At 43.2% G+C, this 52459-nt stretch overlaps 2 protein-coding genes across 2 annotated transcripts; both read left to right on the top strand.

The window, feature by feature from the left end:
- Positions 1–445: 445 nt before the first annotated feature.
- ca14 (carbonic anhydrase XIV) lies at positions 446–28247 on the top strand (the record flags this gene model as incomplete). Its single annotated transcript, XM_083639307.1, has 13 exons — positions 446–574; positions 1475–1498; positions 5844–6023; positions 6312–6457; positions 8285–8380; positions 13981–14047; positions 15082–15239; positions 16822–16948; positions 19311–19334; positions 22257–22341; positions 22519–22560; positions 23560–23613; positions 28142–28247. Exons 1-13 carry the CDS (start codon positions 475–477, stop codon positions 28245–28247), a joined length of 1209 nt encoding a protein of 402 aa, XP_083495433.1. The 5' UTR covers positions 446–474.
- A 2551-nt stretch (positions 28248–30798) lies between these two features.
- LOC310773590 (uncharacterized protein) lies at positions 30799–32535 on the top strand (the record flags this gene model as incomplete). Its single annotated transcript, XM_083633501.1, has 3 exons — positions 30799–30808; positions 31247–31344; positions 31721–32535. The coding sequence occupies 3 exons, from the start codon at positions 30799–30801 to the stop codon at positions 32315–32317; spliced, it is 705 nt and encodes a 234-aa protein (XP_083489627.1). The 3' UTR covers positions 32318–32535.
- Positions 32536–52459: the final 19924 nt, after the last annotated feature.

Here is a 52459-nt window from a genome sequence, read left to right as displayed (position 1 = left end):
TCCGTGGCAGGCCAAAACAAACAGAGCGCCAAACTTTGCCCCAAATTGGTCAGCACTGACATAGAGCCACAGAGCTGCATTTGATGAGATTGTGTCTCTCAGACTCAAATCTGAGAATATTTGTTATTGTCAGATATGATTTTGTCCATATTCCATGACTGTAACAGAGAAACTATGATCAGAACAGACATTCTTCTACATTCTCTAATTGAGTTCACTTTAATGCTGTTTAACGATTCATCAATTTGCTGGGAAGCCCCCGGAGCCACCTCAAAGGCCCCTGGTGCTCCCCGGACCCCACATTGAGAACCACCGTTCTACATAATTTCCCGAGTAGTATCCCCCCCTCTCATCCCCCACCCCAAGGCTTTCTCACACTCACATTTTGTCTCTCTTTCTCTTTCTCACCTCTGTTGTGTCACCTTCCCCTTTCAGTAACCAACACTGGACTCATTCCTAAGCCCTAGTCCACACATGGGCAAAATGCGGCCCCAGGGCCGGACCTGGCCCCTGGACCATCTCAATCCCCCCAAGGTCCTCAAAGAAAAACAAAACGAGGGAGACTCCCACGAAGGTACGATGGCCAATGTGTGGCCCTTCGCTTACTTGATGTAGGTCAGTATGACCCTCGGCAAAAAAAAAGCCCACCCCTGCACTAGTCCCTCTCTTTGCTTTCTTGCCCCCCTCTCTCTCTCTTTTTCTCTCTCTGTCTCTCTCTCTCTTTCTCTCTCTCTCTCCCTCTCTCTCATCTCCTTCTCTTCTCTCTCATACTTTCTCTCTCTCCATCTGTCCCTTGCTGCGACCTTCACTGGTGTCCTGTGTGCCATGTGGAGCCAGCATGTAACGTACACACTCTGCCTGTTAAAGTGAGCTGTAGCAGGTGGGATCAGTGGACCCGGTCTCTCTCCATCGCTCTCTCCCTCCCTCTCTCTCTGTTGCTCCCCCTCACTCCTCATCCTCTGTCTACTTTCATTCATTTCTGTGTGGGCGAGGAGGACTAACATGGACTCTTTGGGTATTTTTCTCTCTCTCATGCTTCTGTGTTGCCAATGGACTGCTGTCCCAGCTCCCGGTAAGATCTTGTTTAACATAATAATCAGCATCATGTGATTTGTTTTGTCCTGGTGGCGGTGTTGTTGTTGTAGAGAGTTTGCGTGTTTCAGTGTTAGCCTCCAAGCAAGCCATAGTAAAATCCATAAGTAGTAGGCTATTTGAGGAATAGATGTACGTTGACAAGTGCATGTTAATTAGTTATAACATGATAGTATTAGGAACAACATTGGTTGCATATGTAATATTAGAAGTGATGCAGACATGACATATTGTAGTGTTGAAGGAAAATGTGATTTGTAAGGCTCATATTCTCAGATATGACACCTTTTTTAATGTCTGGGTGAAAGTCAAACGTGGTCCTAAAAGAACAAGAACTGGGTGAAAGCAGCGCTTTAAGATTTTCTCTTTTATTCTTTTTCAGAGGAAACTTACTGGACCTACACTGGTAAGTGCAACTGAATGCAACTGAGATACGAAACTAACCTAAGAACAATCTGTGTGTACGCTTTCTTTTCTTCACTGCTTATGTTAACAGTGTGTCTCTAAATCATTAGGACTACGATAAAAGCTAACTTCAGTACAATGTGCATAATTCCCTGGATCTCCCACCCCCTTCTCAACTCTGTTTTCCTCTCCCTCTCCCTCTCTGTCTATATTAGTTACAGTTCACCAAGCTGGCATGAACGAACCTTCTCACAGAGACGATGAAGTTTAGATCGGGAGAGAGAGAGAGAGAGAGAGAGAGAGAGAGAGAGAGCAGGAAAGACAGAGGTGATGGAGCAGGGAGGAGAGAGGGTGTTGGACAGAGAGAGGGATGGGAGATGGGACGGGGCAAAGCAAACGGATAGTAAAGCAGTGCCCTGTGATCCGACCGGCTGTATTGTTGCAGCACACAATAACCTATGTGTTTATTGTATTGTGGACACACACTGGTGGCCTATCCCGTGGACAATGAAACTGTGGGAATGAATGGGCGCACACACACACACACTGCCACTTTCTGTATGTATTCAGTCAAAAGCAACAGCACAGTACATGCAGAATACACACACCAAACTGTAGTGGCAGTGCCAGGAGCAAACTGGCGCTACACAGTCTTTGCCCATACGCTTTATTACATTGTAACATGTGGGGAAATCTCAAAGCAGCAGCTGCCAAACGGTCGTGATGCGTTCAGCGAGATGTTTCTTGAATTTTGTAGTTTTTTTTTTTCTTGTTGGAAAACGTCAAGTCGTCATCATGTGAGTGATTCATATACAATGCATGAATGAGTGAGGCCCTGCACTATAGTGTGTGTGAGGCATGTTTGTGTGACACAGCATGGCGTGTGGCTGTTTGTGCAGCTAGCCGAAGCGGAAAGATGATTTTGAAATGCACATCTTGTCACACGGAAACACTAGAATGAGATGTTTTGAGAGATGTTACTTTCCATGTGAGATGTGACATGTGACATGTGAAAGCCTGTCTTACATTGTGAGTGTGTGCATGCTTGTGAGTGAGTGAGTGAGTGAGTGAGTGTGTAAGCTATTGCTTTGTTCCTGGCTGTATTCAGGACAGAGACAGCGTGCTAGGAGAGGTAGAACAGCACAGAGGGTCAGAATTTTCGGCCTCTGGTTGCCATGGGGACCTCCATGGCGACCAATGGCAGGGGCGCCGGACACACTTTTGAAGTTGGGTTTGCGGTGCGGGGCTGTGCAGGGGGGTGGAGCTGGGGGTCAGGGGTAGGGAACAGATTAGCAGTGCGAGGTGGGGGTGCAGGCATGGGGAGAGGGGTTGATGATGTGGAGTGTGTATATATGCATCACTAATGTAATGTAAAATCTGTGTATGTGCGCATGTGTGTGTGTATGCGTGTGTGTGTGTGTGTGTGTGTGTGTGTGTGTGTGTGTGTGTGTGTGTATGTGTGTGTGTGAGAGAGAGAGAGAGAGAGAGAGAGAGAGAGAGAGAGAGAGAGAGAGAGAGAGAGAGACGGGGGGAGACATGAATTAGAGCCATGTCTGTATTCATATCAAGGACCCCTAATTTAGTCCACAGTAGGGCCACGGAGCCCCATATGATCTGATTTTGTCTCTTGGACACAAATCTGAGACTATTATTGTTAGATATGATTTAGTCATCCAGAATTCCATGACTATCTAATGTAGGTAGAGACACAACTACAATCAAACAAATCATCATTCTGAATTCTCTAATTGTGTTAACTTCTTGTAAATGAAATAATGGTGAAGTTTAACAATTTGCTGGGGACCACCTAGAACCCCCTCAAGGACCCCTGGTGGTCCTGAACTCCATGTTGAGAACCACTGTACTGTCTTACCTACCTGTATTTGTTTTTGTTGTTTCTTGTTTATCTTACCTACCTGTATTTGTTTTTGTTGTTTCTTGTCCTTCCACATAAACATAAGTGTCTTGTAAAAAAGAAGTGCAGTCAGACATACATTTGGATTTGCTTTTTCTTCTAAAAAAAAATGTGGCGCTGGGGAGCCTCTTCTCCAGCCGCCCTCTCCTCGCAATTCAAATTCAGATTCACTTGTCACTCTCTTTCACACTCTTTATTCTAACTTTCTTTTATTATTCAATTGCGCAGACCACTCTCCCTTTACTCAGCATGCCAGTGCCTCACTCAGGCGCCCCTCTTTCTATTTCACTAGAGCCGCATCTCTTTTCTTTATCTGTCTTTTCATTTAATTCTGTATGTTTAATGTGCCTGTGTTTGTAAATGAATGAATGCAATGTTCATTGCAAAATCCATCCAAATATCTATTTTTGATCAAATAAAATGAAATAAAATGAAATAAAATGAAATAAATACTAACGCTTCATTAATCAATCTCTAAAATTGTAGCGTAAAACTTAGTATTATATACTTAAGTATTATATTTTTGTCAGCCTAAGTTTCCCTCTATGTTTTAAAAAGTATGATTGTTTAATTTGTATTTATATCAATGTTGTGGGTGTCAGGTTTTGTAGTGGATATTTCATTCAGGAGCCAAAATCTTAATTTCCCTTTTTTCTCCATATATTATTCAGATGATTCTCAAGCTGTTTAAGAGCTGATAAAACTGTAAGTTTGTCTTCTGGCTATAACTAAAATGAAATTAAGCCATTTTTAACAAGTGCAGCTTAACAAGTCATTGAGTCTCATATTCACTATCAGCATTGAACAACTGCATCAGAAAGAAATGTAATAACCATAAAGGTTTTAGAAAAGCTTACAAACCTTACTGGAACCCCCAACTACAAAACCTGTGGGTTAATGTAAGAACAGCTGAGAAACGGTTTTTAAGATGTATTGACAAAAAACGGAGGGAGGAGCTGAGAGTAAATCTTAAAGAAAAGCAAGCCAAGTTTGACAAGAGGTTGCGCACCGTAAAGTGCACGTTTGATAGAGGCCTTTCATTACATATTGACCACCTGCAAACTCATAGTCCTCAACAGTTTTGGAAGGAAATTAATAGACTAGGCCCCAGAAAATCTAGTAGGATACCAATGGAGGTAACATTAGAAAACGGTGGCTGTAGCTCTGCTAGGGGTGCTACTATTTCAATAATGAGAGACTAATAGAAAGTATAACAAGCTTTAATGATACAACAAATTAATTTTGGCGTATGACTCCATGATATGATGACGCTCTCCTGAGATGATGAGAGGGCGTCGTCAGTGAAGAATAGGATAGGAAATCCCCCATAGGGAATTCTTCAATCAGGAGTCATGACCGATGGTGGTGGTCAGGGGAGGAGGTGGGGCGAAAACAACTGCTTCAGCGATGATGATCAGCAACTGAGAATGACATGGCACATACACAGCACATAGCAAACAGAGTAAAACATGGACCCTGATATACTACGCTGATTAGGTGATTGGGATCAGCTGGAGAGGAATACCTTGGGCTGATTGGTTATTGCCACATGTGTGGTAAACTGTGAATGGGTGAGGAGACAGCATCAGAGAAAGGGGGCGAGCCTAACAATGAATGGGTTATACATCCTCAAAGAAAGGGGGCGTGCACTGTGATATGACGAACTGGGCATTGGCTGTTAAGTAGTCTACATTATTGAAAATAGTCCAAGACATCATTAAAGTGGAAGAAGGATTTTGCCGATTTGTTTTCTGTCTGTAATCACTCTTTCGACGAAACCTTTTTGTTGGAAATAACTAACAGAAAAGAAGTAATGGAAAATAATATGAATACTAATTTCAATAATGAGAGACTAGTAGAACGTTTAACAAGCTTTAATCATACAACAAATTAATTTTGGCCTATGACTCCATGGGCCCTATGGACCCAAAAGCGGTAATTTAGCGTTTGCGCTCGTTTAACGTCTGCGCAATGCAAATTGGGGGCGGGCACAAGCGTGCACAATGCTGGTTCCCTACGATATCCATATATTTATTGATTTAGTAATTTAAGAATTTCCAATTTCCCTGTGCCATCAACTCTTTAATAGTCCTACAATTTGCCACATTTTTCAAAGAGAGCACCTTTCACCCTATTACTGTAAGCCTGTGAATAGCTCAGTCATAAATGCATGTCTCATATAATGACACAGACTTAATTTCCTATTCTAATATTGTTTGACCCCAAGATTGTACATTGTGGATTACCTTCGCTGTACAGGTAAACATTGTGCTTTTTATTTACGCTCTACCCGTGGGGCCATGGACCTGTGTAGCACACCAAGGTACACTTTCCCTGCATAATTAGAGATTGATCAATGGAAGCTTATTAATGGATGAACCAGCTGTGTGATTTGTTGACATCAGTGTTTCTGTCTTTGGTCTCCCCAAAGGCTTGGTGGGTCAGTCTGAGTGGTCGGAGTATTTCCCAGACTGCGGTGGATCTTCCCAGTCTCCTGTTGACGTGGTAACCACCCAGACCAAGTATGACCCCACTCTGAAGCCTGTGACCCCGCTGGGCTACAGCCAGCATGGTAACCAGCCCTTCACCCTCTACAATAATGGACACACAGGTAACTTTAGCAACCACCTCATCTCCCACTGACATGCTCTCCGCTATCCTAGCAACCTGATTGTCAGTCTCTTGATACTCAGCATCCTCACAGGTAGCTTGGCAGCAAAGTCATGGCGATTTTCTGGGCCAAATTCAAGTGATGAGTAAAGAATGTTAAAAAATCTTGATATTCACAATTGTGTACATTTCTGTTAACGGCCTACCTATTATTTCTTGTCCAGTTTTCTTCTCTTTCCCCTCAGTCTGACTCAAGTGAACTCTGTTCTTATTTCCTTCCCTCCATCAGTGGTGATTGATCTTCCAGACTGGATGGGGCTGGGGGGGCTGCCCTGGCTCTTCACAGCTGCACAGATGCACCTCCACTGGGGCAGTGGTGGCCCGAGCCATGGAGGTAGTGAACACGCCATAAACGGACGGAGTGCAGATGCAGAGGTACGTTTAAACACAGGTGTGTTAGCAGTAAGCAGTACAAGACAAATCAAGACCCGGACTGAAGACCAAGATTAAAGGGAGGTGGTGGAAAACGGGTGTGATGACAGTCCACTGTGCTTTTCTGCAGGATGTAACATTTTACACTAAAAGAGCAATTGAAGTTAGCATAATTGTGACTTAATTCTTGGACATTATTTGCATTGACTTGAGGCAGAAAATATATGATGACATCTAATGCAAAGTGTGGGTCGAGATGCAAACAAAGTGAGACAAGATTGAAATTTTCTAACTGCAGAATGAGACCAAACTCAAATCTACAGACCAGAGAAGAAGAGGAAAATGTATTCAGCATATAAGTAGTAATTTTGGTGAGGTGTGTGCAGGTGAAGCTTCTAAGGATGCAATGTTGCTGAAAGGTAGAATGATATTTTGTTGCTGAAATTAATAATGTGTAAGTAATACAGTAATACAATGATCAGAATCACTTTATTTGCCAATAACTTTGACTTTGAGATATTGGTGCAGGTTGTCTAGATTACTAAAATTGGTTTCCACAACAACATTCCTAACATTTGGATGTAAATGCTGCAAGTGAGCTTTAATTGTAATCAGATTTATACTCATTAAACAGAGGGATTAACAGCAGATTAAATCAGAACAACAATCGGATGGATTAGAAGCATATTTTAACTGGACATGCCTGACCACGTGGACAAAAACTCTCATTTTTGGGAATTATGCTTAGGTATTCACATGAAAGCTTAGTGAGGAAAAACAGATTTATTGTGAACTAGAAGGGCAGTTGGGCCATGCTACAGCCTTCCACGAAGTTTCATGGAAATCAGGCCTACTGACAAACAGACACACAAACAAACGGCACCGAATACATATTCTTAATGCATTTACATACTTAGTTCAAATGCCAACACAAATATTTGCTAATTAATGTATTAATTAGCATAATTACTGAGCAAAATGGCATAACTGATTGTTTAATATATCAGGTTATAACTTATTATGGCGAGACATTAAGTAGCTCAATTACCTCGTTTGTATGCACATGCACGCACACACGCACGCACGCACATACACACACACACACACACACACACACACACACACACACACACACACACACACACACACACACACACACACACACACACACATGGAAACAGATGAAGGGACAGGAAGTCCAAGAGATCAGAGACACAGCCAGACGGTGATGCCATGAACTTTGGAGTGAAGCATGGGGGCAGAATGGAGAAGGAGGAGAAGGAGAAGGCTCAGCGCCTCAGTTCCTGCCCATCTGCCACTGTCCACGTATGCCAGTGTCCGGTATCCAACAGTCAGGTATATCCAACATGCCAGTGTCCTCAGGGTGAGTGGTTGGAGCGGAAAAACGGAGAGGGAATTTAAGCAGATTAAAGAGACACTGAAAAGAAAACAATGAAAATATATGAAAGAAGAGAAGAAGAGAAACAATAGTTTAAAAAAGAGTGAGAGAGCCTGAAATGCACAAGTGGTCTTATTACGTAATGAGGCAATTCATTTCTTTCTCATCCACATCAGTCTGCTCACTCGTTATTTCTCCTTTCTCTCAATGTCAGCACTCAGCCCACCCTCTCTCTACTCTCTCTATCTCTCCCTCCCTCCTGTTTTTCTCTCATTCTATCGATCAGCAATGAGAACGATTCTCAGAAGAAAAGTGGAAAAAAGTGAGAATTGAGAAAAGTGTTGCTTTCTCTTTCTTCCTCTCTCTCTCTCTCTCTCTCTCTCTCATCAGTGTGAATGGACAGACTGACTAACTGCTCTTCCTCTCCACAGCTCCATGTGGTGCACTATAACTCGGAGCTCTACCCCAACATATCCATGGCTATGACACAGCGGGACGGCCTGGCTGTTCTAGGAATTCTCATTGAGGTGAAAACACATAGGGTGACTTCAGGTATTATGGGCCACTTTTTGACTTCAGGTATTATGGGACACTTTAAGGGTATATTTTCATGCCTGATGAGTGAAAATAAAAACTAAAGAAAAAGAAAAACTTTTTATTTTCACTCATCAGGCATGAAAATAGACGCTCTATATTTAAAGTGTTCCATAATACCTGAAGTCAAAAAGTGTCCCATAATACCTGAAGTCACCCTATTATTACAGCCACACGCACACACACACACACACACACACACACACACACACACACACACACACACACACACACAAATTCTACAAAAACATCTTAATTGTGCACTTATTGGTAAATGGCCTGCATTTATATAGCGCTTTTATCCAAAGCGCTTTACAATGAGTAGGTAGTCTACATTCACCCATTCATACACCAATGGCAGCAGGCTGCCACACAGGGTGCCTACACACCATCGGGAGCAAGGAGGGTTAAGTGTCTTGCCCAAGGACACAACGACAGCAGCTGGGAGGGAGCGGGGATCGAACCGCCAACCCTTGCGTCATTGGCCGACCCGCTCTACCTCCTGAGCTAAAGCCACTGTGTGCTGCCATGCCACTGGTTAACTCTTCGCGTGCCAGAGCTGACGCCTGGGCTAGAGATAGCCTTGATTCAACAAGTGGGCTTACGTTAACAGGAGTCCAAAAGCTAGCATAAGTGTTGGGGGTAACTCGTTACAAAAGTAACATATTACATGTAATATATTACTTTTAGCAGTAACTCAGTAATATAACTTATTACTTATAGGATTTCAGTAATATTATACCAGTTACTTTGTCAAGTAACTCAAGTTACAAATTGAGTTACATTTGATTAAATCAAAGCACATATTTAAAAAAGATACAATAATTTCCTAATCAAACTGTGTTTTTATGCAAATAACCACTATAGATGACAATAACAAAGGAAAAGAATAACATTTAGAATTTTAGATTGTTTACACTATGACTTTAGTCGGTTGAAATATTTTTTCGGGATGGTTCCGGGGCAGCGATGTCATTCTGCTGTTGCTGTTGTTTTGGTAAAAGTAATGCAAAAGTAGTGTAATAAGTAACCAGTTACTCTACACAGACAGTAATATTGTAAAGTAACTTATTACTTTCAAATGAAAGTAACTAGTAATATGTAGTATATTACATTTTGAAAGTAACTTGCCCAACACCGAGCATTAAAGACCATGGAACCCCCAAATAAATATGCATTTTGAGTTCTTCACACCACAGGAACATAGCCAAATTTGAACGATGATGAACGTTGCAAAGTATATCAATTTAGGTTTGAAAGTCATGGAGAAACAAGGCAGAATTATCCCTTCATGCTCCCTGGAGGAATGTCTGGGCATGTCGCATTGAACCAGCTCCAAAATCGGGGGAGGGAGAGGTGGGGAGGGGGAGAGGTGGGGTGGATTGGAGTTCGATTGTCCTTGCTGGCTTTGGCTATTTACTGGGAATACTCATACGAATGGGCCCCATTCAGACAGAGTCCCAGCAGGCTGCGGGGGCACGAAGGTTTTGTTGAATGGACAACTGCAAGCTACGTCACTGATTGGCTCGTCCTCGTGATGTCACAAGGAGGGGAATTTGAAGCAGTTCAGCACTGCCCAATTCAAAGCTGCTTCACGAAAAATTGTAAATATTGAAATGGCGATATTTAGGATTTGGGTTGAAACTAATGTCTCAAACTTTTTGAGGCTTATAATTACTCACATAAGACCCTAAATTACATAGTTAGAAGGTTTTTGTGGATTTCGGTTTCCAGGGTCTTTAACATTGTCAACTTGCCAGTTTTGGGGAACGTTACGGGGTTCTTGGTTAACATAACCAGCTCAGTGGCCTTGTGGTTTGAGTGTCCGCCCTGAGACTGGGAGGTTGTGAGTTTGATCCCCGGCCGAGTCATACCAAAGACTATGAAAATGGGACCCATTTGCCTCCCTGCTTGGCACTCAGCATCAAAGGGTTGGAATTGGGGGGTTAGATCACCATATGATTCCCGAGCACGGCACTGCTGCCGCTCACCGCTCCCCCAGGGGATGGGTCAAATGCGGAGAACAAATTTCGCACACTCAGGTGTGTGACAATTAGTGAGACTTTATAAAGTCTCTCTCCCTCTGTGTGTGTGTGTGTAGTGAGTAGTGATTTCGCAGGACAGAAGTTCTACTCTGTCACATTGTTGTCACCTCTAGTCACTAGGTAGATTATGAGCAGGTTGTGCAATGTGAGTGAACAAAGTTATTAATTTTTAGGCTATGTATTTTATCGCTTAGATTGTCTATTTGGCTTGTAACGGATTTAGCTCAGCCTCACCTCCAATAATCAATTTCCCAATCAGTCAAAGTTGATTTAACGTTAGTTTTCATTGTAAATTAGAAAATGGTCAGGGGGCCATTCGGCAGCAAGTTGACTATCACTGCCATACTTAATGCCAGATGACCATTTCTGGAAGAGATTTGATATTCTGCAGGGAATATTATTCACTCAGGGCCTGACAACGTACAGGCAGGCCGCAGGAGAAGAGCTGATCTATAGTCAAGAGAGTGGGTCCTCATTATACCCCAGAGAGGAACTATCTATATTTTATAGCCTGGTTAAAAGCAGACTGATCACAGGACCTATAGTGTTTCGCTCCGCAGATCAGCCGCCCACATTGATTTGAGTTTAACACGATTTCAGACGGACAAGCCCGTCTTTATTGTCACACGATTACACATCAACACATGCACGGATGGCCACAAACACACACATGCTGACGGTGGCCGGTGAAATTTGTCCTCTGCATTTAACCCATCCTGGCTTGTCCTTTCCTCCGGGGGGCAGGCCAGGAGCAGTGGTCGCTTTTCTCGTACAGCGCCCGGGGACCAACTTCGGATGTTGTCGTCACTGGTCGGATGACGATGACGATCTGATCTTCTGCATGTTTTGCGGGAATACTTGCCTTGACAGACAACTCCTTCAGCCAATCAGGGTTGGATTCAATCAAATCCAAATCCTGTTGGGGGAACAGTGAATTATTATTATAGAGAGGCAAAGTGACTGCCTACTTCCTGCTTCAGCGGTGCACTGTACCATGAGATTTTTATCCGCCCTTTATTTTCCCATAGACATTTCGTAACATGTTTAAAAATAGTTTTACCTCGTCAAACCAAACGGTCCAGCTATATTTAGAATTGGGAGAGAGCATAGAACATTTCAATTGGACCAAAACTTAAAGAAACTACATAGAAAAAATATTTTCTTTAAATCCGCAATTTTGTTACGTTTTGGTCCGAGTGAAATGTTATGTGGTCTCTCCTGTTTCTAAATATATCTGAACCATTTGGTTTGAACAAGTAAAACTATTTTTTATACGCATTTTAGGAAATGTCTATGGAAAAATAAATGGTGGATGACAATCTCTGGTACAGTGCTGAAGCAGGAAGTAGGCAGTCACTTTGCACTTTTTTCTGTTGAGAAACTCCTCTGGTGCCTAGTCAAGTCAAGTGAAGTTTATTTGTATAGCACTTTTCATACACAGAGGCAATTCAAAGTGCTTCACATAAAATGGATGACAGGAAATAAAATAATAAAAGAAGAGAATAAAATGGACATTTAAAAGCATCACAACAAAACTTAAAAAAAGAGAGTATAAAAAGTGCATTAGGCAACAGGCCTTTCGCAAAACTCAGGTCTAGGTATGTATTTCTTTATCTTTATACTGCAGTTTGGACGCCAAGCATACCTTTCAGCTTGCGTCATTCTGTTGCCCGTCGACAAACAGGCCGTTTTTTTTCTTTAAGCCTACTCTTGTCTATTTCTGCAATAACTGTACTTATTATGGCTGTGTGTTTACTCTACTAAGCTGAATTAAGTCCAGACTGATCTGAGGAGCAAAAGCTCCTGTGATCAGGATGGTTTTAATCAGGCTAATCTATATTATACTCAACAATGTTTAATGAAGACACTGTTAAAGCTTTGTTTGAGTGGTTATATAAAGTAATGAAGACACTGTTAAATCTTTGTTTGAGTGGTTACATATATAAAGTAATGAAGACACTGTTAAAGCTTTGTTTGAGTGGTTATATAAAGTAATGAAGACACTGTTAAATCTTTGTTTGAGTGGTTACATACTGTATATAAAGTAATGAAGACACTGTTAAAGCTTTGGTTTGGTTTGGTTTATTTCGGATCAAAAATACATAAAAGCATTATACATTTACATTAATACAAGTACACATTATGTAAATCGAAGAATAAAATGATCCAGTAATATCCCAGTAAAGCAGCTTAAAGTTACAAACTAGAAGCCTGCTTATTTCCACTGGGGTCCCTCAAATATCAAAACCTTAGTATTACACAATGTACTTTATAAAAGAAAAACAGAAAAAAGAACTGTCTATCAATGACACATAAAATATACATCTGGTATATACAAATGGGATCTCAGCGAAGGTGTTGCAATTACTCTCTAGTCAACATCTCGTTTTTCACACATCTTTCTTATCTTTTCATATATCTTATGGTTTTGTTCTGTGTGGTTTGGAGTTTCTGTTTAAGATTTGTTTGAGTGGTTACATATAAAGTAATGAAGACTCTGTAAAGCTTTGTTTGAAGGGTTTACATATAAAGTAATGAAGCTTGGTTTGAGTGGTTACATAATAAAGTAATGCAGACACTGTTAAAGCTTTGTTTGACTGTTATAAAGTAATGAAGACACTGTTAAAGCTTTGTTTGAGTGGTTTACATATAAAGTAATGAAGACACTGTTAAAGCTTTGTTTGAGTGGTTACATATATAAAGTAATGAAGACACTGTTAAAGCTTTGTTTGACTGGTTACATATATAAAGTAATGAAGACACTGTTAAAGCTTTGTTTGACTGGTTACATATATAAAGTAATGAAGACACTGTTAAAGCTTTGTTTGACTGGTTACATATATAAAGCAATGAAGACACTGTTAAAGCTTTGTTTGAGTGGTTACATATATAAAGTAATGAAGACACTGTTAAAGCTTTGTTTGAGTGGTTACAAAGTAATGAACACATTGTTAAAGCTTTGTTTGAGTGGTTACATATATAAAATAATGAAGACACTGTTAAAGCTTTGTTTGAGTGGTTACATATATAAAGTAATGAAGACACTGTTAAAGCTTTGTTTGAGTGGTTACATAAAGTAATGAAGACACTGCTAAAGCTTATAAAAAAACGTGACTTGCTAAAGCTTTGTTTGAGTGGTTACATATATAAAGTAATTTAATTTAAAAAAATCCATCCTTTACTTTTAGGGATTTTTGGGACTAAGTCCAGGGCAGGGGAAATGATTGAGCTTTTACAACATTTTTCAACACAGTGACAACTGCCTCAGACACACACATACGCACGCACACGCACACACACACACACACACACACACACACACACACACACACACACACACACACACACACACACACACACACACACGCACACACACACACACACACACACACACACGCTATTGCTAATACTTTTAGCTAATTAGCTCACTGATTCCTTCATTTTGATAAATGTAATGAGCAATTCAAGGTTGTATTTTGGTTTTCCAGACAGGTGAGGATACCAACCAGGCATTTGGCAACATCCTCAACTACCTGAGCCGCATCAGACATGCAGGTGATTCTACTAAAATGATATAAACCAGACTCAAATCTGTCCTAACTGTTAATTCTGTTAAATCTGTTAATTTACACTTTAAGTCTTCGTTTCTTAGTTAACAATTTTGTGTTTATTAATATTTTCTAAAAAGAAAAAAGTCAGTCAAATGTTGAAGTCCGTAATGAACAACATGGGCCTTTTTGTCGGAACAATAACACCACACTTTTCATCACTTAATTTATAGTTTCTGTTTCCATTTCAGATTGACTGAATTGATCGATTGGTGATATTTGGCCGGAGTAGCTTCATGTTTTAAACTTTCCTTACTGTTGTGGAAAATGCAACCTTAGTACATCAACAGCTGTACTCCGGTTCAATCTAACAATGTGCTGCTTCTAATGAATGCTCTGAATGTTCATCAGTCATCTCTGTTCCAATACTTCCTGTACCATGCCGCTGTATCAGCACTAACTTATCAGTTCTGATGTCAGCTCTCTCTGTGTCATTGCAACACATAAAACAATACAATCTCCTTCTCTTCAAAAAACTGTATTATATTATTAGAGCTGATGCACTTCTTCAAGACCGTTATACAAACTAGTGCTGATACCCGTTGGAGCACACAATCACTAATTGGCCATTTAGTCAGGCCTCGCTCACAGAGTTGGCATGCAGACTCTCCTCTTTCTCCCCAGAGGGCTTTCATCATCCACTTCCCTGGCTGATTCCAACTCCGCTCAGGTAGCCATCAGTATCTAACAAATGGAAGTCTCCATGGTGCTGAACCTGTATTCACTCATTTTGGCCACTAATTAGCCATTTTTGGCCATTTAGTCATCCCTTATTACCCAGTCACCAAATATGAATGTTGCCAGGCCGACAGTGTCTGAGGAAAATCAAACAGACACATGCATACATACAGAGATACTATTATGTAGCTTTGCTCATTTATGTGTAAGCTGTGTAAGATATTCAAGTAAGACAAATCTCTGACTCCAGAACGTTTTCCTCATCACATACTCTGTTTTTTGCTCCTTATTCCCTACTGGCAGACCAAAAAGTGTCCATCCCAGCCTTTGACATCCAGGCCCTGCTCCCTACAGATCTGGGACGGTATTATCGCTACAATGGCTCCCTCACCACGCCACCCTGCTACCAGAGCGTTGTCTGGACACTCCTCCATGAGAGGGTTCAGATCTCACAGGCACAGGTGAGGCTGGGGAGGGGGTGATGCTGGAGAGCTCTCTTTCCCACCCACTCCCCAAATGGAGGCGTGACCAATCGCCAAAAGGCGCCTAACTTTCAAACAGATTCATGTAACACCACGAAAGTTGGTTGACAGGTTGGTCATGGTCCAAGGATGAACTGATTTAACTTTCACACCCATTGGCTAAAAGTGGGCATGACAGTGTGCGTATACACTACGGTGGAACAACATTGATTGGTTAGAGGGCCGGTCTCACTCCAGAATCATTCATTATTGACGCCTGAATGGGCCGCTAACCAATCAATGCTACCGGCCCAATCAAATACATAATACATACTTTTTCACCAACCTGACCGGCCCACTAGCCAGCGGCCCACCGGCCATTGCACCGGTAGAATTACATTGCAGTCCAGCCCTGCACTCTACTGAGTGTCCTCTAGTTTGTCCTACTTTTACACTATAAAAACTCATACTGCAGCTCAGTTAAACCATCTCAACTTGAATCATTAACTCAATGTGCTTAGATGTGTTTGAGTTTCAACTTAGAATTGCTAGTTATCAGCTTCATAAGTCATGCGGTTAAAACAGATTAATCTATGAATTTGCTAAATGGATTAATGCTGCGCTCACGTTACCTCACATCAGAAAAATAAAAATTATGACAACCATGATGCAAATTAGTATTCAATACTCTCTTGGAGCAGCAGTTCTCTTTTGCTAACATTAGTGCAGAATTAATACTTACACATACGACAAAACAATTCTGTAACTCATGAACAACTGACATTAGTACGGTAGTTGACTTACTACTGACAGAATAATGCTGCGTTCAAGTGGACTCGTGTTTACCGTGAATACGACATAAATCCACTTGAACGGCGCCCTCATGTGGTATATTCACCATATTCACGACCATATATTCATGACTTGGTATGTGGAATCTTTCTGAAAGCTTTGAAGCTCACGACTTGTGATGTGTCTTGTGACGTTTTCACAAAATGGCTGACGCCATGGACGTTGATTGAAAGTAAATATATTGGCATTTGAATTGTATAGAGCTCTTCATAGTCATTTTATAATATGTCTGAGGAACATGTTGATATTCTCAACAGTCTCATCTAGTTTCCTCTGTCATTATGCCTTTGCATTTCCTGCATTAACGTAGTTAGCCACTCGCTAGCTAGTGGTAGCTAAGTTCTTAGCCTCCATGGCTTCTAGTCTATGTTCACGACATGACCACTTGAATGCCAAGCATGTCGTGTACACGACTTCCGGTCTCGTAAACACGAGTTCACGACTTCCATTTGAAGGCAGCAGTAGTAACACTACTGGAATGCAGTTCATCCATCTAGTGGATTAAACTAATAAAAACTTGTCAACAAGACTAGACATTAAGCTGATTCACCTTATTGTCTTAGGTTCACTTAGGTTCACCGTTACTACATCAGGACAAGTGATGAACTTAACTATTCTGTACTATTTCAGTCCACTTCCAATTGACAGGCAGCAAGGAGACGTAAGTGGTTAAGTGGAATAATGTTCAACATTTTTGGAGTGTAACTGTCCTTCCCCCTCGCTGCTGTAGCTGCTGAAGCTGGAGACGGTGCTTTACTCCAGTAAGGCCAAGGATGCCGACCGAATGCTGCTGCAGGACAACTACCGTGCAACACAGCCGCTCAACCACAGGGCCGTCTTCTGCTCCTTCACTGCAGGTTAGAGAGAGAGAGAGAAAAAAAATCCACTCTCCCATCCCATACTGACAAACATGAAGGTTACGCACATTGTGGGTTAGTATTGAAGTTAGGAGTCATCTTAAGACAGGGGTTCCCAAACTTTTCAGACCAGTTACCACTATGTACCAAACAGAATTTCCTGGGGACCACTTCCACTATGGCTATGTTGTACACCTATGGCAGCATGTTATACCCATATGACAGCGTGTTGTGTTGTGCCCCTATGGCAGCATTCTGTACCCCTATGGCAACGTGTTGTACCCCTATGGCAGTGTGTTCTACTCTTATGGCAACGTGTTGTACCCCTATAGGTTGAGGCCACATCTCGTCATAGACGCTGGTTTAGCTGGCTCAGCCTGGCTGGGGGCGTGGTCAGGGTGGGGTAAAAATCCCCGTTCTATCCATTCAGCAAAGTTAGAATTTAGCTGATAGCCCAGCCCAGGCAGACACGATCAGGGATTTAACCACCACAGTAAACGCACATCTGAGCAGACGTCTTGTGTTCTGCTCTATAACCCCCAAACATGTAGTTTAGAGCCGCAGCACCGTCTTTTGGTGAGTCAGCCCATGAGATATATGGGCGGTTTTACCCCACTGGCGCGCCAGCCGTTTAACATTTTGTGGGCGTTCCCAGACATGCGGACTGTCTCTATGGCAACGTGTTGTACCCCTATGGCAGTGTGTTCTACTCTTATGGCAATGTGTTGTACCCCTATGGCAGTGTGTTCTACTCTTATGGCAACGTGTTGTACCCCTATGGCAACGTGTTGTACCCCTATGGCAACGTGTTGTACCCCTATGGCAACGTGTTGTACCCCTATGGCAGTGTGTTCTACTCTTATGGCAACGTGTTGTACCCCTATGGCAACATGTTGTACCCCTATGGCAGTGTGTTCTACTCTTATGGCAACGTGTTGTACCCCTATGGCAACATGTTGTACCCCTATGGCAGTGTGTTCTACTCTTATGGCAATGTGTTGTACCCCTATGGCAGTGTGTTCTACTCTTATGGCAACGTGTTGTACCCCTATGGCAGTGTGTTCTACTCTAATGGCAACATGTTGTACCCCTATGGCAGTGTGTTCTACTCTAATGGCAACGTGTTGTACCCCTATGGCAACGTGTTGTACCCCTATGCCAGTGTGTTCTACTCTTATGGCAACGTGTTGTACCCCTATGGCAGTGTGTTCTACTCTTATGGCAGCGTGTTGTACCCCTATGCCAGTGTGTTCTACTCTTATGGCAACGTGTTGTACCCCTATGGCAACGTGTTGTACCCCTATGCCAGTGTGTTCTACTCTTATGGCAACGTGTTGTACCCCTATGGCAACGTGTTGTACCCCTATGCCAGTGTGTTCTACTCTTATGGCAACGTGTTGTACCCCTATGGCAGTGTGTTCTACTCTTATGGCAACGTGTTGTACCCCTATGCCAGTGTGTTCTACTCTTATGGCAACGTGTTGTACCCCTATGCCAGTGTGTTCTACTCTTATGGCAACGTGTTGTACCCCTATGCCAGTGTGTTCTACTCTTATGGCAACGTGTTGTACCCCTATGGCAACGTGTTGTACCCCTATGCCAGTGTGTTCTACTCTTATGGCAACGTGTTGTACCCCTATGGCAACGTGTTGTACCCCTATGCCAGTGTGTTCTACTCTTATGGCAACGTGTTGTACCCCTATGGCAGTGTGTTCTACTCTTATGGCAACGTGTTGTGCCCCTATGGCGGCGTTACAAAGCCAACATGTTGAGCACAAACCTCAGCCCAGTAACAGCCCAGTGGGTGAGCATGTAGGCCACGGGGAGCGGTATTAGCGTGAGCCATGCAGAGAGCAAAAAGCGGAATGTGGGGAGAAATGTGGGAATATGAAGGATTAGGTCTACTGGTGACTGTGGGAGAGAGAGTGGCACGGGGAGTGCAGAGAGAGAGACAGGAAAGGTTATGTGAAGAGAGCTGTGTTTGTTTGCGAGCTGATTAGAAAAAGGATTTGCAAAAACAAAATAGTGACTCCATTGTTATCACGCGAGTCTAACAGGGAAAAGGGGAGAGGAAAGAGAGAGAGAGAGAAGTGAAAGAGGGAGACAGACAAAGACAAAGGAGAAAGAATTTGTGTGAAGTGCTCATTGTAGTGAGTGATTGAACCGGAAGGGCTGTGATATCAACATTGTTTTCAAAAGCAGCAAGACTGACTGGCCATTTCAAACACATTTCAATCAGCTGAACATCCAATTCTGTTGAGATAAACCAACAAACTCAAATCTGTCTTTTGAACTGTGGCAGACTGGTGAAATCCCCTGTGATTCTCCTCTAATGTTTTATTCAATCTTGTATCTGTTGTAGAATCCTGGAAGGACCTCACTTCTGGTAAGGTTATTGTCTGACTGACCCTATTGCAATACTATTTTGGTAATGAGAACTGTTTTGGGATTATAATTAACATTAGCTCTATATTTTTTGGAAATGCGTGTGTCTAATAATTTAATAATAGGCCTAGATATATTTCACACTGTTCTGGAGTGTTGTAATGAGTCAACACCGGGCCCCAATGCAAGATGGTCAAAGTGGGCCCTGCCCATCACAATGCAAATAGACCTCCGTGCTATACTTGACAAAATCTGGTGTCTGAGCAGCACAACAGATGAAAACATATTCGGTGACGGCGCACTTTCTGTAAATTGTATATCCTCAGATAGAATAGTTTTCACTAAGACAGACAGGATAGGGTTAATAATGGTCAATGTACTCAGGACAAGCTGGGATCACTGTTTGGAGAAGTCCAGAAATGCCTCCTTAAAATGATACTGTTAGGAAGCAGCGAGATAGGAGAGCGCAGAAAGCCTATGGTTGAAACAGTCAAGGTCACTTCTCGCACCACAGCCCGAGAAATGCTGCTGGCACAAAATCTCAGAAGATAACCATGGAGGCGAATAAACTGATATTCAACTGAGATCATTCTTCTTAGTCTTATAACCATTGACAGTTAACTTATAACATTATTTCTGAATTAAAGTTTGTGGACTCCTAATTTACCATCTTCCCCAGCAACCTGGAAATTCCACGACAGCACCTTGACACTATAGACCTTATTCGATTGACGTCACTCACGTACTGGCACGCCCACCGCCGCCATATTGTTGACATAACGCAGCAGCTCTCAAGTGACCGCCTATGTGGAGCAGCGTTTATAGGAAGCTAGCTGCTGTTAGCGTTACCTGTATCGTTCCAATTGTGTTCGGATGGTGACCTGCGTTACACACGGCTGTAGTAATGACAGCAATAAAGTCCCCGTGGTTTGTTTCTATCTCTACCGTCCACAGACGTGAAGGGAGCGACACTGATACATTAGCAGCTCAGGAGAGGTGTGTGGATAGTTAGTTGAGACAGGTGAAACTTTCTGACAGCTCCTCACAGCAAAGTCTGTTCACCTCGTTCTTTTGTTTATTTATTACAGGCATTAACGGCTGCCGTCTACAGCATACAAATAACAACTGTGGGGTTTTTATTGGTGTCATTAGCATTGCTATTTTGTAATGGAACAGAAACGACAATAAGGCTGTTACTAGTTGTCAGCTGCAGCGCTGTGTGCACGCAGGGCGGTATGTCAACAATATGGCGCCGTCCAGGGTTAGGGAATAAGGTCTAGGGGAGAGTGGGGTGAGTTGTGCCACTTTTTACTTGAGGTGTCTTTAAAGTGAGGGCATGACAGTAATGCCTCCAACTACAATATGTAAATATATTTCAGGATGTTGTGCACCACTGGGAACACTCCCTTTGGATCTTAAATAAACTGTTAAAAAAATATGGCTATTCTTAAAAAAGTGGTCTCTTGGCACAACTTGCCCCCGGTGCGGGGTAAGTTGTGCCTTTGGAGAGAATACGTTGGGGTAAATTGTGCCATTGATTACTGAAGTAAAACAGAACATTTTCATCTCATATACTGTAATGCTATATCAAAGCAAGACAAAATAAAGATAACACTAAAGTCCAGTGTACTATAACAGGGTTAAACAAGGCTAAACGGTAGCAGCAGTTGACCTACATATTTAACATTTTCAGAAATAAAAATTATGTTCAAAATGAACAAAATCAACTATCACAGAGGCAGGCTACACTTGCCAATACTGCAGTATTCTTCAACAAGGTCTATTTAAACATTTAAGAACAAAATTAAATAAAATTTCACTAAATCAACTGCAACTGCACTGGCACAACTTAACCCAGGCCTTTTGGCACAAATCACCCCATCCCCACCATTTTAACAAACTTGTATCATATAGCTGGTTTGGAGCTAACATCATGCTAACAGTATAGCCTCATATTGTAGCTTACTAAAACACTAACACATGTGTGAAATGTTTTCAAGCTTGTCTATAATTGTCTAGACACAACAATCAATAAACCTTGACCATAAAAAAATTACTTTGAGAGGCAAAAAACAGTTTTTTGAACTTAAATGTGCTTAGCTCTTGTGCCATCTGCCTCCCTTCTTTGCAGAGTGAGTAAAATGGATGCCTCTTCAAAAATGTGTGGTCACATGACCAATTTCTTCTATGGTTTTCTAGATACAAGGGGTGGCACAACTTCCCCACTGGCACAACTCACCCCACTCTCCCCTATATACTCTGTAAAACGGTTTCATGTTGTATGTATTGTGTATTATGTGGGCTGGGCTAGGCCAGGTGGGCTATCTCGTCGAAAGGGCCTTTCTGTGTGGAGTTTGCATGTTCTCCCCGTACCCCCCAGGGGGTTCCTCCGTACTTAACCCCCCACTAAAAACATGCAGAAGATCGTCATCCGACCAGTGACGACAACATCTGAAGTTGGTCCAATGATGGTCCAATGATGGTCATCGGGGGCTGGAAAGAAAAAGCGACCACTGCTCCTGGCCTGCCCCCCGGGGCAAAGGACAAGCCTGGATGGGTCAAATGCAGAGGACATATCATGAGTGTGTGTTGTGGCCGCATGCATGTGTTGTAGTGTGTTCGTGTGACAATAAAGACGGGCTTCCGTCTGAAATCGTGTTATGTATTGTTATTTATTTGGTGAATGAATGATGTATGTGACACCATGGAGATGATGCATTGGCTCATTCAGTACTGTGAAAGCTTAGTCGCTGCGTGTATGTAGTCAGTAGATCTGGAGAGTTTTATGCGACGATAGTGGTGAGATAAAGAAGGGCCGTGTGTGCGGGCCCTAAACTTCTGTGGGCCACACTGCACCTGCATTACCTGCATATGTTACGCATCTGCTGTTCTCCCTTTGTCATCCTCCATCCTCTGTCTACAGGTGAAGTCACTGCTATAGTGATAGGAGTTATGTGTGGCTGTGTCGGTCTAGCAGTCATCATCCGCTTCATTGTGAAGACCATACGGTAAGGCCTGTTTGTCATTCTGTTTCTGCTCTAACAGTGGTGACAGTCGACGCCGCCCACCAGCCTGCTGTTGCACTGCTCTAACTGGGCTACCTGCAGACACTGGAAACTCTCATTTCTTTCAAGATCCAACATGGCACCCAATCTCGTCTCATTCTCTATTCTATCTCTTGGCAGATTTTTTACACTCCTCCGCAATGAAACGGTCGTGGTCAACAGGTGACATACAGTACCTGACCCCATTACATTACTGACAACAACAAATCACAACCCGCACTGACTGTGTTGCCTGTGCCGTCTTTAAAAAGTACTACTTTTGCTTGGCAGATGATGTCATTAAGTGCTGATCTTGGATCAATTAGTGCCATGATAAACAAAAGATATACAGAGCAAAATTCTGTTGAGGCTTTTCTGTTTGAAATGGCTGTAGAGACATTTCTTATCCAATCTACCATTTGAGTTTTATGTTGAAAATCTGACAAACAGAAATGTCAATAAATTCATAATCTTTGCAAGTGTCTCTTTGCTATGTAAGATTTCAACAAGAAAAAAAGAAAGAAAATAAACTGACCATAGATCAGCGCTGGGGGCAACTTGATCCTCTGGCCTCTGATGCAATAATGTGATTATGGCTTTATCCAAATCAATTATTTTCTTTCATAATTACCAAATAATTTGTGAAAGGGCCATGTGGGTTTCCTCTGCACCCATCTATGTCCAACCAATCTGTGGAAGGTATAATCAAACTGCTCAGGCTGTGATTCTACCTTTCCTCAGCTTTGATCAGGGGTTCCCAAATGTCACTGCCAAAATACATACACATTAGGACATGGACCTCCATCTGATTTCATCATAGGGACAAGAGGATTTTTAAGTTGTCATATATATAACGGGACAACTGTCTATACTATTTGCCTTTCCTATAATCTTCTCTCACTGTCCCCTCTTCAAATGCAATAACAGTGACAATATTCCTCATTTTGCTGGCAGTCCCCAATGAACCTTGGCAATGACCTCATTGGGTCCCTGGACCACACTTTGGGAACCACTGGCTTTCCTAATGTGAATCCTTTATAATGGCTAAATGTCATCTTCAATCCAGCTGTCCTGTGAGAGGATCGATAAAAAAAATTGCACAGCCTCTTTGCCATTTTCATTCTGTGATTTGATTCTTCCTGTTTCTTCGTCATGTGATTCTGTCTTTTGATCTCATGACAGCTCTACCTCTAGCTGGGACGTCCTACCCAGTAACCGGCCTGCTCCCATGCCAAGGTCACCCTTCAAAATTATGACCCTTGTCCTCAAACCCTTAACCCAGTCTTGCATAACATTCCTGACTGCACTCCTGTGCTCTTAAGCATCCATTCAAAGTGACATACCCCCTACAGTAGCCCCTAACACCTCTATTAGTGTGTGTTCAGGAATTCCAGAGACTGTGAGCGATGTGGTCGGTCAACTGAGAATGTAGTGGCTGGTTGTTTCGTTTGACCCCCCCCCCTCTAATCTAATTCTGGCATAACACTTTCCTATGGAATCCTAATCCATTCTTTGATCCTAAAGTTTTAGGTGTTTCCCCAACTGATTTGTTGTTATGCCTCCGCCGGTGATAGCCGTGGCCGGAGGCATTATGTTTTCGGGTTGTCCGTCCATGTACGGCCTGTATATGTACATACGTCCATCCGTCCGTCCGTCCGTCCGTCCGATACTCGTTAACGCAGGGGTGGGCAACTATTTTTCATGGGGGGCCACATGAGAAACCCAGATTTTTGCCGGGGGCCAAACAAATATTGTCATGCCGTAACCCATGGATGGGCAACTTTGATGATAGAGAGGGCCACAAAAAAATGTCCTCGCTACCAGATTTTGCTGAGGGCTGAACGACGCCAGCACGAAAAATTTGGGGCATTTGAAGCCAGGTTTAGAGGAATAACTCATTTTAAATTAACAATTGTGATGTCATTATTCAGTCTTAACCACCAATATTTGATCCTTTTCCTCACTCACTCCTATGTCACCACCTGCTCTCCCTGCAGGGCTTGAAATTAACTTTTTTCACCACCTGCCAATATGGCTGCTAGATTTTAAAGTTACCAGCCAATTAGAATTTCCACTAGCCGAAATGTTTTTCTTGAAATAAACCAGAATATGAGTGGGTTAATTTAAGCATAAGTATCAGTAAGTGGCCCGGGATTCTCAAAGCCTGTGTTGAGGGTCACACAAGAACAAAAATGCACTCTTGAAGCTAAATAAATCCAAAACCAACAAGATAATTATTTAAATTTCTACTTCAATGTAGAACAGTCATTTCTTACACATGAGATTACTTTTAGCCTTTTAGTCATCAATATTATTGAAAGATATTCCATATTTCAGACTGAAATGCTATAACAGAAGAGTATTGCCCAGAATGACATGAACATTTGGACACTTATTCAGCGGGCATATTGCATGTTGCGTTCAAGTGCACTGTAATTTTTTTTTTTTTTTTTTTTTTTTTTGCAATTCCATCGCGGGCCACACAGGGGCCGTATGTTGCCCATGTATGCGTTAACGCGATATCTCAGGAACGCCTTCACAGAATTGCTTCAAATTTGGCTCAAACGTCCACTTGGGGCCCTATCTTGGTAGAGGCGATATCCCCTATTTGCGCTTACGCACCTGTTTGCGCGTGCCTTAAGGCAGGGAAGATAGCAGCTAAACGCATCCCACCCTCACAGAGCATATTGTAATGATTTATACAGAAATGTAACTGTTTAAAAGTGATATAATTGTCTGGGTAGACGTGACCTCCCTGTTTTCTAAGTTAAAACAGCCCCGAAATATGGTGGGGATGCAATTCTCTGCGGGGATGCGGAAACGTTCACTTCACCTGCCGCAGGCGCAAATTAGAGCTGTGCCAAATCATCTGTGCCCCCAAAATGCCAGCGCAAACGGGATTTGGGCGGACTTAAGTACCAGAATTATTCACAGGTGTGACCAGGCAATGCCTGGGCGTTACATCAATCCAAACCAATCAGATTCCCATCTCGCGATCGCTGTTTGCACGAGGCATGCAATATGCTGTAATTCTCTCCATGCATAATAGAGTGGACTCACTCGTGCCGAGGACAGAGAGAGATGGAGAGAGCTTATTGACAGATCGTCTGTGGTGCCAATGACCCTCCAGGTTATGGGATAGGTGAAGGTAAATAGCCTATGTCCATTGTCCAACAAGTTTTCTCAATTAATTTCCCTCTTTGCGATGTGATAAAAGTTTCTCAGTGAGTTATAGTTGATTGCCTCACCGAATTATCTGCTAATACCCAATTTTAGCAGCAGAATTTGATGTCCTGGCGTGGCAAGGCTGTGCGTAATGACTTCAAGATTCAAGATTCAAGATTCAAGATTTATTAAGTGTCCCAAAAGGGCAATTTGGGTTGCAAAAAGCGTAGTACAAAGTACATACATAAAAACAAATAAGACAATAAAAACATGATAAGAACAGTCTAGAGCAGCAGTTTAAAGTGCAGCACAACAGTTAAAGTGCAAATGACAACAGTAGCAATGATATAAAGTGCACAGTAGTGATATAAGGTGCATAGTAGCAAAGTGCAGTGTGGCGAGTGACTGCCTACACTCTCGGCACATTTATATTACAAGAAAGAGCTACAATGTATCATTGTATCAAAGCACAAAGCAAAACTGCGGTCCAGACCAAAGGGCAGAGAAAGTATATAAATATACAGATGTACAGATGTACTGTACCGTACCCCCTACGAATAAATAAGGATAAAATAAAAGGATAAAATAAATAAAATAACAGCTACGGCAGATGGGGAAACATTACATTTGTACCCCGGCAGCGTTCATCGCTCTGATAGAGACATGACATATCCAAAAGCGCTCAAGCGCAGCGAGGTATTTAGTGCATAAGAGGTGCTTTTAAAAGCTCTTAGCGCAAAGTAATTGCACGCTGCTGACGATAGGATAATGCTATCTATCCCCACATTTTTGTGCTGAAACGCCTGGTTTGGCATGTGGCACGCCTGTGTCCAGTACAATTATAACAGGCATGCGCTTGTGCACGCCCCTATTTTGCATTGCACGCGGCGTTAAACGAGCGCAAACGCTAAATTACCGCTTTTGCGAAGATAGGGCCCTTGGACTCAAGGATGGACTGATTTGATTTAGATCAAAGATCAAGGTCACTGTGACCTCACGACTGCCATGCTCGTTAACATGATGTCTCAGGAACACCTTGAGGGAATTTCTTCAAATTTGCCTCAAACATCCAGTTGGACTCAGTGATGAACTGATTAGATTTTGGTGGTCAAAGTTCAAGGTCACTGTGACCTCACGTCCGTCCGTCCGTTCCATCAAGGAAGGGGGCGGGGCTAGGGATAGGAAAGTCGTAGAGACTCTTGATTCAAGGGGTGGCTAGGGGGAGTGGCTAGGGGGATGTGGGTGGTGGGAGGGGGGCGTGAACAGTAAGTGGGCAGGGCTACGGAAAATGGGCCATAGTTAGAGATTAACCTTGCGTCACCAGGCTTGCTCTCAGAGGAGAGAGAGCCTGGCACACGTTACTACAGGCAGGAAGACAGTAGAAGACCCGCCGCTCATTCCGGTCCATCTGCCGGTGGTCCACAGTGTTTTCGTTCCCCCATAGAAATCCAGCAGTAGGCAGCCTAACCTCGCAAGTCACTACGAGTTAGAGGAAAAAGAAGAAGCATGGACATACCAAACAAAGTGTTCAAAGAAGTACTTGAAGAAACTTGCCGGTTCCATAACATTACGTCTGAACGGAACGCAAGAATTGAGCGAAATATTTCCTGGAGAACAGCTGCACTTTGGTTCCTACGTTCCGCCCATAGCCGGAAGAATCGGAGTGAGGTTTTTACATCCAGACTAGTTAGAGATATGACGCTTGTAGAGAGTCTGTGTCTGGGGGGTGGGTAGGGGGAGTGGCTAGGAGGATGTGGGTGGTGGGAGGGGCATGATGAGGGAAGGGGGTGGGTTTAGGGAATGGGGCCGTAGCTAGGGATAAGAAGGTTATAGAGAGTCGTGGTTTGAGGGGTGGCTAGGGGGAGTGGCTAGGGGGATGTGGGTGATGTAGGGTTAGGGGTAGGGTGGGGTTAGGGTAGGACCATTTTCCATGTTGAAAACGATAAGCCATGTTGTTGAGTTTCCCCCAAACAGTGCTTAAAGTGCCATAAGGCTGAATGGCCACACCACTGTGCCGTGGGCTTCAAGGTATTTGTGCTTGTATGAGTCTGGACAGATATGGATGTAGACCGCAACTTGACTTGTTGGCGGAGGCATACAACCACAAGGCAGTAGTTTTTCGAGTGATCCAGTACACACATTTCTCCTAATCTCCTAGTCTCCTACTTTCCTGCTCATCTATTCACTTGCTTCCGTATAATCTATATTCATTCAATCATGTCATCACGGATCATTCCTAATAACCTATTTGTTTTTGAGTATAATATATGCATAAGTAATGCATAATAGTTTTGGTAGTTTTATTACACAAATTTGGTTTAGTTTTTCTCATGCACAAAGTGATTTTACATTACAATTCCTGTAGGCCTTTCATTCAAGAACCATGCAAGTTTTATGAATTTAAAAGAAAAAGGAAAAAAAACATGACACTCACTACAACGCCACACACCTTCTACTATTCTTTGGCAAATAGGGACCTCTGCTGGATAATATAACAAACTACACTGACACCAAGAAATCAGCTGTTGGGACTGTTTGGCAGTGTTTGGGCTGCCTATTGTATTCACTGTTGTGACTGTTGTTCTCTCTGATGTTTCAGGACAAAGGAGCCAGAGAAAGAGCAGAAACAGGACATGGTTCTCAATTCGACCTCTGAAGCAGAACAGAAAGAGGAGCCATCATCGTCTCTCCAGACTGAGCCCTAGCTGATCCCAGATCAGCATGAGAGCACTGTCCACCTCAGAGCCATACAGGCATACAGGCCTCGTCCAGACACTCATGCTTCCTCCCTCCTGTCGTTGGCGTTATCACCAATCCATGTCTCATATTAGAGGACAGAAAGCAAGGCAACACATTCATTTAGAGCAGGCAGCAGGAAGTGAGGTGGAAAACGGCCTGCTCACCTGCTCCCCTGCAGAATCAGCCAGACATTGCCTGAGTTTGCACTAGGAGCGCTTGATGTGTTTGCTGACTCTGAGTATGTTTGCCTGGGCAATGCCTTGGATGCACGATTTGTCTTGTAAATACTTTGTGGAATATTTTGTTTCTGCTACTATTTGATCTTGTTCATCCTGCCTTGAAAAACTCAACTGCACTGTATGAAATGTAATAGTTTTCTATTGCTCTAGGAATAACCAGCGAGGTCTAAAGGGGATTTGATATAGCCTACATGCCAAGTGTTGTTTGTATATACAGTCCAGATGTTATGGTCCTGGACACAAATCAACAGATCAAATTGGAGATATATATTTGTGTAGGTGTGTTCATTCTGTTAATAAGAGGTTTTGGCAGCATGTCTTTGAGTCAGCAGCCTTGTATGTATACTTGTTTGAACTCTGCTGTAAATAGCTCAACATCTGCACCACATAAAAAAAACTTGAATGGCAAGCCATCCTGCTTTTCTGTCCACTTTGAGAGAGAGAGCGAGAGATAGAAAGAGAGACCCCAAGGGAGTTTTGTCTAAAGTTTGTTGTGTCATCGAAACTATCATCTGCAATTCCACTTGCAGCGACAGAGAGACAAATAGCTAGATAGATGGATGGATGGATGGATGGATGGATGGATGGACATGACTCAAGATCCAAGATTCAAGATTTTTATTGTCACTCCGTAGTACAAGTATCACGTGTGAAATTCTTGTGCTGTAGACTCTAACATAGTGCAAAATACAGGGCATATAGGTGCAGGAAAACAAGAGAAACTACAAGCAATAAGGCAGTAAAGTGATAAAACAAGTCAAAGACAGTGACATATTCACTGCACATAGGTGCAAATGGCATGGACATACTTTAAACATACTTAAACATAATTAACATTCTGTTTGCACAGGTGCAAATAGCATATACCTAATTAAACATACAATTAAACATTAGACATACGTAATGGTAGCAGCTACAGTACAGTAGGCTACAGTACAGCTACTACACTGTGTATGTTAAGGAGTCTCGTGGCCTGCGAGAAGAAACTGTCCCTCAAGCGATTTGTGCGTGCTTTTGGGACCCTGTATCTCCTCCCTGAGGGTAACAGGGAGAACAGGCTGTTGTGGGGGTGGTTTTGTCTTTGATGATCTTCATGGACCTCCTGAGGAACCGCTGGTTGTACAGTTCCTGCAGTTCTGGCAGCTCACATCCTGTTACGTGCTGGGCCACGCGCCTCACTCTTCTTAGCGCCCTGCGGTCCATGGTGGTACAGCTCTCATACCTCCTTCTTCCCCACTGGCAGCGCCCCTCTGTGCTGCAACATGAAGCTGCTCTCCTCTCCTGCTGGCTGAGGTCACCTATGGGTACAATGTTTTCCTGAAGCGCCACCTGTCCTCTGATACCCCGTGCAGCCTAAACTACAGGCCTGGGAGGCTTATCTCAAACGCCACACAGACTGCCACTACTCCCTCCAGTCCTTACACAGACTGCCACTACTCCCTCCAGTCCTTACACAGACTGCCACTACTCCCTCCAGTCCTCACACAGACTGCCACTACTCCCTCTAGTCCTTACACAGACTGCCACTACTCCCTCCAGTCCTTACACAGACTGCCATGCCACTACTCCCTCCAGTCCTCACACAGACTGCCACTACTCCCTCCAGTCCTCACACAGACTGCCACTACTCCCTCCAGTCCTCACACAGACTGCCACTACTCCCTCCAGTCCTCACACAGACTGCCACTACTCCCTCCAGTCCTTACACAGACTGCCACTACTCCCTCCAGTCCTTACACAGACTGCCACTACTCCCTCCAGTCCTTACACAGACTGCCACTACTCCCTCCAGTCCTTACACAGACTGCCACTACTCCCTCCAGTCCTTACACAGACTGCCACTACTCCCTTCAGTGCTTACACAGACTGCCACCAGGCAGGTGATGTTTCCTTGAGATTTCATTTACATATGCAGCTTGCCTTATTGTGTATTACTGTGAGCTAGACCATGTATGTTTTGATGTTTTACTGCTGTCCTCATTCATCTTCTTCTCCTATCTTCTTCTACTCCTTTAGTTAATGAAAGCCTTGGCCATGCACTCAAGTAATACCAAACTTGACCATGCCTGCTTCTTTATTTATCGTGTTGATTGGCCTCTGCCAGAGCAAATAAAGCATGATTGGTCAGGTTCCCAGGCTACGTATGTCTTTATTTACTTAAGAGAATCACACTTTGCTCTTTTCAAGAGAACAATTCTGTGTAAATATGTGTGATTCTCATGCCTGTGCTTAAAGAGTAATTAAAGTCACTCGGTCGGTCACTCGGTCGGTCGGTAAAATGGTAAAAGGTAAATGGACTGCATTTATATAGCGCTTTTATCCAAAGCGCTTTACAATGTGCCTACATTCACCCATTCACACACCGAAGGCGACCGAAGTCGGTCAGTCAGTCTTCCCCCAAAATGTTGGTCCACACAACCACACGCACGTTGTTAATGCCTCTGGGAAACTGGGAAAAACAGTATCTCTGAACTTTCTCTTTAACCAAATCACACATTTAGGCTATTCTTGTGATCTCCTTTTGATAACTAATGTAATAACTATCATAGTTATTACATTACACACACACACACACACACATTCACAAGCTGCACATCTCAAAATAATCCCACACTGTAACTGGATCCCTACGCTCCGTGACTCCCTTGCTCTGTCCACATGGGTGTGCTTTAGCTGGTCAGCTTTAGCTGACACTGTTTAGGCCACACCCTCTCAGACTCTCACAGGAAGTGAAAAAGTAGAAGTGTGCCTTCAGGAGACAAGAAATATCTTACAGCTGGAGCCCTCAGACCACACAGAAACCTGCTGCTGCTCTCAAAACAAGGTAGGGAAGTTCTCGGCTGTCAGCTGTGGTGCACTGCTTTCATAGTTTGCATGTTACAACACATGTATAAAGGGCTGCTGTGGAATGTCAAAGTCTTGCTGTGTGTGCTACTGTAAGTTAATCACTCACTGAAAGCGAGGAAACGTCTCTAGGGACAGTGAGAGTTGTTAAACTCTCAAAGAAAACAACACCTGTTTATTGGATTATATGTTTTAAATCACATTGAAGACAGTGAAGCAGAGAGGTATGTAATAGAGATTCAGGCAGAAGTACTATGCAGTGACAGAGGTGAAAGACTGTCATAGTACAGTTAGTAGATGAGAAATAAGGCAAATGTGATCATACTGATGACCTTGTGGTCTCTCCTCTGCTCCAGGAATCCAGAGTGATGTCCAGCCTCGGGGCTCTTCTGTGTCTCTCCCTCTGTCTCTTGCTGGCCCAGCAGACGCTGGCTAAGAATGACGCTCCCTGCCAGCGCTCCAAGTGGAACAATGGCTTCAGCACATTTGTCAAGCGTCACATTCGCTCCGGAACCCCCCATACTCTGAACAAGACTGAGTGGAAGAGTTACATCCTGAGCCTCAACAACGGGGCCTGTAACAGACCCACTCAGTCCTTCCTCCCCCCCAGCGACCTGGAGAAGGTGAAGGCTGTCTGCTCCAGCCAAGGGGGGAAGACCTACAAGGAGAACCTGTGTGTCAGCCAGCAGCGCTTCACTTTTGTAACGGTGAGGAGTGATCAGGGGACCTGTGGGATCAAGAGCGTTCATGAAGAAAACAAGTACCTGATCCTGGCCTGTGAGACGCTGGACAACCAGTGCCTGCCCGTCCATTTTGAGGGGAACCCTCAGGATGTTAAGCCCGACAACAATGCCAGGGGCTGCCAGGACCCAGACAGTGGTCAAGCCCCCAGCTTTCAAATGACCTGGCTCTGGTTGTTGTCCGCTCTTGTTAGTATTATTTATGGCCACTAACTGTCCTTGTACCGGGCCCGGCGCCACGAGGGGGCACCAGGGGGCTTTGCACCCTCAGTTCAATTTTCTGCCCTCTCACTTTAATTTTATTTTTTTTATTTTTTTTAGAATACGGTAGTTAATAATCTATAAAGGCCAGTTAGGCAATGTTTGTACCTGACATGTTTCGGCTTCTGTTTCTGCAGCTTCATCAAATTTGATCAGTTTAGGTTAATGTAGGCTACCCCCATAAACATAGCTCTGTTGTTTCAGATTTGGCAGGGAAGCGCTATTTGCTGTGCTTTGGTTGTCACTAGGTGTCAGAGATGTAGCTATTTATTAAATTTGAACCTCACTGCATGTTGTAGTGATCATGACGTGATTAACACACACACACACACACACACACACACACACACACGCGCGCGCGCGCGCGCGCGCACACACACACACACACACACACACACACACACACACACACACACACACACACACACAGAGAGAGAGAAATCAGCTGCACCCAAGCACACAGCATGCCATGAGCAGAAAGACGGAGACAACGCATCTGATCACTTTATTTCTTTAATTTAAAGGGGGACTGACCCCCCCAGATTTCTTGCAAAACGGTATTCTACTTGATTTGAAAACTCTGCAGGCAAGATGGCCGCCTATACTGCCTTCTTTAGCTGGCAGAATTCCTCCCCCATAAACTAACATATCTTGGCCAATAAGTATGTAACATACAAAATAAAACAACCCGTAATGTCTTCATTTGATGTAGAATGCAGAGGACATGTAACTATTTAGTTAAACTTGCATTCCAGGAATATTGCTCTAAAGATAACGATAATGGCTCGAGACTGTTTCATCCTGAAACCCACTCGCTTTGCGCCAGAACACAATCGATTTAAGGGTGGAACACGCCAGGATTGGCCAACGCCAACGCCAGTGCCCAGAACTGTCAAATCAAATCATTGACAGAGACGCTATGACCCGCCTCCCAGTATTCTCAGTGTATCCGAGATAGATATAATAGAAAACGTTATGAATATAGCCACGTTATGAACAACAAACTAACGCTGGTGATCCGTATGGAAACAGTGTTACTCGAAATGCTTAAAGGAACATTCCGCCCATTTTCAACCAGCTTTGTATCATTAGAACATCAGTAGTATATCAGAAAACTGTAAACGGTTTTGAAGTCTGTCATTTAATTTGACAGTTATTGAGTGTTAAAGTGTGGACCAGTGACATCACTGGTCCACACTAACTCAAATTAATAACTCATTAACTCAAATCAACTCTCAATAACTGTCAAACTATTCATCATTCATCTAGTTTGACAGTTATTGAGAGTTGATTTCAGTTAATGAGTTATTAATTTGAGTTAGTGTGGACCAGTGATGTCACTCTCCTTGGACCTAGCTGTGGTTCCTGATCTCTGGAAGAACTCTAACATTATTCCAATTCCAAAGATCAGCAGACCTAAAATTCTTAATGACCTGCGGCCTATAGCCTTAACATCATTGGTAATGAAAAGTCTGGAGAAGATTGTCAAAAGTGAAATTGTTAATGTAACCAGATCAGCTCTTGACCCCATGCAATTTGCATATAAGCCTGAGAGAGGTGTTGATGATGCTGATGAAGTTATTTATTTTGAATTCTGTACACGAACACCTGGAACAAAAAAACACATATGCAAGATTACTTTTTGTTGATTTTTCATCAGCCTTTAATACAATGCAACCTCACATATTAGTAGAAAAACTTATAAATTATTTTCACTTGGATTATCAACTCATCAGATGGATTATTAGTTTTCTTACTAGTAGAACTCAGACGTATACAGTAAATGGAAAAAGCTCCAAATCGATTTTAATTTCCACTGGGTCACCGCAGGGCTGTGTTCTTTCTTCCTTTCTTTTTATTTTATACACAAATGACTGTCTTAGCAAATATAAAAATCACCATATTATAAAATTTGCTGATGACAGTGTTATCTTATCTCTTCTCAGTCAGTCAGACCAATCACATGGACCCATAATACAAGACTTTGTAGACTGGTGTGATCGCTCTCTTTTAGATCTAAATGTGTCCAAAACCAAAGAAATGGTAATTTCACCAAAACACATAGACATCGCTCCAACAACCATCCACGAAGCTGATGTGGAAATTGTCCAGAACTATAAATATCTGGGAACTGTGTTTGATGACAAACTGAGATTCAGTGACAATACAGATATTGTTGTAAAAAAGGCTCATCAGCGTCTGTACTGTCTTCATAAACTAAACTCCTTTGGAGTCGACCAGAGAATTCTGGCCACGTTTTATTCTTCCTTTATTGAAAGTATTTTAACATTTTCATTTATCTGCTGGTTCTCATCCCTCTGTCAAAATGACAAGAACAGACTGCAAGGTGTTGTCAACCTTAGCTCTAAAATTATAGGCAAAACACAAAGATCCCTAGTACAGTTTAATAGTGCACAAGTGCTCAAGAAAGCGCACAAGATAATCAATGACTCCACACATGTCCTTCATGTCTGTTTTGACTTAATGCCATCAGGAAAGTGCTTTAGACAGCCTGCCTGCAAAACAAACAGAAGGAAGTTTGGTTTTGTTCCAGAGGCCATTCGACTGGTGAACAGCCACAGTACAAGAAATGGCCAGTTTATCTAGACTAAGTCTGCACCTTGACCTTTTGATTTGAACCCTTGAACAAGTCTAATATGCACTTGGATTGTATTGACTGAATTTAATTTGTATTGATCTGACGCCTATATTCCTTTGTGGTGTTGGATACATTGTAATCAGGGATCTTGCTTTATCAGTGTCATTTATTGTATTTATTGTCTTGTTTTTTGTATTGTTTTTGGATGTGTACAAAGTACAGCTTGTTTGCAGTATTCATGCCTTAAATTGCCCCTTGCGGGACTAATAAAGTTTTTTGAATTGAATTGAATTGAATTGAAAAACCTCCTCCCTGTGTGTTGCTGTAAATAGTGCCCTGCCGCTGCAGTGAAAACAACAACGCTAACTAGCTAGCAAGCTAATGGCAGAAACCTACACGCTAGCTCGTTGCTACACGCTGAAAACGGCAAGTTGGATTGTTTGAAACTACTTTCCAAGGGCACCGCCGCTAAGCGCCGCCCATCGCAATCCCACTATGGAAACCTGCGGCGCCAGACTCCTCGGACGGAAGGGAGAGGAGGCTGGCCAGTGAGACTAGTGTAGTGTAGACTCGTGGTGTAGACTACTACACCACACAAAAAACTCTAATCTCTCATCTAGTTCCTCTAATGATTTTTTTTTTTTTTAAATACATGAGAACGATTGCACTTGGGCTAAGAAAGTACAACACAGCTATGCCGTTTTAGGTGCGATTGGGCTGAAACCTTCAGGGTGTGTAAAGGGCAACCGTGCGGGTGACCTGACGGAGGCGGATTTTTAATTAGCTAAATGATCTAATGTCATCAGTGATGATGTCATAAGGGCGTGCACACATACACACACAAGGAGGCATTGTGACAAGACTGATCAGTGATGTCACACACACACACACACACACCCACACACACACACACACACACACACACACACACTGATGATGTCATCAGTGACATAATGGGTCACACACACACACACACACACACACACACACACACACACACACACAGAGGCATTGTGACATCACTGATGCAGTCTCGCCTGCATCAGTGATGTCCAGCCTCCCCTCCCTACCGTGAGAAGAGTCTGGCGCCGCAGGTCTCCATTGTGGGATTGCGATGGGCGGCGCTTGGCGGCAGTGCCCTTGGAAAATAGTTTCCAACAAACCAACTTGCCATTTTCAGCGTGTAGCAACGAGCTAGCTTTTAGGTTTCTGCCGTTAGCTTGCTAGCTAGTTAGCGTTGTTGTTTTCACTGATGCGACAGGGCACTGTTTACAGTGACACACAGGGAGGAGGGAGTGGAAGCCGCTCTGATTGACATGGTCGGAGCCAATGACAGAGCTTGTAATAAGCGGGGAGCGGACATCCGGCCGCGACTGAAGCAGTCGCTCCAATGGGAAGCAGCTGTAGAGCAAGGGAGGGCTTATCCCAGTAGCCTGTTTTCGTGCAGCCAGACGACTCTCCCGGAAGGGAGAGGAGGCTGGCCAGCGAGACTACTGATGCAATAATGGGCAAGATACACCGTGTCGTTGGACCCGGCTACTTGGCGGATACTACTAGACTACGAGTCACGGGGCCACATGACATGAGTTACATGATTTTAGATGGGTCAAAGTAATATTTCCAGTGTATCTTGCCCATTCTATGGGAGTTGTACTATATTAGACGAGATGTATCATGTCATGGTGTTTTGGGGTCATTAAGTTATTTTTCTATAATTTTTTTGGGTAGTGTTATTTTACATTGAAGTCAACGGGGAGAGGCTTGTGTTTCCCCCTAAAAGGGGGCGAGGCCTAATTGCCGATCTGATGTTTCCCCTGATTCACCCATGCACAGCACACACCTGCCAGTAATGTAATCACCCATGCACACCTGACAGCACCATCGACATAAATAATGGACAGCACTCTGGAGTCTGGACTAATTATCCCCACTCACTCTGCCTGTGTATAAACCCTCTGTTTGGATCATGAGAGCAGAGCAGTGGCTGGCCTATTCCTGGCTATCCTTGTATGTCCTCATATGTGTGCGTAAATGAAGTATGCAAGTACCTAGGTTGTATGTTTGCCTTACTTATGTTATCTGTTTATATGCACATTATGTTAAGGAGTTGTTTGCTGTGCTTGATTAGGGTGATTATTTGTATTGTTCATATTGATATGGTTTCCTTGTGTTGCAGAACCACACAATGGACACAGCCTTGTTCACACAAACCTTTGATTTCTTCCTAATAAACCAATATTGCACTTTACCTCCTGCAATCTGCTCATTTTGCCCTTACCGGCAAACCATTGTGTTGGTCCACACCTGGAACTAGGCCTCAGTCCTCAACCAATCCTCCCAATTCCTCATAAGTGATATTTTACAATATATATTATGTATACAATCGTGGTTATATATTGCTTACAGCATAGGGTCCATCCCCCTGGCTCTTGATCAAACGATCACAATCACAGCAATCTGCAGCATTGGTTCCAATAAGCGGTGGTGTAACGAGTCAACACCGGGGCCCAATGCAAAATGGTCAAAGTGGGCCCTGCCCATCACAATGCAGACCACATGACAATGAGGCAGTCTTCCTCTGTATAGCCACTTTCAGACATGAACTCTGGGTCAGGTCAGGGTTGCTTCCCCTGAGCCTGACCCGGGGGATACGTGAAGTGTACCCTTTCATACATGAGGCATGTTGCTTTCATACATGTGGAGCACCTCCAGGTGTAAAGTAGAGAGGGGGCGGGGGTGGGGGGAGGAGCACCTCCGGGTGTAAAGTAGAGAGGGGGCGGGGGTGGGGAGAATTTGGGCATGACCACACAATGGGGAGTTGTGAAAACTGACCACACAGCTGTACTTCACTGGCTGAGCATAGCCTTAAGTGAATCACATTGACATTCAACAAACTATCACGACATGCAGAGTCCGAAAAAAAGTTGCTAAAGTCAGGTTTAAGGAGGTTTTGATGAGATCTCCTGATAACTCCCTAAACTTAAGTTTAAGTGGATTTAGCATGAATTAAGGGGCAAATTATTGTAAATGTAAGGGTATTTATTACTGGTTGGTAGACAAGTTTTATACAGATGGGTCCTGGTTTAGACCACAGCAGGTAGAATGTGCTCTCTTTACAGATCATAACCACAAATGATGTGAAATCAACAGCAGGGGGTGCATGATCAATAATCAGTACAGAGGAGAGAGAAACAGTTGACATTGGCATCTTGTCACCACAGATGATACTGTAGTTGTTCCTTACCTGTAGCTGAGTCTTCTACCAGGTAGGTTTCTACCACAGATACATGTTCCTTACCTGTAGCTGAGTCTTCTACCAGCTAGGTTTCTACCTCAGATGGTACATGTTCCTTACCTGTAGCTGAGTCTTCTACCAGGTAGGTTTCTACCTTAGATGGTACATGTTCCTTACCTGTAGCCGAGTCCCTTCTGCCAGGCAGGTTTCTACCTCAGATGGTACATGTTCCTTACCTGTAGCCGAGTCCCTTCTGCCAGGCAGGTTTCTACTTCAGATGATACATGTTCCTTACCTGTAGCTGAGTCTTCTGCCAGGCAGGTTTCTACCTCAGATGGTACATGTTCCTTACCTGTAGCTGAGTCTTCTGCCAGGCAGGTTTCTACCTCAGATGATACATGTTCCTTACCTGTAGCTGAGTCTTCTACCAGGTAGGTTTCTACTTCAGATGATACATGTTCCTTACCTGTAACTGAGTCTTCTACCAGGTAGGTTTCTACTTCAGATGATACATGTTCCTTACCTGTAGCTGAGTCTTCTGCCAGACAGGTTTCTACTTCAGATGGTACATGTTCCTTACTTGTAGCTGAGTCTTCTACCAGGTAGGTTTCTACCTCATATGATACATGTTCCTTAGCTGAGTCTTCTGCCAGGCAGGTTTCTACCTCAGATGATACATGTTCCTTACCTGTAGCTGAGTCTTCTGCCAGGTAGGTTTCTACCTCAGATGATACATGTTCCTTACCTGTAGCTGAGTCTTCTACCAGGTAGGTTTCTACTTCAGATGATACATGTTCCTTACCTGTAGCTGAGTCTTCTGCCAGGTAGGTTTCTACTTCAGATGATACATGTTCCTTACCTGTAGCTGAGTTTTCTGCCAGGTAGGTTTCTACTTCAGATGATACATGCTCCTTATCTGTAGCTGAGTCTTCTGCCAGGTAGGTTTCTACCTCAGATGATACATGTTCCTTACCTGTAGCTGAGTCTTCTACCAGGTAGGTTTCTACTTCAGATGATACATGTTCCTTACCTGTAGCTGAGTCTTCTGCCAGGTAGGTTTCTACTTCAGATGATACATGTTCCTAACCTGTAGCTGAGTCTTCTGCCAGGCAGGTTTCTACTTCAGATGATACATGTTCCTAACCTGTAGCTGAGTCTTCTACCAGGTAGGTTTCTACCTCAGATGATACATGCTCCTTATCTGTAGCTGAGTCTTCTGCCAGGCAGGTTTCTACCACAGATGATACATGTTCCTTACCTGTAGCTGAGTCTTCTGCCAGGTAGGTTTCTACCTCAGATGATACATGCTCCTTATCTGTAGCTGAGTCTTCTGCCAGGCAGGTTTCTACCACAGATTATGTTCCTTACCTGTAGCTGAGTCTTCTGCCAGGCAGGTTTCTACTTCAGATGATACATGTTCCTTACCTGTAGCTGAATCTTCTACCAGGTAGGTTTCTACCTCAGATGATACATGTTCCTTACCTGTAGCTGAATCTTCTGCCAGGCAGGTTTCTACCTCAGATGGTACATGTTCCTTACCTGTAGCTGAGTCGTCTGCCAGGCAGGTTTCTACTTCAGATGATACATGTTCCTTACCTGTAGCTGAATCTTCTACCAGGTAGGTTTCTACCTCAGATGATACATGTTCCTTACCTGTAGCTGAGTCTTCTGCCAGGCAGGTTTCTACCTCAGATGGTACATGTTCCTTACCTGTAGCTGAGTCTTCTGCCAGGCAGGTTTCTACTTCAGATGATACATGTTCCTTACCTGTAGCTGAGTCTTCTGCCAGGCAGGTTTCTACCGCAGATGAGTAAGGATACTGTAGCTGAGTCTTCTGCCAGGCAGGTTTCTACCTCAGAGCCAAAGGAAATGCAAAACTGAGAAAATGGCTGTAGATTCTCCATAACGCTAATCACAACCAGAATGCATGAATGAGACTGATTGTTTAATATTTCCCCCTGAAAATGAGACATTTTGTATCCTGGGTAGGCTACACTACACACATTCACATTGGATCAGTTGGGGTTGAATGCCTTGCTCGGGCACCTCAGCAGTAGTTGATCGGAGAGTGTTATTTCTCCCCTCCCAGCTGCTCCAGGCATTCAAACTCACAAACTTTTTGGTCACAACTCACAAGCCCAATTTTCTAAGCACTGCTCCATAATGTTAAGACAGGAGCACTTCCACAAACATGGCAGGACCAAGAAGTGGAAGACACTCAGGAACCAGGCACAGAAGCTTGTTAAGCAAGCAAAGGATTCATACTATACAAGACACATTCAGCAGTTGAAAAATGAAAATCCTAGAAAATGGTGGAACTTTGTCAACATGGAGCTGGGAAGGAAGCAGAAGGGCTCAGCTCATGTAAGAATAGATGGCGTTTCAGATGGGGATGTAGCCATGGAGCTTAACACTTTCTTTGCAGGTGCTTGGTGTGAAAGCAACTCACTGAGTATTCTCCCCCTCCCAGGACCAACAAACAACAATGAGCTGTGCTCTGTTGGAGAGGTGAAGTCATTACTCAAAAACATAAATGGCAGAAAAGCAGCCGGGCCCGATAACATTCCCTCGTGGCTTTTAAAAGAACATGCTGAAGAATTAGCACCAATCATCACGCATCTTTTCAAACACTCGTTCTCAGAGGGCAAACTCCCAACCATCTGGAAAAGTGCAAATGTGGTGCCCATTCCTAAAGAGGCTGGCGCTAATCAGCTAAACCAGTTCAGACCAATATCCCTAATAAGTGTCATAGCTAAAATTATGGAAAAGTGCATGCTCAAACGAACCAGCGATCACATCCTCTCAGTGGTGAAGGACCAATTTGCCTACCAAAAGAAGTCTTCCACGACAATTGCCCTGGTCAAAGCCTACCAGTCCTGGCTTACTGCGCTAGACTCTCGTGATGGCACAGTGATCCGGGTGTTATTGGCTGATATGAGCAAGGCCTTTGATAGAGTCAATCATGCAACACTGATGCAGCGTTTTTGTGAGGTCATCTCAGACCCCCGGGACATTGCATGGACCCTCAACTATCTCCACGGCAGGACACAACGAGTAGTTGTCAACAATACATCCAGCCAGTGGACTCACATAACATCTGGAGTCCCTCAAGGAGGTGTGTGGTCTCCATTCCTATTCCTGCTCTACATGAGTTCTAGGAACACTCTCTTTGATGACTCAGTATCGGTGGGTTATGCAGATGACATCAGTCTCTCAAGATGCCTTGCTACCAGGTCTCTGCCATCAGATCTGACTATGCAACTGGAAGCCCAGCATCTGGATGAATGGGCCCTGCAAAATAACATGATCCTGAATGGGAAGAAGAGCTATGAGGTGCGGATCACCTGTGTGAGAAAAGCCCCGGTGATAACACCATTACATCTGGCTGGAGAGGCAGTGCCTGTGGTTCCATCTGCTCGCTACCTAGGCTGGCAGGTAGATTCCTCTCTTTCTCACTCTCACCAAGTCCAGGACATGGTGCTCAAGGCATCAAAGCGTCTCTATCTGCTGAGAGTGCTGGCCAGAACAAGCATGTCAGTCGATGACCTCCTACTGATCTACTTTGCCCTTATCAGATCAGTGCTGGAGTATGGACATGTCCTCCTGGTTGGATGCAGCAAAGGACAGGAGGAGGAGTTAGAGCGAGTACAACGTAGGGCACTTAAGATCATCTCCAGACGTGGCACGCGGCTGCTCCCCCACCTCCCATCTCTAAAGAATCGTAGGGAGGAAGCTGCAATCACTTTAGTAAAAGAGATGATGAGTCCATCCCATCCACTACATGATCTTCTCCCTCCAACCAGACTGCAATGTTCTGGTAGGCAGATGAGAAACAGCACCGCCCTCTCCATGCCGCCTGCCAGGACACAGCGCCTCCAGCAGTCCTTCCTGCACACTGCAGTCACACTCTATAATGATCAAGAAGTGAAAACTGTCTGACCGTCACCATCTCCATGTTGAGGCTTGATATGTGAATCACTTAGTTAAATTGTTTATCCTTGTTTAGTTTTCAGCCTACAGTATGTACACTTTGTCCATTTTTTATCTTTGTTGTTAAGAAGAGTGCATTTCAGACCTGTCTCTGCGAAACTCTTTCTTCAATAAATGAATTGAATTGAAAAATGTTCTTTTAATTAAAAGTGTACTGCCACTATGCGAGTACTATCCAGAGGGTCCCCCATCTGATACGATTTTAGCTTTTGTGACGACCCTCCACTCTCCTGGCCCTGTCTTGCAGGAGCCTGGTGTTAAGCTGGCAAGCCCAGTGTGCTCACTCTATCATCCTTTGTTACTTCCTTGACATATGAGGGGAGTCATACACCAAAGTTACAGTACAATAATTGATTAACTAAAACTATGGGAAAATTACTTGACAGCACAAATTACATTAAACAAATGAACAGAATGGAGAGAGACTGAATGGTCTGATTCTGAAGGTCTTCTTAAGCCCAATGAGCGCACTGGGCCCAGGTGCACCCAATCAGCCTAATGACCGCAACCAGGCTCCTGCAAGACAGGGCCAGTGGGAGGGTTAGCACACTTTTGCTGGGAACTCCCTGGAACCCTCAGGGGGTCCCCGGACCCCATTCTTGAGAACTACTGACCTCGTCAAATAAAAATAAAAACAGACTATAGGCTATTAGTTGACAATTCGCTGTGCACCGCCCCACACACAAACACCCCCCACACAAATCAGTTTACAGATAACATCTGCCGATACGATGCTGGATTTTTCACAATTTTGAATGGAAAATGGGAGGTTGGTAGGCCCTGCTTAATGTGAGGTAATTTAGGATATACTTTCTATAAAGATAATATACAGGGAAGTTATTGTTTTGTTTTACATTTTGGGTTGGTTCAAACTAAGGAGCACAGAATCCATTTGATGATACCAAACACAAGCAATAGCCTATAGATCCTCTGTGGGATAAAATATCAAATTGCCAACAACTGTAAGTGTTTTTAAAATGTTACTGAAGCTGTCACTGGCTAAATCCATCATACGCAATTGAATATACCCTTTTTACAGAAGCTATTTTGAGTGTCAAAGCAGGGTAAACACAGATGTTATCAATTGATGAGGGCCCTGGCACTGGAACACCTATATGGAATGGGACCATCATTAATGTTATATAACACGTTTATGCTTTTCTGGATTAAATGCAAATTTTTAAGCCTGCAACTCCGAGCAACAAAATCCAAATTCAAAAAGGTTGATAGGCCTAAATCCAGTACCACAGCACCATCTGTAGGTTAAAAGATTAATAGCTTTGTGGTTGCTTAGGTCAATGATGACGGTTTGATCCATTTTGTGAAGATGAAAACGTGCTGTACACATATGATATTATAATATTCCTATAGCATTCCTATATAACAGTGGTTCCCAACCTTTTCCAACTCAGGGCCCACTTTTATGTCTCAAAAATGTTCGCGGCCCACCTCCGACCCCATAAATACAAAGGCCATATAATGCGTTCTCAGAGCACTTTTTTATTGAAAATTGAACATAAAGGACTGAACTGAATACAGGAGAAACATGTTGGAAGCTCCACAGTCACTAACACAGCACCTGTAACATGTTGCAACACCTTCAGTATTACAGTTTTCAAGGAGCTGTCCACACACACACACACACATACACACACGCACACACGCACACACACACACACAGACACACACACACACACACACACACACACACACACACACCAATCATTCAAGGAGCTGTCCATCAGCACCACACAGATGTCAGAAATGACAAGCAAGGGGCTGTCTGTAACAGGCTAATTAACAAATGATTAATAAATAACGGTATCCTTCAACAATGGAAAAATGCATTCTCATAACAATTTGACATCCAATATCAGATCCAAACAAAATCCAAATATCAGAAGAAAGCCCATTAAATCGATAGGGTTACAAATAAACACAAACCCAATATAAAGATGATGTAAAGATGAAACTTCAATTCAAGCAAAAGCAATAACATCAAAGAAACAAAAATCATACTTTTTCAAGTATGATTTTTCAAAATCTTTCGGAAAAAAAAAATTTGATTTTGATTTTTTTTTTTTTTTTTTTTTTTCCAAAAATCATACTTTTTTGGAAATGATTTGGCGGCCCACTTGCAATACCTTCGCGGCCCACCAGGGGGCCGCGGCCCACAGGTTGGGAATCACTGCTATATAATATTACTATAACAACTTTTAGTTTTGCTGTGATATTTGTACAGTATCATAGATAGATGTTTTCGTGTTCAGCTCACCCTCTATAAGGATAGACTATAATGAATGTCATTGAATATATAGCGAGCTGACCTTCTCGTATTTTATGGTATTTCTTCTCCCCAGCGAGCATTTTTAGGTTGAAAAGACGTTTAGAAAACGTTTAGGGTCAACGTTGAAAAAACGCACAAATAAGGTTCAAGAGTGAAAGTTTTTTCACCGACTATTTGCAGACGTTGATTAAAAGTTCACATTTAGACCATATTTCACCAGGATCTTAAATTAAAAGGTCAGCACCACACACGGGATTCGAACCACGTTCTCCCACGTGAGCGCTCTACAGACTGAGCTATACATTTACTTATAATGTGTAGCCTACAGAGCTGGGCACATATTATACTCTATCTCGCACACAACTTGTAGACTACACGATTGTACGATACCACAGGCTCAACGATCGGGAGGACAGGTTATTTTATGTGATGTGTACGAGACTATTATATTATCTAACAGACTAAAATTATGTTGTGTGTGTGTGTGTGTGTGTGTGTGTGTGTGTGTGTGTGTGTGTGTGTGTGTGTGTGTGTGTGTGTGTGTGTGTGTGTGTGTGTGTGTGTGTGAGTGTGTGTGTGTGAGTGTGTCTGTGTGCATCTATAGTCTGTAGGCTATTAACCATAGTTGTGTCCTGGAAGCTTTTTGCTGGCACCACATAGCCTATATAGTCCCATATGTATGATATTTCATGTGACATAAAATGCGTTGAAATGTAGTGTTCGTGTAGACCAGATTTCAACTCTCAGTTACACAATAAATTGGACAAATGCCACTTCACACATTATCAATATTGTCTCTATTTCAAGTTACAACACATGTTTTAACAATATGATTAACCAAATTGTGTTTTTTGACACCTTGACGTTGTAACCGCATTTTAGCCGATTGAAAAGAGGGTGAAATTAGGTCTTAGATGTTCAAACTCAATATCATCCAGATTTAAACTAAAAATCAATGTTGAAAAAACGTTTTGTGCTCGCTGGGTCTTATGATATTATAATATTCCTATAGCATTCCAATATAATAACTATAACAACTTTTAGTTTTGCTGTGATATTTGTACAGTAGCCTATATAGATACAGTATATGTTTTCATGTTCAGCTCACCCTCAACAGCACCCGGTGAATCCAGGTCATCAACCTTGCGTTTTCGTCTCATTTCCGAACGTTTTTTGTGAAATCCTTTCACTTGTGTGTCCGTGCCAGGGTTGCCACCTGCCAGTGCTTCTGCACAAAAGGACAGAGAAAAGCAAGATGGTTCAAAGACTAGTTGTTATTGTAAGTCGCTTTGGATAAAAGCGTCTGCCAAATGACGTAATGTAATGTAATCTAATGTAATGTAGTTGGGCTGGTTAGCCTGGTTGGGCTGCGGGTGCGCCGGTAACGCTTTAGAATACAGCCCGCAAATAAGCATGTAGTTATAGTATAACTATGGGGTACAAGGAGTGTAGTTATAGTATAACTATGGGGTACAAGGAGTGAATTTAGACTTTAACTAGAGGGTAACAAGATCTGTACTTATACTATAACTACGGGGTACAAGGAGTGTAGTTTATAGTATAACTACGGGGTACAAGGAGTGAATTTAGACTTTAACTAGAGGGTAACAAGATAGGCCCGGTTTTACAGGGGTGCAAAAGCACGCATTGCACCCTTATTTTAATTGTCTGCATGCTCAGTTGAAAAGAGTGGTTTATAAAAAAAGAAAAGAGAAAATGTTTTTATTTTTTTTAATAAATGCTGCAGCTGCACACTTACTGTTTAAACTTGAATTATAATTGTTGTTTTTATTTGTTCTTTGATGTGAATTCATGGCTTTTTGGCACCTATATGTAACCTTTTAAGGTTGAGATAATTGTATTATCATTATATGGTCCAAATATTTCAGTAAAGCACTTGAAACACTTGGAATATTCTTGCTTGGCTGGTATCATTCTACTTGAAATGATGGTAAAATGCATTATTTTTAGTAAAATGACATGTCAAATTTTTCGGGCGACCCGTGCATGTGCACCCCTTCCTATCTAGGATGCATCCCTAGTCATTTTGTTCTGGAACCGGCCCTACAAGGAGTGTAGTTATAGTATAACTACGGGGTATAAGGAGTGAATTTAGACTTTAACTAGAGGGTAACAAGATCTGTACTTATAGTATAACTACGGGGTACCACACTGTAGTTATAGTATAACTACGGGGTACAAGGAGTGATTTTAGACTTTAACTAGAGGGTAACAAGATCTGTACTTATAGTATAACTACGGGGTACCACACTGTACTTACAGGGCAACTACGGGGTCGCGGGCTGTATTCTGATTCTATTTGACGACCCCACCCGGGCGGTGGGCGCTCGAGAGCATGCGGATGGGCACGCACTCCTTCAGTGCTCACAGTGTCCCAGGTGGGAATCGAACCCACGGACCTTTAGCTGTGAGGCGACAGCTCTACCACTGAGCCACCATGCCCCCTTTGTATGATGTTGTCTGAGCACACATAAATCAGTTGTACACACCAACACCTCCTAGTGGTAGAATTTTGGAAATTTCAGCTGGATTGTCCACATTTTTGTCTTCACTGTGCTCTTAATTTTTGTCGGCTGTTAATTTTTGGCCGATTTTAGTGGCAGTTTGTTTGGTGAGTAGACTGGTGCTTTTTGCTATTGTGTTATACTGGGTAGACATGGGAGTCTATCTGCGGGAGGCCATCGAGGGTAGGCCAGAGATTAGGGTTCTTGTTACTTCTCTTTGACTAACGACCTGCTCATCTACCACACATGATTGCGGTTTCTTTTTTTTACGGGGTGGCGTTGATAGCCCCATGCCCCCCATTAACCCTAACATACATGTCTTTGATGGTGCCAGAATACCCAGATGAAACCCATGCGGTTAACATGTAAACTCCACAGAAAGGACCTGGGACGGATCGGGTGTTCAAACCCACAACCTTCTTGCTGTGAGGTGACAGTGCTATAAAACCCCTGAGCCACCGTAGGAATAGCACATGGAAAGAAAGGGGGGAAAAGGTCAGCACACTGTAGCTGCCTTATTGAACATCCCAACGTGACATTTCAAGCTACTGCTCTTCTTCAAGAGATGTCTGAAGAATGTCTGTCATTTCTCTCAACCACACACACACACACACACACACACACACACACACACACACACACACACACACACACACACACACACACACACACACACACACACACACACACACACACACACACACACACACACACACACACACACACACACACACACACACACACACACACACACACACACACATCCCAGTTTCCCAACACCTTTCTGATCAAACCACCACCTCTTCTTCTGCCTGTGCGTGCCCCTATAAGGGGATTTGTGTGGGTCTGTGTGTGCAGTCACACAATGTTTGTGTAGCTAACAATTGTTTGAGCCAGCTACAAGAACAGAGAGTCTGTGCCCATACATCTCCCCAGCCAGTCCTCAGATATCAAGAAAATGGTTTCAGGAGACACAACATTGTCACTTCTTTCCCCACTAGATGGCAGGAGAGCTCCTCGTTACCTTAACAAGCCTTTTTGCTTAGATGGCAAACTGAGCGGACTCTACTTTGAGATACCGCATAGATATCATACCTTTATAGTGTTTTGTCCCTCTTCTGACAGTTTCTTGCCAGCAGCAGTCATTTGTATTCAATGTTTTCATTAAAATCTCATTTTCATCTTATTTCACTAAATGCTAAAATAGTGATGGGGCCTCCTGAATCCCAACTCTCATTTTATAAACTATAAATAAACAATAACTATAGGCGATATAAACTTGTGTAGCTTTGCTTATTTTTAACTTATTTCTCAGCTACTGATACAGTGGCAAGGAAAATAAGTGTCAACTGGCAAAATCTCACTAAAAGTTATATAGCCCACTAACCTGTGTGTGTGTCTGTGTGTGTGTGTGTGTGTGTGTGTGTGTGTGTGTGTGTGTGTGTGTGTGTGTGTGTCATGCCTCAAGATAGAAATAATTTACTGTAACAAAAGGTGGAGTACATTTCTTAATTAAGAATAAGTTTATATACATTCTTGTCTTTAGTGGGGCTCTCTGGCTGACAGGGTCCAGGCAGTCGCCTATTCCTTTGTCTAATGGTAAGACTGTCCCTGATGCTATACGCGTCAGAGACAATGTCAAAAATAATAAATAAATAAATAAATAAATTCAAACGCTCGGTAAAATAAGTAAGTCCCACAGAGGCCTCTAGATGGCAGCATGTGTTGCAGTTCAGCAGTAGGAGGTAAGAACCTGCTTAGAGCCCTTAACTGGCTATGAAATAATCATCTGCTGTATTCAATTGGTTGTGGAGTCCACAACATCCAAAGACCCTGTGAACTGGGCAGCTCTGAAGTCGACAACATGGCATGGTGTCTTCAGAGGAAATGAAGACAAATATTTCCCAAGGCTCTGTGCACTGTCCAGGTCTACGGAGGCTGATGAGAGCCAAAACACCTCAGCCCTTCTCCTTTTGGTCTAAAAGGCCATGCCTGCTGCACATGGCAGTCTGCGGCCTGTGGCCTGTTTTCACTCTGAGCTGGTTGGAAGTTTTACAATTTGAAGTGACACAGTATTTGCAGTCCAAGAATAGCAAGTCAATATTTGTGTCTTTGTGGAGAATTGTTCCCCCAAGTTGTCATGGAGAGAACAAACTTAGTAAGAATGTAAGAACACACACTGCATCTTTATAGTTTGAGGAGGGCTGTGTGCTTGACTTTGTGTGATGATGGTGTTCAAACAGCTCATGATGCAGCATTCTCACAATCTTGCGGCTTCCCAATTGTTCTCCTGGGCCAAGTTACCATCTGATGCATCTTTGGTTGGCAAGTAAACTTCTTTTTTTTTGGAATTCTAGGTTATTTTTCAGCTGTTAGCCTATTACATCAAGCGGAGGAAATAAGAACATACCAGAAGCCTGAAACAGGTTTGATTTGATTGTTTCGAATCTATTTGTATATTCAATGATCATATCAATATAAGTCTACCAATTGGCCACAGGTATAACTTTTGCTGTAGGCAGCTAAAACTGATAACTCTTATCTGTTACTGTCATCAGCGCAAAGAAAGTGCTGTTCACCGTATGTCAAAGTGAAGAGCACTTGGCAGGCATTTCGGTAACGCTTTAGATTACAGCCTGCAAATTACCCTGTAAGTATGGGGTACAACACCTCTAAGTACGCGGTACAACACCTGTAAGTACAGGGTACAACACCTGTAAGTACGGGGTACAACACCTGTACTTACAGGGTACAAGATGTGAATTTATCCTGTAACTACAGGGGACCAAATCTGTACTTACAGGGTAAGTACGGGGTACCACACCTGTACTTACAGGGTAATTACAGGGTACAAGATGTGAATTTACCCTGTAACCAAACGGTAACAAGATATGTACTTATAGGGTAAGTACGGGGTACAACACCTGTAAGTACAGGGTACAACACCTGTACTTACAGGGTAAGTATGGGGTACGGGTACAAGGAGTGAATTAATTTACCCACCCTGTAAGTACGGGGTACAACACCTATGGGGTACAGCACCTGTACTTACAGGGTACAAGATGTGAATTTACCATGTAACTACAGGGGACCAAATCTGTACTTACAGGGTAACTACGGTATACAATGTGTTAATTTAGCCTGTAACTATAGGGTAACAAGATATGTACTTATAGGGTAAGTATGGGGTACCACCCCTGTACTTACAGGGTAACTATGGGGTACAAGATGTGAATTTAGCCTGTAACTACAGGGTAACAAGATCTGTACTTATAGGGTAAGTACGGCGGGGTACCACACCTGTACTTACAGGGTAATTACAGTACTTATAATATGTGTAAAATACTCTACTTTTTTTTTTTTTTTTTTTTTTTCCCCCCGATTTTTTTATCCCATTTTATCCCCCGTTAGTGCTCATTTGATTTCTCAATCCTGGTTGCTACTCCATCCTCTGCCGATCTGGGGAGAGCCGAGACTGATTCCATGCTTCCTCCGAGACATGGGCAGTCAGTCAGCCGCTTCTTTTCACCTGACAGAGGAAGCTTCACCGGTAGGACATAGCACGTGGGAGGTTCACGCTATTCCAACCAGTTCCCCTCCCTCTGAACAGGCGCCCTTAACGACCAGAGGAGGAACCACATTAGCAACCAGGATATTGCATGTTTTTGTGAAGGGGGTTCCTATATGAAGGAAACCCCCGGGAGGCACGGGGAGAACATGCAAACTCCACACAGAAAGGCCCTTTTGCCGACCCCACCCAGGCGGTGGGCACTCGAGGACATGCGGACGGGCACGCATTCCTTCAGCGTTCACCTCGTCCCCAGGTGGGAATCGAACCCACGACCTTCGAGCTGTGAGGCGATAGTGCTTACCACTGCACCACCGTACCTCCCCAAAAAACAACAAGTTTTTTATAGGGTAAGTACGGCGGGGTACCACACCTGTACTTACAGGGTAATTACAGTACTTATAATATGTGTAAAATACTCTACTTTGACTAATAATTTGTTGTCTGATATGGTTTTTCCATTTTTCCACAAAAAAGGTTGAATTATTATCCTTAGTTCCTTAGTTAAAATCCTTAAAATGATTTCCCCTTTACAGAATCTGTAAATGTGCAAATATTGTTGATTTCTAAAGTTGAACTGCTGAATACCGGACAGGGATTGACTCCAAGTATTTGTGATGTCACAAATCATGCTTGTAGGAAATGGCCTTTTCAGTGAGCACAGAGAAACGTTCCACTTTCAGCAGAGGAATGTGAAAACAGCCTTCCAGTGTGAAACTCTGCACAGACATCATTCTGCACAGTGAAGCTCAAAGATTCAACTGAACGAACAAGAGGAAAAAGACAACTTTCCATTCTCAAACAGAGCTTCATTTCATTATTTTGCATGCCCTCCCATTTTCTCTTGCTCTTTGTTTCCATGCTTTTCTCACAGGCCCTCTGTGAGGTTAGCCGGTCATGAAGCGATCACAGGACCCACTGAAAGTTCATGTCCTGTTTTGTTCTGTTCTGTGCCTGAAGGAGATGTTGTGCACTAATGCAATATGTACTAATCTAATACATGAATATATTGCAAAAGAAATAACTTTGCACATTATGTAACACGCGCGCATACACACACACACACACACACACACACACACACACACACACACACACACACACACACACACACACACACACACACACACACACACACACACAGACACACACACACACAGACACACACACGCACACACACACACACACACACACACACACACACACACACGCACGCACGCACGCACACACACACACACACACACACACACACACACACACACACACACACACACACACACACACACACACACACACACAGATTGGTCACAGTGAGATCTTAAAGCAGGCTGAACTATATGGTCATTCCAGATACATGACATCATAGGGCCACACACACACACACACACACACGCACACACACGCACGCACGCACGCACACACACACACACACACACACACACACACACACACACACACACACACACACACACACACACACACACACACACACACACGTACAAATGCATAACCGCACACATTGACACACACAAGGAAAAAGCAAAAGCTAACAACAATCGTTGACAGAGGGCAAAGAGGAAAGGCTCGGAGAAGAATAAAAGAATGAGTGGCGAGTGAGAAGAAGGGTGGAGGGGCAGAGCAGCGTGATCAAAACCAGCCTGCACTTTTATTGACATTTTTGGGGGTTTCAGAAAAACAGAGAGAAAGGGCAAGAAACACAAGCGTAAAATAAGGTGAGAGCATGGGAACGTCTTCTCACTTTGACCTCTTTGACTCACTCTGTCTCTGTATCTCCTTCACTTCCTCTCTCTCTCTCTCGGTCTGGCCCCTCACCCTCTCCCCTCATCTTCCCAGTCCTTCCTGTCTCATCCCCCTCTCCCCTCATCTTCC

Source organism: Poromitra crassiceps, assembly GCF_964638095.1.
Source record: "Poromitra crassiceps genome assembly, chromosome: 1".
Lineage (NCBI taxonomy): Eukaryota > Metazoa > Chordata > Actinopteri > Beryciformes > Melamphaidae > Poromitra > Poromitra crassiceps.
Note: the sequence above shows the minus strand (reverse complement) of the source record. Positions and strands in the feature narration are given on the sequence as shown.